The sequence below is a fragment of the Zingiber officinale genome, chromosome 5B (genome assembly GCF_018446385.1).
Source record: "Zingiber officinale cultivar Zhangliang chromosome 5B, Zo_v1.1, whole genome shotgun sequence".
NCBI lineage: Eukaryota > Viridiplantae > Streptophyta > Magnoliopsida > Zingiberales > Zingiberaceae > Zingiber > Zingiber officinale.
This window is the reverse complement of record NC_055995.1, coordinates 132,853,396-132,925,484: the sequence shown is the minus strand read 5'-3', so window position 1 is coordinate 132,925,484 and position 72,089 is coordinate 132,853,396.

Genomic DNA, 72,089 nt, shown 5'->3' with positions numbered 1-72,089 from the left:
ACTGTATCTCCTTTAAGTTGGTCGAAGAGGTCGTCTATCCTTGGAAGGGGGTACCTATTCTTATTGTGATTTTGTTCAATTCTCAGTAATCGATACACAGTCTCATACATCCATCTTTCTTCTTCACAAATAAGACTGGGGCTCCCCATGGAGATGCGCTCGGTCTGATTTGCTTTTTGTTTAACAACTCTTAAAGTTGTTCTTTTAGTGCTTTGAGTTCTGTTGGGGCCATTTGGTAGGGTGCCTTTGATATTGGCGCCGCACCTGGTGTCAAATTAATTTCAAAGTCTACTTCATGGTCTGGAACTGTGCCAGGTAGTTCCTTAGGAAATATATCTGAGAAGTCTTGAATGACTGGAATTTCTTCTAGCCTGGCCTCAGTCTTCTCTTCCAGCTCACTTATCATAGCTAGATAGACTCCATCACCGCTCCTCATGGCTTTCCAAGTCTGAGGTGCAGACAGGAGCAATCTCTTTTCCTTGGCCTTACCATGGTAGATGATTTCTTCTTGGCTTGAAGTCCGAAGTTTAACGATCTTCCTGTAGCAATCCACTAATGTGTGATTCTTGGCCAACCAATCTATTCCAAGGATGGCATCAAACTCAATCATGTTTAGTTGAATCAGATCAGCTTCAAATATATGATTACCAATACTGACCTGACATCTTCGATGCAACTTATGAGTTTCGATGACCTTATTAGTGGGTGTAGCTACTCTATATGGTTCACTAAGTATTTCAGCTTTAAGTCCTAACTTCATAGTGAATCTTTTAGATATAAAAGAATGAGTGACACCACAGTCAAACAATACATAGGCAGTCATTTTGTTGATTAGAATGGTACCTGCCACCACATCGCTTGTGTTATCCACCTCTTCTTGAGTCATAGCGAACACCCAAGCATTGAGCTTCTTCTCCTTTGGTTTATTCTAGATTGCAACAGAATTTGATACCGCCGCTTGTTTCTTGGGTTCAGGATAATCTGCAATTCGGTGCCCCATCTTCTCACAGTTGAAGCATGCACCAGAGATCCTACGACATTCTTCAAGATGTCTAAAGTTACAAGTAGGACATGACTTAATGCTTTGGGAGAGCAAAGTGAAAGAGGGTCCTTTGGACTGGCCACTTGATAGGTTGAGTCGTTTTAACATTTGTTCACTTAGGGAAGATTGACTCGTGAGAGCTTGTTCTTGCCTTCTTCTTCACGCCGTTTGATGTCTGTTTCGGCTCTAATGATTGCTCTCATCAGATCGGCGAAGTTAGTTGGCTTGTAGATTTCTAATGTTGATTGAATTCGGCTACTCAAACCTTTCTTGAAGTGATGTAGCTTCAGGGTGTCATTTGCCATGATGGTTAGGGCATAGGTCCAGAGCGAGTTAAACTTTGAGGTGTACTCCAATACGGACATACCCGGAGCTTGAGTAAAGTTTTCAAATTCACTCAGCTTCTGTAACCTGAACTCAGTGGGATAGTACTGCTTCAAGAACATCTCTTTAAATTGTTGTCATGTCACTGGTCCAGCTTCAGTCATTATTGGTGAAATGATTTCCCACCACTTGCATGCCTTATCTTCTAGGAAGAGTGTCACGACGTTCACTTTAAACACCTCCGGGATTTCCTGTAGTCGAAGCTGAGTCTTGATATTCTTGAGCCAGTTTTGACCAACTTCTGGGTCGGGGTTGCCATCAAACATTGGGGCTCTATTCTTCTGAAGAGACTCATAGTAGTACTTAATGCCACGCGGTTGGGCTTCTGGTGGCGGGTTGGGATTCTAGTTAGCACTTGGGGTTGTTAGTTAGAGTCCTAGAGCCAATCATTTGATGATTGTATTATGGACTTGTTGTATCATATTCTTATATAAATAAAGGGATTTGTTTTTGGTTATTATACTTACTTGTATTGGTGCCAAATAAACTAAGTATAATAGCGTCCTTGAGTAGAAGGTTCTCACCTATATCAATCGGTTAGTTGAACCGATAGTGAGATGATATAGGGAACACTACTCTTAATCATTCCTAGTCGAGTATTAACATTCAGAGACAATGTTAATGCAATAAGACTAGCATGTAGGTCAACTCGATGACTTAATCTCACAAGTCATGGATATAGAGATATCAAGTTGACACATGGGTATGCATTGGAGAATGTATACTGAATGACCCGCCATGAGAAAGTATCATGGATTGTTATATGAGTGTCATATACTTTCTCATGTGGCTATTAGTATGACTACTAGTCCTTAGACCTGAAGTCACCATGGTTCCCTACATAAGGAGTTATGTACTTTGGTTTCGCCAAACGTCACCCGTAATTGGGTGGACTATAAAGGCGATTACTGGATATGTAACGAATTATGCAGAGGGATGTGAGTGATGTAAATGGGATCTATCCCTCCTATATGACGGGAGAGACATCGATATTCTTGATAGAGTGAGACCACGAAGTGCATGGCCATGCCCAAATGAGTAAATATGAGATATTGAGCTCATTTGATTTAGTGAGTCTACTTGGAGTTCAAGATTTAGATTGATTAGAGGATGACATGGTTTATGCCTCACATTGATCAATCTAGATGTCTAGGATAGAAGGACACTTGTCATATATTGTGAGGAGTCACAATTAGGAGTCACAAGGTGATGTCGGATCTTAACATTCTTGTAACATTGGGTAGTAATGATCTGTTGCTAGATACCGCTCATTACTTATGCCCCTAAATGGGTTTAGGGGCATTGCCAACGTTACAAGAACCTATAGGGTCACACACTATGGACAATTAAATGGAGATTAGGTTCATATGATGAACCAAGAGGATTAGATTCATTTGATGAATCAAATTAGATTAAGAGTAATCCTAATTGGGCTAATTGAGTTGGACTTAAGTTGATTCATGTGTTCAATGAGTTTAATTTAGATTATGACTCATTAAATCAATTTAATTAAATGAATTAGATTCATTATATTAAATTGGCTTGAATTAAATGGTTGGATTAGATCAACCATGAGAGAGATTAAGTCAAGTTTGACTTGACTTGAGAGGAAGATGAAGAGTCAAGTTTGACTTGACTTTATGCCACCTCATTGGTGAGTTGATATTGAGTGAGCCAATGATGATGCTCCACATCATCATGGTTGCTTAAGTGGGATGCCACCTCATGGGAGTTACCAAGAGTTGTGACTCTTGGTATTCCATGGAGGTTGCACATCCTCTTAATGTGGTCGGCCACATAAATTGGAGGAATAAGTTTCATTTTTGTGAGTAATTCTCATTCATTCCTTCATCTTCTTCCTTGCTCCATTTTCTTCTCTCCCTCTCCTCATCTTGCCGAACCCAACTAAGGTGTTAGCACACTTTAGTTTGGTGTTCTCCTTCTTGTGTTCATGTGGATACTTCTAGAGGGTTGTCTACTTTGACAACCTTGAGATCCGGCACCATTGGACGAGCGGGATTCGCGTAGGGCGCGCATCAAGGGTATATTCTTTGTTTCCCTTTGTAGATCTACTGTAGATCGAGGTTTAGAAACTCGTACTCATAAGTTTTTCGAAAGTTTTTACTTCGCACAGATCCGTGGCTGGGGGTTTTGGGGTTTCCGCGACGCGAAAAGCGGTTTTCGCGGCCCGAAAAATCCAACAGTTGTATCAGAGCCACGTGCGAAGACTTGTACGAGTTTAGTTTGATTTTTTATGAAAAATATAGGTTCTGTGATATTCTGTAATTTTATGATTTTTAGAGTTTTTATGGGTATTTTTCTCGTATAAGTGAAGCACAAGTGTTTCGACACTTGTAGGCTTCGACTACCGAGAAGCTTTTTCCGAAACGGCAAGGTTTCATCCCAAAATTTTTGGGACAGCGGACTAAGGCGCTGTAGGATCACTTAGGGACACTCGCGATGGTTAGATCGCGGGTAGGGGCACTGCCCCTGGCCCCGCAAGGGGATTCATTCCGCGATTGCGCCCGAAAACCGCTAAACGGGACCGCCGGGAATTCTTACTCGTAAAAATTGGTATTAAAATTGCAGAAAATTATAGAAAATAGATAATTTAGAATTATGTATAATTTGTGATAGTCATGGCTCAAAAAGACCCAATTGGATTGGTATATTATGTGTTGTAATTCATAATACGGCCTGCGTGCCGTCATGTGATTGTATGCACTGTATTTTTGATACGCGACCTGCGCGTTGTGCCTTTCTCTATTTATTCTTGTTGTAAATTAGTTTAGACTCGAATGTAACTCGAGTTTCAAAATTTTAATGTACAAAATTGGAGCCGTGGAAGGTCCACTCGAGACGGAGTTACGAGGACGGCGCGAGCAACACAAGGTGGTCAAAGGGAGGAGCTTGAGAAGCTGTTGACCCTAGGTTGACCATCCGATCTTCTCATTGGCTTGAGAAGATCGTAGTAGGGTCATGACTAATCAAAAATTAATTTAATTAATTGCTTGTGTATATGTGATGCATGATTAAGTAATTAATTAGTGCCTAACGATTAGATTAGATCTAAGTCGTGCACATGATGCACCCTTTCGATTAGATTAGATCTATCGAGTATATGATACGCATCATCGTTTAGATTAGATCTAAATCACGTCAACTCTAATGCCTACCGTGCCGTGATACCTATCACTACCTCGATCACATGTGTTGTTGAATCTGCCAAAGCAGAGCAACACATATTATCTTGGTAGGGTATGGAGGGACAATCTTGGTCCCGCTTATCAACGCATGGGCGAATACAAACTTAATTAGATTGAGTATTCCTAGTTAACTCAAGGACGTAGCATCATTTAGTTAAAGGCCTAATTAAATGATTTAAAAGAATATGATATTTATTTTCTGTATTTTTCTGTTGTAGATAACCATGACGTCGAATACGAACTCCTTCTCCCTGCGTTCAGTCCTTGAGAAGGACAAGCTCAACGGAGCAAATTTCCTGGACTGGTACAGGAACTTGAGAATAGTTCTCACCTAGGAACGTAAACTGTACGTTCTGGAGCATCCCATTCCGGAGGCTCCTCCTGCCAATGCCCCGCGAGCTGACAACGATGCTTATAAGAAGCATCAAGATGACGCATTAGATGTGTCATGTCTAATGCTCGTGACCATGAACTCTGAGCTTCAGAAGCAACATGAGTTGATGGACGCTTACGATATGGTTGAACATCTTCGTCAACTGTATCAAGGACAAGTGAGGCATGAGAGATTTGAGATCTCAAGGGCACTGTTTCAGTGCAAGATGTCAGATGGGGCTCCCGTAGGCCCATATGTACTCAAAATGATTGGGTACATAGAAAACCTACAGAGGTTGGGACTCCCGCTTGGCCAAGAGCTGGCCACTGACCTGATCTTGCAATCCTTGTCGGATAGCTATAGTCAGTTCGTTCTAAACTACAATATGAACGAAATTGACAAGCCACTGCCCGAGCTGCTTAGCATGTTGAGAACTGCTGAGCTGAACCTTAAGAAGGCAAAGCCCAACTCTGTTCTGATGGTTCAGAAACACAAGGGCAAGGGCAAGCCCAAAGGCAAAGGAAAGTCCCAAACCAAGGGCAAAGGCAAGGCACTAAAGCCTAAAGGAGGGGTCGCCAAGGATGCTACCTGCTTCCACTGCGGTCAGACCGGGCACTGGAGCAAGGTGTACCTGGAAGATCTTAAGAAGAAGCGAAGTGAGACTTCCACTTCAGGTATATATGTTATAGAAGTCAATCTATCTATTTCTTCATCATGGGTATTAGATACCGGATGTGCATCTCACATTTGTACTAATATGCAGGCGCTGAGAAATAGCAGGGCATTGGCGAAGGGCAAGGTGGGCCAACGCGTAGGCAATGGAGCACGGGTTGCTGCTGTTGCTGTAGGGACTTATTTTCTATCTCTGCCCTCTGGGCTTGTATTAGAGTTGGATGATTGTTGTTATGTGCCTGCATTAACTAAGAACGTAATTTCAGTTTCTTGTTTGGACAAAAAAGGTTTCTCTTTTATAATAAAGGACAAATGTTGTTCAGTTTATTTAAAAGATATGTTTTATTGTAGTGCACCTCTGATGAATAGACTCTACATTCTAGACCTTGAAAGCCCTATCTATAACATAAATACCAAGAGGTTCAAGTCAAATGACCTGAACCAAACCTATCTCTGGCACTGTCGCTTAGGTCATATAAATGACAAGCGCTTATCCCAGCTCCATAAGGATGGTTTGCTGGACTCATTTGATTTTGAATCTTATGAGACGTGCGAGTCATGCCTACTAGGCAAGATGACCAAGACTCCCTTTAGTGGGCATAGCGAGAAAGCGACTGACTTGTTAGGTCTTATACATAGTGATGTATGTGGCCCTTTCAATGTCACTGCTAGAGGCGGTTATAGGTACTTCATCACATTTACTGATGACTTCAGTAGATATGGTTATGTGTACTTGATGACACATAAGTCAGAATCCTTTGAAAAGTTCAAAGAATTTAAGAATAAAGTACAGAACCAGCTTGGCAAGAGTATTAAGATACTTCGATCAGATCGAGGTGGAGAATACCTTAGCCATGAGTTTCGTGACTACCTAGCTGAGTGTGAGATTCTATCCCAACTCACTCCTCCTGGAACACCACAATGGAATGGTGTATCTGAAAGGAGGAATCGTACCCTATTAGATATTGTACGATCTATGATGGGTCACACAAATCTTCCGACATACCTTTGGGGCTATGCTCTAGACACGGCAGCTTTTATACTCAACCGAGTTCCATCCAAGGCCATGATAAAGACACCATATAGGATATGGACTGGGAGAGATGCCCAGGTGTCTTTCATGAGGATTTGGGGTTGTGAGGCTTACGTTCGACGTCAAATCTTAGACAAGTTAGGACCCAAATCCGACAAGTGCTACTTTATTGGATATCCCAAGGAAACTAAGGGATATTACTTCTACATTCTCAGTCAGCACAAGGTAGTTATAGCAAAGACTAGGGTCTTTCTAGAAAGGAACTTTGTTTCTAGAAAGACTAGTGGGAGTATGTTGGATCTTGAAGAAGTTCAAGATTCGGACCATAGCACTGAAGCCTCGATGGAAGTTGAACTGGAACCACAAAGTGTTGTGGATGATGTTGTTCCACAAAGAGTTGATGAACAACAACCAGTTCAAGTAGACATACCTCTTCGCAGGTCTAATAGAGTACGTCGTCAGCCTGAGAGATACTCATTTCTCTTGTCTGACCATGATGACGTTGTGCTCATAGATGATGAGCCTACCACCTATCAGGAAGCTGTGATGAGATCAGATTCCGAGAAATGGCTAGAGGCCATGAGATCCGAGATGGAATCCATGTACACCAACCAAGTATGGACTTTGGTTGGTGGGGTAAAACCCATTGGGTGTAAGTGGGTCTTTAAGAGAAAGACTGACATGGATGGACTTATCTATAAGGGTCGCTTGGTAGCTAAAGGTTTCAAGCAGATTCATGGTATTAACTATGATGAAACCTTTTCTCCAGTAGCGATGTTTAAGTCTATTCGGATCATGCTTGCTATTGCAGCATACCATGACTATGAGATATGGCAGATGGATGTCAAAACCGCGTTTCTGAATGAAAACCTACTCGAGGATGTGTACATGACACAACCTGATGGTTTTGTAGATCCACAGCATACTAGCAGAGTATGCAAGCTGCATAAGTCATTTATGGACTAAAGCAAGCTTCTCGGAGCTGGAATCTTTGATTCGATGATGCAATCAAATAGTTTGGTTTCATCAAGAACGAAGATGAGCCTTGTGTCTACAAGAAGGTTGTAGGGGATATAGTTGTCTTCCTCATATTGTATGTGGATGACATACTACTCATTGGGAAGGACATCCCTTTGCTTCAGTCTGTCAAGACCTGGCTAGGGAGTTGCTTCTCAATGAAGGACTTAGGTGAGGCATCCCGCATTCTAGGGATACAGATATATAGAGATAGATCTAAGAGATTGTTTGGCCTAAGTTAGAGTACATATATTGACAAGGTACTCCTTCGGTTTGCCATGCAGAACTCCAAGAAGGGATTTCTGCCGATGTCACATGGCGTGAGTCTTTCGAAGACTCAAGGTCCCTCTTCTAGAGAGGAGAGAGACCGCATGGATCAGATCCCTTATGCCTCAGCCATAGGATCTATCATGTATGTCATGCTATATACTCGACCTGATGTCTCGTATGCTTTGAGCATGATGAGAAGATACTAGTCAGATCTAGGTGAAAGTCACTGGATAGCGGTCAAGAATATTCTTAAGTACTTAAGAAGGACTAAAGAATATTTCTTGATATATGGAGGCAATGATGAGCTAGCTGTAAAGAGTTACAGTGATGCTAGCTTCCAGACCGACCAGGATGATTATCGATCGTAGTCAGGATTCGTATTTTGCATTAATGGTAGTGTTATGAGCTGGAAGAGTTCGAAGCAGGACACAGTAGCTAATTCTACGACAGAGGCCGAGTACATTGCTGCATCAGAGGCAGCAAAGGAGGCAGTTTGGATCCGCAAGTTCATCACTAAACTTGGGGTGGTTCCCAGTATCGCTGACCCTATTGAGCTCTATTGTGATAACAATAGAGCTAATGGAGCTATAGCACAGGCGAAGGAACCTCGCTCACACCAGCGGACCAAACACATACTACGGCGCTTCCATCTCATTCGAGAGATTATCGAGAGAGGAGATGTGAAGATATGCAGAGTACCTACAGAGGCTAACATTGCAGATCCCTTGACCAAGGCTTTGGCACAGAGGAAACATGATGGTCACACTAGGTCATTGGGGCTTAGAGCCTACACTGATTGACACTAGTGCTAGTGGGAGATTGTTAGTTAGAGCCCTAGAGCGAATCATTTGATGATTGTATTATGAACTTGTTGTATCATATTCTTATATAAATAAAGGCATTTATTTTTTGTTATTATACTTACTTGTATTGGTGCCAAATAAACTAAGTATAATAGAGTCCTTGAGTAGAAGGTTCTCACCTATATCAATCGGTTAGTTGAACCGATAGTGAGATGATATAGGGAATACTACTCTTAATCATTCATAGTCGAGTATTAACATTCAGGGACAATGTTAATGCAATAAGACTAGCATGTAGGTCAACTCGATGACTTGATCTCACAAGTCATGGATATAGAGATATCAAGTAGTCACCATGGTTCCCTACATAAGGAGTTATGTACTTTGGTTTTGTCAAACGTCACCCGTAACTGGGTGGACTATAAAGGCGATTACTGGGTATGTAACGAATTATGCAGAGGGATGTGAGTGATGTAGATGGGATCTATCCCTCCTATATGACGGGAGAGACATCAATATTCTTGATAGAATGAGACCACGAAGTGCATGACCATGCCCAAATGAGTCAATATGAGATATTGAGCTCATTTGATTTAGTGAGTCTACTTGGAGTTCAAAATTTAGATTGATTAGAGGATGACACGGTCTATGCCTCACATTGATCAATCTAGATGTCTAGGATAGAAGGACACTTGTCATATATTGTGAGGAGTCACAATTAGTAGTCACAAGGTGATATTGAATTTCAACATTCTTGTAACATTGGGTAGTAATGATGTGTTGCTAGATACCGCTCATTACTTATGCCCCTAAATGGGTTTAGGGGGATTGCCAACGTTACAAAAACCTATAGGGACACACACTAAGGACAATTAAATGGAGATTAGGTTCATATGATGAACCAAGAGGATTAGATTCATTTGATGAATCAAATTGGATTAAGAGTAATCCTAATTGGGCCAATTGAGTTTGACTTGACTTGAGAGAAAGATGAAGAGTCAAGTTTGACTTGACTTTATGCCACCTCATTGGTGAGTTGGCATTGAGTGGGCCAATGATGATGCTCCACATCATCATGGTTGCTTAAGTGGGATGCCACCTCATGGGAGTTACCAAGAGTTGTGACTCTTGGCATTCCATGGAGGTTACACATCCTCTTAATGTGGCCGGCCACATCAATTGGAGGAATAAGTTTCATTTTTGTGAGTAATTCTCATTCATTCCTTCATCTTCATCCTGGCTCCATTTCTTCTCTCCCTCTCCTCATCTTGCCGAACCTAACTATGGTGCTAGCATACTTTAGTTTGGTGATCTCCTTCTTGTGTTCGTGTGGATACTTCTAGAGGGTTGTCTACTTTGACAACCTTGAGATCCGACACCATTGGACGAGCGGGATTCGCGTAGGGTGCGCATCAAGGGTATATTCTTTGTTTCCCTTTGTAGATCTACTGTAGATCGAGGTTTAGAAACTCGTACTCATGAGTTTTTCGAAAGTTTTTACTTTGCACGGATCCGTGGCTGGGGGTTTCAGGGTTTCCGCGACGCGAAAAGCGATTTTCGTGGCCCAAAAAATCCAACAGGGGTCACTAACCCTTGCAGTGTGGTTGCTACGATGGTAGCTATGGCCATCAAATCTTCTCGCTTAGGCTAACTCTTGGGGGAGGGTTTGCATCTTCATTGTTGTTGCGGTTGGCACAGTTGGGGTTACGGTTGTTCCAGACAGGTCTGTCGGCCATTTCCTAAAATCGGATTAGTGAAATGGTTCATGATAGTTCAAAGATAACTACTTAAGTAATGAGGAGTATCGATTAATAAAATCGAATTTTGACTTTCCTATGAGAAGTTATAGGCAATCGGAAACTTTCTTGAAACAACAAAAACATGATTTCGGGGCCTAAACGATGGAATTCGGTAGAGAAATGGCATGCGATTTTTGCTAGTTAGGCCATTACAAAGAGCACTAGTCATTTGTCGAAAATCCAACTTTGTTAGATTTACTCACAAAACGTCCCAACCGGATTAAAACCTAGCTCTGATGCCACTTCAATGTCACGCCCCGTGACCTAGGCATGTGATCCTGTTTGAGAAGTTGGACACGACGGAGATCCGGAAGAAAGAAACCCACCGTGCTGATGAAGAATAATGTCGTGCTGATGAAGAATAATGTCTGCAAAATACTAATCCGAGAAACCCAAAGTGGATCGGGAGAAATAGAGTCACCGCAAGCCCTCCTCGCACGAAGACCCGATGACGAAGAAGAAAGCCAAATCTGAAGAGAAGAAACACAGATCCGAAGCTTCCAAGACTTCCTACGCACAAGAGACCAACCAACACTATCGTCAGTGACCTAAGACCGGGGTTGGAATCCCTGGCTAGGCCCTCCGACGCTCAAGTCAGTGATCTCTCTCGGTGTGGAAGAAGGAAGAAGGAAGATGAACAGTAGTTGAAAATTAGGGTTATGAATGTGCACAGTGATGTGTACTTGTGAACTTGCCTTGCCAACGGAGAGGATTCCCCTTTTTATACCACTTCATATAACCTCCGTAGTCATGAAGTGGACCCCGGTTTGTTAGAGTTTGTTATGAGATGACGTCAGCCGTGTACTTGCAGTAAGTGACTTCTAAGGAATCTTTCTTGTACCCTAGATGTACCTCCTTTGTCGTTTAGCACCTGCAAAATAATCTAAGAGCACTTTTCCCGCTGAGATATATAACACCTGTCATATGATCACATATTGCAGATATTATCATTAATTAGCCTATTTGAAATATTTATCTCTATTATTCCACATGAGATCTCTGTCCGCGCCATTTTATGTTATCTATCCTACCTAGCAATATGTCGTATTTTATCAGGTATTTTTCCAAGGTGTTGGTCGACCTGGCTGATACTAACCTTAGGATGTGTCGCGATTGATACTATTCTACATGCTTCAGAAGTATCTCCCGGCCGATATTAGCCTACTTCCTTTGAGGTATATAGATCTTCCTCTGGGGAAGCATATTTCGGTCGATATAGACTTACTTATTATGTCCCGGCCGATATTAGCCTACTTCCTTTGAGGTATATAGATCTTCCTCCGAGGAAGTATATTTCGGTCGATATAGACTTACTTATTATGTACCGGCCAATATTAGCCTATCTCCTTTAGGGCATATAGATCTTCCACCTTGGAAGCATATTTTGGTCGATATAGACTTACCTCTTATTGAGGTATGTCCCGGCCGATATTAGCCTACTTCCTTTGAGGTATATAGATCTTCCTCCGGGGAAGTATATTTCGGTCGATATAGACTTACTTATTATGTACCGGCCGATATTAGCCTATCTCCTTTAGGGCATATGGATCTTCCACCTTGGAAGCATATTTTGGTCGATATAGACTTACCTCTTATTGAGGTATGTCCCGGCCGATATTAGCCTACTTCCTTTGAGGTATATAGATCTTCCTCCGGGAAAGTATATTTCGGTCGATATAGACTTACTTATTATGTACCGGCCGATATTAGCCTATCTCCTTTAGGGCATATAGATCTTCCACCTTGGAAGCATATTTTGGTCGATATAGACTTACCTCTTATTGAGGTATATCCCGGCCGATATTAGCCTACTTCCTTTGAGGTATATAGATCTTCCTCCGGGGAATATATTTCGGTCGATATAGACTTACTTATTATGTCCCGGCCGATATTAGCCTATCTCCTTTAGGGCATATAGATCTTCCACCTTGGAAGCATATTTTGGTCGATATAGACTTACCTCTTATTGAGGTATGTCCCGGCCGATATTAGCCTACTTCCTTTGAGGTATATAGATCTTCCTCCGGGGAAGTATATTTCGGTCGATATAGACTTACTTATTATGTCCCGGCCGATATTAGCCTATCTCCTTTAGGGCATATAGATCTTCCACCTTGGAAGCATATTTTGGTCGATATAGACTTACCTCTTATTGAGGTATGTCCCGGCCGATATTAGCCTACTTCCTTTGAGGTATATAGATCTTCCTCCTGGGAAGCATGTTTCGGCCGATATAAACCTAACTCCCCCTTTGAGGTATGTCCCAGCCGATATTAGCCTAACTCCCCCTGGGAGGTATGTCCCGGCCGAGACAAACCTAACTCCCCCTGGGAGGTATATCCCGGTCGATATTGACCTATCTTCTTAGTTTCCTTACCCCCTTTTCTTTCCTTTTCAGGGACCCACAAAACTTTACCCATATCAGCGTGTGATACCGGCATTGCTCACGAATATAAATACTCGAAAACAACAAGCCTCATAAAGTGCATACCAAACCAGTAATAATATAATGAACATATTGTCTTTACAATCCAAAAGTGAAAGCGTACAAATAAAGATAACATGAATTAAAAGGATGAATCACTTGGACACGGTTTTATTACCAGCCCCAAAACATCTCTTACTCCTCCTTCTCGACTTGTTTCTCGTCTTTATCTGGGGATGGGAGTAAGGGGGTGAGTGCTTAGGAAAACACTCAGTAAGTGGGATCAATCGAACATAGCACGACATAATACAAAACATAGCAAGATATTTGGAATTCATGACGAAAACATATTTCTTGAAATATGACAAAAACATAATTTAATCGAAAACATATACTTTTAGCAAGACATTCAAAATTCATGATAGAAACATAACTAAATTTAAAATATAGCACTTTTAGTAAGACATTCAGAATTCATGACAGAAACATAACTTAGTCAAAGACATAGCACTTTTAGCAAGACATTTAGAATTCATGACAGAAACATAATTTAATCTAAAACATAGCACTGTTAATCATCTTGTTTTCCATGATTTTACTGATCAGTCCCCTATATATAATTCTTCTAAGGGGTGAGACTATATATTGGTTATTATTACCCACCACATCAGGGCCATAACTTGTCATATCTTATCATGTTTTCGAAAATTCCCTTTTACTGATCAGTCCCCTATATGTAATTCCTCTAAGGGGTGAGACCATATATCGATTATTATTACCCACCGCATCAGGGTCATAACTTGTTATATCTTATCATATTTTTGAAAATTCTCTTTACCATATCTAACTTGAGTCATAACAGTGCATCTTGAATAAAAAGAAATGAAGTTACAATATAAAATGATGAAATGTAAACATATTCCACAGCTATACTCGAAACGAAAAGCTCACTTACCTAGTTAGCAACTTCTTTGGCTTTGGACAGAAACTTTACAGGACTTGAACTTGCACTTGTTAATCCGAACTTGGGCTCGGAACTTGGGTAGAAACTTGCACAAAGGTTTAAGTGTTCATTTGGAAGACAATGCATTGACTATTTATAGGTATGAAGGGGTGGCCAAGGCATATGAAGAGATGGATAGATAGAGAGTCATTCATTAAAAAGGTTAGGTGAAAGGTTATGACTAGATGGAAGTTACAAGTAGATGGAGGGTCATTCATTAAAAAGGCTAGGTGAAAGGTCATGGTTAGATGGAAGTTACAAGTAGATGGAGGGGCATTCATTAAAAAGACTAGGTGAAAGGTCATGGCTAGATGAAAGTTATAAGTAGATGGAGGGTCATTCATTAAAAAGACTAAGTGGAAGGTCATGACTAGATGAAAGTTACAAATAGATGGAGGATCATTCATTAAAAAAAGCTGGAACATTTCCAAATTATATAAACGGATTAACACATGACTCATTATGTTATCATGATAAAACCAAAAGAAATATAGGCATAAAAGTCCAAATTACATAAAAGGATTAACACATGACTCATTATGTTATCATGATAAATCCAAAAGAAACATAGGCATCAAATTTTAATAGATGACTCACTAAGTCATCTTGTTAGAAAGCAAAAAAAAAAAAAAAAAAAAAGATATAACTAGAATAAAAATTTAAAACCCATAAAATTAATATGTGACTCATTAAATTATCATGATGAAGAGCATAGAAGAAACATATGAGTAACCAGACCCAACATCCGAAATTCCTAAGATCCAAACCTACACATGACACAAAGTAATCATAAACTTGGGTTCAATTTTATGGTATTAAAATTTTTAGAAGTCAAAATTAACTTAACCTTCAAAGGTATACCCACTAGTATCTAAAATCAGATCTTCACAAAAAGACCTTACCACCGGGGCCTCTTCATCTTCTCTGGCATCTTGTCCTTCTCAACTTATTGTCCTTCTCAACTTATCGGTACTTAATCTGTCAATTATCCAGTTCTTGGTCTATTTACTCTTCCTTTAAAAAGTATCTGGTCCTTAACTATTTAGGGGGTGTTTGGTTGATGGGTTTGGAAATGAGGAAATGGAATGATAGTTGATCCGGTTGTAAGAATGGGGGACCCCCATCTGGTGAAGTCGACGCCACGTGGAAGTCAAAGTGGCAGGTGTCCGGCCGGAGAAGGGTGAGTCCGACCGGCCTGCCGGTGTCGTATCGGTGGTCAAAGGCGCCCTGACGGGAGTCAGGGTTTCGACGCTCAGTAGACAGATTGCGAGGCCGAGCGGACGTCACGCTCGGCCAAAGACATTAGGAAACATACTGCTACCGGTCTCCACAGAACACGCTACCAAGAGTCTCCAAGTAAATCATCGTATGCGGCCGGCTGGACGTTGATGAGGCTGGCCGACCGGACGACAGATCAGGAGCAGGGGAAAAGGACAAGAGACGTCTCTCTGACAATGGTCATGTTCAGGCCATACTCCAAATCTTATGACCAGGGGTTCCGATGTCCCATCGAGGACATACTGGTGCTGTAGCAGTATGGGTCAGGTAAGCTCGCTGACAAGCCCATACCGGGATATGGGCTGAGGACACGTGTGTGTGCCTCGATCAGTGTACTCACGCTCCTTCCTAGCTCTATATAAGAGCCCTCATACCTTCGCCGGAAGGGGGGCTTTTTGGGGAGGTATTCTACGATTCTCGGATCCACTTTCTTGCTGTGAGCTTTGCCTGACTTGAGCGTCGGAGGGTCGCCGCCGGGAACCTCCCCGGCCCGACTTTTGTGCAGGATCGCCGGAGCATCGTGCAGTTAGTCGGAGACCCACATCAGCAGCAGGGGAGCGCCACGTGCCCAGAGTCCGTTGGATCATCATTCGGACAGGATCAATAGTAAAAGATAGTGTTTGGATTGTGGGTTTGGGAATGAAATTTTGGGAATGATTACTAGATTTATGGGAATCAACCAAACCCATATAACTTGATGGGTTTCATTTCCATTCCTATTCCCATTCCACCCTACTATCAAACTCATACCCATAGTGATTCTCATCATTTAACCAAACGCCCCCTTAGTCTTTCACTTGTTAATTATCTGGTACTTTATCTATTTAGACTTTAATTATCCCGTACTTTATATATTTAGACTTTAATTATTGCACCCGTAAGTGCATTTCAAGCTAGTTTAGACTGAACCCTTAATAGAGCCCGACAGCCCTGCTCCCTGTAAAAACCTAATTCGCCCGACAACGTCCTTATAAAAACCATCCTCTCACTCCTCTCGTCTCACTCCTCCCGATGGATATCGAGACGCAGCAGAAGCAGATTGCGATGGATATCGAGATGCAGCAGAAGGAGCAGAGGGATGACGCGACGCTGCCGACACTGGATGAAATTTCTACGAAGATACGATCAAGTGGAATGTCGCATCTCCGGCTGGTAAATGAAAGCATGGAAACGATGATTAGGGTTATTACTGATGATATTAAAGCAGTGTTTGGTGAAATGGAAGCCAGAAGAATCACATTTGAGGTAACAGTTCTAGTCAAAGAACAAACTCTTCTAGAAGCTTATGAAAAACTGGAATTAGTTCTACAGAATGCTCAGCAAGTTATAGACAAGGTTGTTATGGATCTCAAGGAAACCTTTGATATGATGGACGAGCTGCGTAATAAAATTACTCCTATTTGAGGAGTAAGACGGGTAGTCCGTCTTCCACTCCCCCATTCGACAATTTCCCCTTCACTTCCTTCTTGATCTGGGCAGCGACTCATCAAATCTAGACAACACCTCAACTTCCGAAGACTCCATCATAGCTACCCCAAGCTTGGGTTTTATTTTTGATGCATTGATTTGTCACTTTTATGTCATTGTTTGTTTGAGTGTTGGATTGCTTGCAATTGAATTCATCTTCCCATGTTTAGAATTCATGTCGTAGGACTTTGATTGAAGATGCACTCCATGTGTCTGATGGAATGCCCCATACACTTTTGGAAACTCTTGTTAATGCATTTTAGTTTCTTAATCTCTTTCAATGATTTGGTTGGTTAAATGTTAGTGATAGTTGTCCTTTGATTGAATACAATTAGGATAGGTTAGCTTAGGTTTCGTTACATGCTCTATGTTGCGTTCTATGGTTAGTTTCGTTAATGCTTTACTTCTTATTGTCTTTTATTCTATGTAATTGTAGTTAGGATAGACTTAGTTCTCATTTCTTGCATTATCTTTTGTTCATCAGGTTTAGTTTCATACTTTGTTATTTCATATCGTAGTTTAGAACTCAAACACAAACCCTCTATTTTCATATCAAAAATCCAAAAGTAATAATCAATCCTTAAGTTATTTTCCTATTGTTACATTCCTTGTGAGATGATCTGAGTCATCTTTATACTACCTTAGTAGATAAGGGATTCGGTATATTGATTGTAATTTGATACACTTGTAGTACGACATACGGGATGCTCGTATCAATCCGTCATAGCTAGGGATCGAACTATTGATACTTGGGTGACAACCTGGATGTCTTACTGCGGCACCACATAATATCTTTTCACATGAACCATTAGGTGGTGATGATGGAATTGTCTTGGTTGAAAATTAGTATCGAGAGCCATTTGTGCCATTATAACTCATTGGAATCATAGCTTAGGTTTAAAGTTTTCAGTTGTTCTCTATTGACGAGTTGTTATTGTCTTAGGCTTCTCAAATTTTTTTATTTTTTGGATATTGATTCCAAACAGCAATATGTCTTAGTATAAGTGGGGGTTTAACTATTTTACAATTAGCATAATTGTTGCTTCCTTTCTGGTGTCATTATCTTATTCCCTTCCGCCTAAACAATTCCATGTAATTTCCAATCTAAAGGTTAGCCCTGTCAATGGAGCTTGTGGGAGTGGTCGTGAAGCAGCAGGTGGCTCTGTTAATGGAGCCTGTGGGAGTGGTCGTGAAGCAGGAGGAGCTATTGCTCCTCTTGGTTGGAGGATTCAATCACTTAGCAACCCATGACTAGCTTGATAACATAGAGATATGATATGGGCTATAATGAGTGGACCTAGAAAATGATGATGTCGGAGTCAAAGTCAAGGTGACGTGAGGGCCAAAATCAGGTCAACTCACATGGCTTCCTCATTGGCCCGACACTGAGACTCTCAGATCTAGCCCAACCGGGTTACAAACCGGACGAGAGAGGGCTGATACGCTCTTAAATGGGTCAAGGTTGAACATAATGGAATGCCCGGTAGAGTAACAAGTCGGTTGGACTTACGACACTTAGCTTCATACATGCGTCAATGAGCCCGGTCGGGTAACAGGTTGGCTGGGTTTAAGGCATTTAGCCTCATACATATGTCAATGAATGTCCAGTCGAGTAATAGGTCGGCTGAGCTTAAGACACTTATGTTGGTGCGGGAAGCATCCAACGATCGAACCTGAGTTTTGATAATGGCAAAGGATTCAAAGTTAAGGTGTGTGGTGATCTAACGTGCTTGACTAAGTGTTTCAGGAAAGTCCTAACTGTGGTTAGGCAGGTGAAAACCCTAGGGGGTGGTAACCCTAAGTCATAGGGGGTGGTAACCCTATGCGGAAAGTCTTGGTGGGTCGAGTGCTTCAGGCAAAAGTCCTAGGGGTAACCTGTTAGGATGTATACTAAAAGTCTAGCTTTTAGTATAAACATTTATCTAGAAATAAGAATCACATTGGTCAAATGTCTACATTTATGATAAATGTAGTTGTTCAATTAATTTATATTGTGGATAACATGGTGTGTGGTGTCACACACAGAGGATCATGTTATCAGTACCTTATAAATTATAAACAGTAGCTCACGACTACGATAGAAAGGAAAAAACCATTGGAAGGTCGTAGTGTAATTAGGTATTAGTTTATCTTAACTATATAACTACACTAGTACACTTAGAGTGTATTGAGTAGGACCATTAGAGGTCGTTTCTTTTATACTGACTTTATAAAGGAACAAAGACCTCAGTTATTATGGAAGTGTGTGCTCTTAATCATAATATAATAACAAGCACATATATTTGATATTTATTTCTTTAATTTATCAATGGGTGAGATTTAGTTCGATAAATCAATAAACCCGATAAGTTGGGAAATGATATCACTTATAGTGTGTGTTGTTGATTATAGAAGGAAACTATGTCCTAGTAATCTAGGTTGAGAATGTCCCCAAGAGGAGCTCATAAGGATTGTCATGTTAAACCCTGCAGGTGGACTTAGTCCGACATGACGATGAGGTTGAGTGGTACTACTCTTGGATTAAGATATTAATTAAATGAGTTGTCAGTAACTCACTTAATTAGTGGACATTCGGCATCTTAAACACAGGGAGACTAATACACTCATAATAAGAAGGAGCCCAAAAATATAATTTGGGATTGGTGCGGTAGTTCAATAATAGTTCTCTAGTGGAATGAATTATTATTGATAAAATTAAGTTGTGTGTTCGGGGCGAACACGGGATGCTTAATTTTATCGGGAGACCAAAACCAATTCCTCCTCTCGGTCCATATCGTAGCCTCTTAATTATATAGTACTATACCCACCTTCTTACCCATCCTATAGGGGCCGGCCAAGCTAGCTTGGAGACCAAGCTAGGGCCGGCCATGGGTAGGTTCATGGGTGAATTCATGTGGCCGACCGTAGCTTGAACTCAAGCTTAGGTGGCCGGCCCTATTAAAATAAAAAGGAATTTTAATTTTAAAATTTTTTCTTATGTGGATAACATGATTTAAAAGAGAGTTTAAAAATTTAAAAATTTCCTTTTATAAGATTCTACAAAAGATTAAGAGAAGAGCTAAATCTCTTTCCTTATTTGTAGATTAAAAGGTTGATTTTAATTTTGGTAAAAACTTTTCTTTTAATCATGTTCATGATTTAAAAGAAAGTTTAAAAATTAAAAATTCTCTTTTATTAGTTTCTACAAAAGATTAAGAAAAGATTTAATATCTTTCCTTATTTGTAGATTGAAAGGAGATTTTAATTTTTAGAGATAACTTTCCTTTTTGGAAATTATCCACATGTTTAAAAAAAAGATTTTAATTTATAAAATTTCCTTTTTATTAACCAATTATGAAGGGATAAAAATTATTGGAGAAATTTTTATAAATTTTCGGAAACAAATTAGGAAGTTTTAATTCTTGTTTTAATTAAAACTTTCCTTGTTTTGGGGAGAAAAGTGGCCGGCCAAGAAAATTGGAAAAAGAAATTTGATTTTAATTAATTAATTTTTCTTTTTCATGGCAAAATAATTAAGGAAGTTTTTATTAAAATTTCCTTATTTGCCAAGACCAAGAATTATAAAAGAGGAGGTAGAGGTGTCTTAATGGGTAACGACTCTATTTTTTTTCTTCCTCTCTTTTCTTCCTAGGTGTGGCCGGCCCCTAGAGGTTCCCCTTCTCTCTTCTCCTTCTTGTGATCGAGACTTCATCACCTCTTGGAGACATAGAAGTGGTCGGATCTAGCTTGGAGAAAAGGAGAGAAAGGAGGCTTGTTTCTTGCATCCCTTGGAGCTTGGTTGGTGGAAAAAGCTCTTCATCCTTTGGAAGTTTTTGCTTGGCCGAAACTTGAAGGAAGGAAGAAGAAGGTGCCTTGGTGGTTCTCATCTCGGAAGATCATTGCCCACACAATGCCCGAGGTTAGAAGAGGAATACGGTAGAAGATCAAGAGGTCATTAAAAGTTCACAAAGAAAGGTATAACTAGTAATTATTTTCCGCATCATACTAGTTTTATTTCTTTGTAAAAATACCAAATACAAGAGGCATGTGATTCTAGGTTTCGAATTAGTTTTCGATGTTGTGTTCTTTTGTTTTCTTTTCGAACTTGTGCTTCGATTGTTCTTTTTGGTTAACCTAGAGTTATTTAAGGAAATTAAATATTAACTTTCCTTAAGAGGCTTTGTCTAGGCGGTGGTGGTTGCTCCCATATCCAAGAAGGTCATGTGCCTCGCCATACAGTCCTGGAAGCCAAATTTGGAAATTAATATTTAATCAACTTTGTGACCTAGGTGATTTGGATCGAACATGTTAAGTTCCGCAGGAGATCCAAGTCTAAACCTAAAAGAACAAATAAATTAAACTTAGGATCAAACGTGTTAAGTTCCGCAGGCGATCCAAGTTTAATTTAAAAGAACACATGGTAGCTAGGAAAATGTTCAGACCTTTGTACAAAATTTTTGTACAGTGGAACCGATAGGTTTTCCGAGTAGCAACCAACAATTGGTATTAGAGCTAGGGTTTTGCCTCTGTGTATTTGGTATTAGTTTAATTATGCACATGTCATACATAATTTAGGCAGGATAATAGTAGGATGTGCTAACTTTGTGGATGCAGGAGCCAACTATTATGGCTTATAGATATTGTGTGTGTGATTGGACCCTTGGACATGTCAAGGGCATTTTGTTGTGTGTGCATGATTGTATTATAAAATACAGCAGGAGCTGTATTTAGTTTTATTAGGATTTTATTTTTTGATCTAGTTACATGTACATTCCTTTTATGGAATATAGGATAGATGGATGTAAATTTTATTTTATGTTCGATCTAGTTACATGTACATTCCTTCGAGGAATATAGGATCGAAAAATATAAAATTCTTTTTATGTCGCGGATCGAATCTTGCAAGGCGTGGAACCTTTTGAGGACCAGAGGCGCAGCGAAACAAGGAGCAAGATGGATGCGACAACTAGACCCGGTGGCGGTGGCCAAAGATGGCAGCAGCTAGGGTTGGCAACACAAGGAGGACAGCTATAGATAAAAGCCATAATAGTTGAAAATTAGTTTTTCTATTTATTGCTTTTTATGCTGTGTTGTGTGTGCTTGTTAGTATGCATGTTAAGTAGGCTCGCATAGTCAAAATTTCTCACTTTAAATAACTAAGTGGGAGAGAGATTTTTTTTTTTAAATAAATTTCACGGTCTCCATTACTGGTTTATAAGTGATGCTACAAGCTTGCGCGTTGGCTCTGAGTGCCTTCCTCCATATCGGATGATCTTGTTTACGGATCACTAGCTTAAACTTCCATTTTGGATGACTATAGGAAGTTAATTAAGAGTGTGTTATCTTCCCCATCGGAAGGGACACAATCTTATTAATGGACTTAGTGTCAAGTAATGATATACACTTAGGCACGTCTAATAGTATCCTCCCCATCGGAGTCACTGTTATTATTTGTGTGACCGAAGAAAACCAACTATTAATTTGTCAAATAAATAGGTTGACAAGATAATAAAATTAAAAACTTCTCTTACAAATGTTTGATTTTGTATACGTCCACACTATCGTGGCATACAAAATTCATGGTGTTTGAGGTAATTTTATTTTGTCATAAAGATTTATGAACAAGATAATTAATGGGTAAAACCCTCCTCTTACAAATGTTTAAATTTTGTATACGTCCACACTATCCTGGCATGCAAAATTCACGGTGTTTGAGGTGTTGGTGAATTTAAATAATATTGTTTGAGGAATCAATGTTATTTTAAATTCAAAAAGTTTTGAGCAAATATTTGATCAAAGACAGATCAACTATTAATTTTATTCGTCATAAAGTAAAGTTGACGAGATAATAAAATTAATGGATAAAATCTCCTCTTTGATTTTGTATACGTCCACACTATCGTGGCATACAAAATTCATGGGGATTTTAAAGAATTGATCTTGACCAAATATTTTTGTGATTCTTAGGATTTAAAATGTTTGTCAATTCCCTAGTTGTTATACTATATAAAAGACTTAGTAGTCCCAATTATAATGATTGGAAATAGGACTTGGACATTAAGGTAGACTGTCTTCTTAGAACTAAGAACAATATAGGTGTATTTAATTCATTAGTTGAAACATGTTTAGTGGTGTTATCTACCAGAACCTGGAGTATAGATACAGATGTCATTAATCATGTCCGCAATTCATTGCAGAGTTCCAGGAAACCCGACAACTAAATGAAAATAAAAACACCGTCCACATGGGCACTGCTGTAAAAGTGGCAGCTGTTGCAGTGAGAGATATTTATCCTTTGATAAGAATAAAACATGGATTTTGAGTAATTGTCTTTACGTACCAAGTTTAGAAAGAACTAGTTTTCAGTTTCTAAACTATTCAAAAAACTTGATATTCTGCCTCTTTTAAAAAGAGGGAAGTTATATGTTCTGGTACGTTGGTTGACAATTTATAAATCCAATAACTCTCACGATGCAACAAATGAAAATTAGTAACACATCTTCTAACTTAAGAGAAAGCAACCTTCGGAAATGAACCAATTATATCTTTGGCATCTAAGGCTAGGTTATATTAACTTGAGTAGGATTCATTGGTAGCTGATGAACTTTTGGGTTCATTGGTAGTGGAAATCTTTCCAACCTGCGAGTCTTACTTGGAAGGAAAAATAACCAAGAAGCTTTTAAGTTCATTCTGATTTGTGCAATCCTATGATTATCCAGACAAGAGGTAGTTTCGAATATTTCGTCTATTTTATAGACAACTATTCAAGATACAAATACATTTACTTAATGTGCCGCAAGACTAAGTGATTTGATTAGTTCAAAGAGTACAAAGCTGATGCGGAGAAACGTTAAAGTAAAAGTATCAAGTCACTATGGTAAGATCGTAGTGGCAAGTACCTCTTGGGACAATTTAGGAGTCACTTATCAAAAGTAGGGATTCAATCCCAACTAACTGCACCTGGTACACCCCAACAGAATGATGTAGTAGAAAGAAGGTATAGGACTCTTATGGAAATAATTAGATTGATGATGAGTTATTCAGAAAATTACCAAGTTCGTTTTAAGGATATACTCTGAAAAAGAAAGTGAACATAGTATCTTCCAAAGTCAGAACTCTCTACTCATATAGAATTGCTGAATAGGCGTAAGCCTATTTTGAAGCATATTCAGATTCGGGTAGTCCAGTACATATGTTGAAGAGAGACAATGATAAGTTGGATAAGAATTCACTTGTTTATGGGTTATCCTAGAGAAACGAAAGTAGGTTTATAGTCTTAAAAATCAGAAGATCATTGTTAGCATCAATGACTGATTTTTAGAAGAGGACTATATAATGAACCACAAGCCCATAAGTAAATTTGTTCTTAATAAAAGACAAGTCTAATCTAGTACCAACTGTACAAGATGAAATATCACAAGAAACTGCTGTTAGGACCTTCGGATAGCGGCTAGAGAGGGGGGGTGTGAATAGCCGACCTCAAATTATCATTTCTTCCTACAATTTAGGTTAGCGCAGCGGAAATACAATGTAGAAACGAAAGTGGAGAAGATCAAACCTCAAACACGATGATATAACGAGGTTCGGAGATGATACTCCTACTCCTCGGCGTGTCCGTAAGGTGGACGAAGCCTATCAATCCGTCGGTGGATGAGACCCCGGAAAACTGGCTAACAACAACTCCTTCTGGGTGGAGAAACCTCGCCACAAACTCTTTTGCAACAGCAATAAAGGAGTACAAGATAAAGCAAGAAAACAAGAAGAATATGAATGTAACAACACTTTGCTTGCCTTCTTGTCGACTGGAGTTCGATGAAGCAACAACTTCACGATGCCAGCAGCAACTGATCAGCAAACCAGCCGAGGGAAGCTCACACAAAGCTTCAGAAACACAGAGCTCAGCAAAGCTCAAATCACAGTCTCGTGAGAAAGAGGAACACTTTCCTTCGTCTACTGTAGAGGTCTTATATTCTGCACCTGCGAAGAAGACAAAGAAGACACATAATCTAGCCGTTGTGTCTCAACGGCTAGGCTTGGACCGATCAGGCTCCAACCTGATCAGTCTAGGAGACTCCTGATCGGTCTATGGACCGATCAGGCCCTAGGCTGATCGGTCCCCAGACCGATCCCCAACTCTTTGTGAGAGTCGGTTCCGAAGCCTGATCGGTCTGTGGACCGATCAGGCTATAGGTGGATCGATCCACAGACCGATCCCCCTACCTTCTCTGCCTCCTGATCATTTCCTGATCGGTCTGGTGACCGATCAGATAACTTATAGTGAGCCACTGTTTGGTTACTAATCGGTCACCAGACCGATTAGAAAACCCATAGTATCACTGGATCGGTCTGCTGACCGATCCAATGCCCATGTGGATTTAGAGCTTCCCATCCCTAAATCCTAAGGCCTTCCTAGTCTTGAGAACGAGCTACCGAGCCCTCTCTGACCTAGTCCGGAGAACGAGCTACCGAGCCCTCTCCGACTTCCTCATCCGGTCCAGAGAACGAGCTACCGAGCCCTCTCTGACCTAGTCCGGAGAACGAGCTACCGGGCCCTCTCCAACTCTGTCTGGTCCAGAGAACGAGCTCCCGAGCCCTCTCTGACCTAGTCCGGAGAACGAGCTACCGAGCCCTCTCCGACTTCGTCCGGTCCAGAGAACGAGCTCCCGAGCCCTCTCTGACCTAGTCCGGAGAACGAGCTACCGAGCCCTCTCCGACTTCGTTCGGTCTAGAGAACGAGCTCACGAGCCCTCTCTGACTCCATCCAGTCCAGAGAACGAGCTACCGAGCCCTCTCTGACTTCATCCAGTCCAGAGAACGAGCTACCGAGCCCTCTTTGACTTCCACGTCCGGTCCAGAGAACGAGCTCCCGTGCCCTCTCTGACCTAGTCCGGAGAACGAGCTGCCGAGCCCTCTCCGACTTCGCATGCCAAGCTTCCATACTTGGACTTCTCCCGTGCCAAGCTCCCTGCTTGGACTTCTCCCGTGCCAAGTCTCCATACTTGGACTTTTCCGTGCCAAGTCTCCATACTTGGACTTTTCCGTGTGCCAAGCTCCCTACTTGGACTTTACCGAATCAAGTCAACTCAAGTCAGGTCAACCAGGTCAACCTTGACCGAAGGTTGCACCCACAATCTCCCAAGTTTGTATTCTTGTCAAACATCAAGATACAACTTTTCTATTCTCGTCAAACATCAAAATACAACTCGAGTCAGGTCAACTCGAGTCGGGTCAACCAGGTCAACCTTGACCTAAGGTTGCACCAACAATCTCCCCCTTTTTGATGTTTGAAAAAAACCATAATCAAGTTAGGTTAACCCGATAACCTAACTTAGGTTTTCCAATAGTTCTCCAATCAATGTTCTTCCTTGAACATTCTCCCCAAACTCCAATGTTCTTCCTTGAACATTCTCTAGACATTTCTCCCCCTTTTTGACACACATCAAAAAGAGTGAATCAAGGTCAAGAGTTTCTTCCTAATGAAAGTCTCATACCTTTCATTGAAACCCTTAATTTCCCCCTTGATACTAAATACAACAATCAACATAGTGATCATCCCATATCACTCATCTTGACGAGTAAAAACTCCCCCTAAAAGTCAACTCCTGCGTAACCAATAGGTAAAACTCCCCCTAAAGGCCAACTCCCCCTTGACCATTGCACCAACAATGTCTTGGAGAGTTTCAATCCTTTAGAAATCTAAAACACAACTTCCACAGCTGAAATTTCAGACAATCAGTTGAAAATCAGCATTTTGGCACGCTCTGATCGGTCACCAGACCGATCAGAACTCCTCTGGATCAGTCACCAGACCGATCAGACTTCCCTGGATCAGTCCAGTGACCGATCCACACTACTCTGGACCGATCAGGCTCTTCTCTGATCGGTCCACAACTCTCTGATAAGAGTTCTGAATTTTTTTTTTCTTCCCGAAATTCAGAAACCCCTAAAAAATTACAGAAAATTCCAAAAATTATAAAATTTTGAGGATACATTCCTCATAACATATATTATCATGAAAAAATAGTTTTCTATGAAAATAACTTCCATTTTTAAATCTTGATACAAAGTTTGAAAAACTTTGAAATAGCTCAAGGTTAATCCATCTTTGTATCAACTTGCTCAATGATGAATGCTATCACTAGAAAAGCTTCATCAAGGTTTTTCAAATCAATTTTGAAATGATTTTAAACCATTCAATTTAGGACCACAATCTTAGGGCTAAATGTACATGACTTGTACACAAGCTTTCCCTATGATCCTCAATTTAGAATTAGGCTCATCTAGGTACAAGAACTATGCACCTTGATCCTAACTCATAATCCTAATATCTCACACACATCTAAGGTGTATCAAACACATCCAAGTCAATTTTGATGTGAGATATGGGTTTAGGTTATCTTAAGCTAAGTTCTCATGCATTTTCTAAACAACAATTTGATCTCCATATCAAATTGTGTTTTTATCCTTAAATCAATTTAATTGATCATAAATGCAAGAGATGATGACGTGGCATAAAATAATATCATAAGTGAAAACATGTGCCAATGTCATGATGTCATGTCATAAAGTATGAAACTTTAAATAAGGCATGACATATAACTAACCTAAGCATTATCATGACATTTCAAATGATAATAAAATAAATATGATGTCATGACATGACATATGGCAAACAATATATGGCAAATAACATATAAAGGTATAGAAAATACCTAATTCTAGCCTTAGTTGCCATTTTTGATAATTTTGATCATTTTGCCACAAATTCTATATTCCTAAGTGTAATAGACCTAAAATCATATACTAAAGATTTTTAGATCACTATGTGCCAATTAGATTGATCTTAGTAAACTCCTCAAATGTGGTTGGCACATCCTAATCACCTTAGGAATAGTTCTTAATTTCATTTTCAAGGCTTGATTACACCTTGAATATTCCTAAAATGCCACCTTTTGCCATGAGTAGGTTAACTACCTATCCAATTAAGGTTGGCACACCCTAAACCATCTAGCGTGAAGGAATCACGCTCCTAGGAACCCAATACCTATTTGAGCTCATTGGGTTCACTAAATATTCACTAGGGATGACTTCCCTAGCAACCCTCCTAATGACCCTCCTAGGCTTTAAAGCCTTGATCATTTGGGACTCATCAAGATCAACTCTAGGGGTGACTCCCCTTGTGACCTTGGTGATGGTCTTCCTAGCCCTAGATCTTGTTCCATAATCGAATGGAACATTATGATAAGTGGGCTTGACCACTTGAGACTTAGGTTTGTGACCCAAACCTCTCATGTCCTTGGGCTTTGATTTTTAATCCTTAGACACTAGAGTTGGCTTTTCCAAATTTTTAAGAGCCTTTTCTAAAGTGTCAAGTCTTGACCTCAAGACTTGATTTTCCTTCTCTAATACCTCAAGCTTTAATTTTCTATTTTTCTTTGAGGTATTCCTAGGCATATGTCTAGTTGTTTTGGGATTCCTACCTAGGTTTTCCTTAACCTTAGATGAGTTAATTCTAGGATTGGTATTTCTAGTATCGTCCTTATCTAGACTAACATGTTTGGCACCTAAGCACATGTATCGGTTTCTATAGTTATCATGCTTATCATTATTGACAAATGCAATAAAGCTACTAGCATGTTTCTTATTAGAATTGCAATAATGTGCCTTAAAAGATACCTTAGGGTTTGCCTTAGCTCCCCCCATAGATGTGCTTAGTCTCTTGTCCTTGTGAGGTTGCCTCCCCCTCGGACATTGACTCCTATAATGTCCCCTTTGCTTGCATTGGAAGCACACCACGTGCTCCTTGCCCTTGCGTATCGGGACTCCGGCTTCCTTGACTTTTGGTGCCGGTGGAGTCTTCCTAATCCTCTTTGGACATTTACTCTTGTAATGCCCATATTCCCTACACTTAAAGCACATTATATGTAATTTACTTGAAATTAAGTTGCTTGAGTTACCTAGGGTTGAGGATGAACATAAACTCTCTTCTTCATCCCTTCCGGAGGTAGAGGCTTCTTCTTGCACCAATCTTGATGAAGAACTCTCCTCCTCTTCTTCCTTAGATGTTGAGTAGCCCTCAACTTCTAATTCCATACCTCCATGATGTGAGCTACTTGGCTCACTTGACTCCTCTTCATGACTTGAATTGGAGCTCTCCTCATGGAACTTAGCCAAGTTGTTCCACAACTCCTTGGCATCGTTGTATCCACCAATCTTACACAATATATCATTAGGTAATGAAAATTCAAAGATTTTCGTTACCTCATCGTTGATTATGGATTGGTGGATTTGTTCCTTCGTCCACTTCTTCTTCTCGAGAGGTTCTCCTCCTTTATCCATCGGAGGAATAAAACCTACTTGTACACAATTCCAATTTTCTAGATTAGTCATAAGAAAATACTTCATTCTTACCTTCCAATACACGAAGTCGTAACGATCGTAGAAGGGTGGAATCGTGATGTCTTCTCCAAGTTGATCCATTCTCTAGCTCGTGCTCCCCCGGGTGTTAATCCGACGAAGAGCGACCTCGCTCTGATACCACTTGTTAGGACCTTCGGATAGCAGCTAGAGAGGGGGGGTGTGAATAGCCGACCTCAAATTATCGTTTCTTCCTACAATTTAGGTTAGTGCAGCGGAAATACAATGTAGAAACGAAAGTAGAGAAGATCAAACCTCAAACACGATAATATAACGAGGTTCGAAGATGATACTCCTACTCCTCGGCGTGTCCGTAAGGTGGACGAAGCCTATTAATCCGTCGGTGGATGAGACCCCGGAAAACCGGCTAACAACAACTCCTTCTGGGTGGAGAAACCTCGCCACAAACTCTTTTGCAACAGCAATAAAGGAGTACAAGATAGAGCAAGAAAACAAGAAGAATATGAATGTAACAACACTTTGCTTGCCTTCTTGTCGACTGAAGTTCGATGAAGCAACAACTTCACGATGCCAGCAGCAACTGATCAGCAAACTAGCCGAGGGAAGCTCACACAAAGCTTCAGAAACACAGAGCTCAGCAAAGCTCAAATCACAGTCTCGTGAGAAAGAGGAACACTTTCCTTCGTCTACTGTAGAGGTCTTATATTCTGCACATGCGAAGAAGACAAAGAAGATACAGAATCTAGCCGTTGTGTCTCAACGGCTAGGCCTGGACCGATCAGGCTCCAACCTGATCGGTCTGGGAGACTCTTGATCGGTCTGTGGACCGATCAGGCCCTAGGCTAATCGGTCCCCAGACAGATCCCCAACTCTCTGTGAGAGTCGGTTCCGAATCCTGATCGTTCTGTGGACCGATCAGGCTATAGGTGGATCGGTCCACAGACCAATCCCCCTACCTTCTCTGCCTCCTGATCGTTTCCTGATCGGTCTGGTGACCGATCAGATAACTTACAGTGAGCCACTGTTTGGTTACTGATCGGTCACCAGACCGATCAGAAAACCCATAGTATCACTGGATCGGTCTGCTGACCAATCCAATGCCCATGTGGATTTAGAGCTTCCCATCCCTAAATTCTAAGGCCTTCCTGGTCTTGAGAACGTGCTACCGAGCCCTCTCTGACCTAGTCCGGAGAACGAGCTACCGAGCCCTCTCCGACTTCCTCATCCGGTCCAGAGAACGAGCTACCGAGCCCTCTCTGACCTAGTCCGGAGAACGAGCTACCGAGCCCTCTCCAACTCTGTCTGGTCCAGAGAACGAGCTCCCGAGCCCTCTCTGACCTAGTCCGGAGAACGAGCTACCGAGCCCTCTCCGACTTCGTCCGGTCCAGAGAACGAGCTCCCGAGCCCTCTCTGACCTAGTCCAACGGCCACATAGGCCCTCCCTGACCTAGTCCAGAGAACGAGCTCCCGAGCCCTCTCTGACCTAGTCCGGAGAACGAGCTACCGAGCCCTCTCCGACTTCGTCCGGTCTAGAGAACGAGCTCACGAGCCCTCTCTGACTCCATCCAGTCCAGAGAACGAGCTACCGAGCCCTCTCTGACTTCATCCAGTCCAGAGAACGAGCTACCGAGCCCTCTCTGATTTCCACGTCCGGTCCAGAGAACGAGCTCCCGAGCCCTCTCTGGAGAACGAGCTGCCGAGCCCTCTCCGACTTCGCATGCCAAGCTTCCATACTTGGACTTCTCCCGTGCCAAGCTCCCTGCTTGGACTTCTCCCGTGCCAAGTCTCCATACTTGGACTTTTCCGTGCCAAGTCTCCATACTTGGACTTTTCCGTGTGCCAAGCTCCCTACTTGGACTTTACCGAATTAAGTCAACTCAAGTCAGGTCAACCAGGTCAACCTTGACCGAAGGTTGCACCCACAATCTCCCAAGTTTATATTCTTGTCAAACATCAAGATACAACTTTTTTATTCTCGTCAAACATCAAAATACAACTCGAGTCAGGTCAACTCGAGTCGGGTCAACCAGGTCAACCTTGACCTAAGGTTGCACCAACAACTGCAACACGTATCACAATTGATACATAATTATAGACAGTGCATCATCGTAGTGGGAGGGTTGTCAAACAACCTAAAAGATTCATATTTTGGAAAAATCTTTGGACTTGATCCCAAATGAACATGAGCCTGATCCCGGACATATGATGAAGCACTCCAAGACAAAGATGCAGCATCTTGTCAAAGAGCAATGAATACAGAATTAGAATATATGTATTCTAATCAAATCTGGAAGCTTGTAGAACCACCAGATGGTGTAAAAGCCATTGGGTGAAAATAGGTCTACAATAGGAAAAGATGGATAGACAGGAAGGTGGAAACTTTCAAAGCAAGGTTTGATGAAAAAGGAAACTTTTTCACTGGTAGTCATGCTTAAGTCTATCCAAATTCTTTTATCCATTTGGCAAGTGGATATCAAGACAACATTCCTTAATGGAAGTCTTGAAGAAAGCATCCATATAAAGCAACCAGAAGGGTTCATTGCAAAGGGCAAAGAACATCTTGTGTGCAAGCTCAATCAGTCTATGGACTGAGGCAAAGCTTCAAGGTCTTGGAACATCCGGTTTATCAAAGTAATCTAGACCTATGGATTTATTTAGTAACCGGATAAGTCTTGTGTATACAAAAGGTGTGATGGAAACGTGGTGGTATTTCTTATACTATACGTAGATAACATTTTTGGTAGTTGGAAACAATATCAAAGTGTTGTCAGAAGTAAGGGTATGGTTGTCCAAACAATTTGATATGAAGGACTTGGGAGAATGTATATATTCTTGGGATCAAAGTAATAAGGGATCACAAGAAAAGAATATTTTACTTATCCCAAGCTTCATATATCGAAAAAATCCTTGCTCGTTTTAAGCATGCAGAACTCCAAGAAAGGTTTCTTACCTTTTGGGCTTAGAGTAGCTTTATCTAAAGAGATGTCTCCGAAGACATCAAAGGAGATAGAGGAAATGAAGGCAGTTCTTTATGCTTCGGCTGTCGGAAGCCTAATGTATGCTATGCACGAGATCAGAAATCTGTTTTGCCAAGGTCATAGTTAGCAGATATCAAAGTAACCCTGGACAAGGACATTGGACTGCAGTAAAGCATATATTGAAGTACCTTAGAGGCACTAGAAATTATATGCTAGCTTACAAGGCAGTTAATTTGGTCCCTGTGGGTTGCACGGATTTTGACTTCCAATCGGATAGGGACAATAGTAAGTCAACCTCGGGGTTTTGTGTTTACTTTAGAAGGTAAAGTCATAACTATGGAAGAGTGATAAGAATATGTGTTTTTCTGGACTCCACCATAGAAGCTGAGTATATGGCAAGCCTTTGAGGTAGTCATAAAAGCTGAATGACTCAATAACCTCAAGATAGACTTAGATATGATTTCTGGTTTGTCCAAAGATTATTACAATTTATTGTAATAATAGTGGTGCAGTAACAAACTCGAAGAAACCATGAGTCTATAAGGCAAGTAAACACAATAGAGCGCAAGTACCACCCAATACGAGAAATCGTATAAACGAGGAGAAGTTGTTGCTGCCTAGATTGCATCAGATGATGACCTATAGATCTTTTCACTAAGGCCCTTAAGGCAAGAGCTTTTGATGGGCATGTTGAAGGGTTGCGATTCAGATGTATGACAGCAGATATGGCAGCTTAGTCTTTTAGTATAAGTGGGAGATTGTTAGAATGTATACTAAAAGCCTAGCTTTTGGTATAAATATTTATCTAGAAATAAGAATCACATTGGTCAAATGTCTACATTTATGATAAATGTAGTTGTTCAATTAATTTATATTGTAGATAACATGGTGTATGGTGTCACACACAGAGGATCATGTTATTGGTACCTTATAAATTATAAACAGTAGCTCACGACTAAGATAGAAAGGAACAAACCATTGGAAGGTTGTAGTGTAATTAGGTATTAGTTTATCTTAACTATATAATTATACTAGTACACTTAGAGTGTATTGAGTAGGACCATTAGAGGTCGTTTCTTTTATACTGACTTTATAAAGGAACAAAGACCTCAGTTATTATGGAAGTGTGTGCTTTTAATCCTAATATAATAACAAGAACATATATTTGATATTTATTTCTTTAATTTATCAATGGGTGAGATTTAGTTCGATAAATCAATAAACCCGATAAGTTGGGAAATGATATCACTTATAGTGTGTGTTGTTGATTATAGAAGGAAACTGTGTCCTAGTAATCAAGGTTGAGAATGTCCCCAAGAGGAGCTCATAAGGATTGTCATGTTAAACCCTGCAGGTGGATTTAGTCCGACATGACGATGAGGTTGAGTGATACTACTCTTGAACTAAGATATTAATTAAATGAGTTGTCAGTAACTTACTTAATTAGTGGGCATTCGACATCTTAAACACAGGGAGACTAATACACTCATAATAAGGAGCCCAAAAATGTAATTTGGGATTGGTGCGGTAGTTCAATAATAGTTCTCTAGTGGAATGAATTATTATTGATAAAATTAAGTTGTGTGTTCGGGGCGAACACGGGATGCTTAATTTTATCATGAGACCAAAACCAATTTCTCATCTCGGTCCCTATCGTAGCCTCTTAATTATAGAGTACTATACCCACCTATACCCACCTTCTTACCCATCCTATAGGGGTCGGCCAAGCTAGCTTGGAGACCAAGCTAGGGCCGACCATGGGTAGGTTCATGGGTGAATTCATGTGGCCGGCCCTAGCTTGAACTTAAGCTTAGGTGGCCGGCCCTATTAAAATAAAAAGGAATTTTAATTTTAAAATTTTTTCTTATGTAGATAACATGATTTAAAAGAGAGTTTAAAAATTTAAATATTTCCTTTTATAAGATTCTACAAAAAATTAAGAGAAGAGCTACATCTCTTTCCTTATTTGTAGATTAAAAGGTTGATTTTAATTTTGGTAAAAACTTTTCTTTTAATCATGTTCATGATTTAAAAGAAAGTTTAAAAATTAAAAATTCTCTTTTATTAGTTTCTACAAAAGATTAAGAAAAGATTTAATATCTTTCCTTATTTGTAGATTGAAAGGATATTAATTTTTAGAGATAACTTTCCTTTTTGGAAATTATCCACATGTTTAAAAGAAAGATTTTAATTTATAAAATTTCCTTTTTACTAACCAATCATGAAGGGATAAAAATTATTGGAGAAATTTTATAAATTTTTGGAAATAAATTAGGAAGTTTTAATTCTTGTTTTAATTAAAACTTTCCTTGTTTTGGGAAGAAAAGTGGTCGGCCAAGAAAATTGAAAAAAGAAAATTGATTTTAATTAATTAATTTTTCTTTTTCATGGCAAAAGAATTAAGGAAGTTTTTATTAAAATTTCCTTATTTGCCAAGACCAAGGATTATAAAAGAGGGGGTAGAGGTGCCTTAATGGGTAACGACTCTATTTTTTTTTCTTCCTCTCTTTTCTTCCTAGGTGTGGTCGGCCCCTAGAGGTTCCCCTTCCCCTTCTCTCTTCTCCTTCTTGTGACCGAGACTTCATCACCTCTTGGAGACATAGAAGTGGCCGGATCTAGCTTGGAGAAAAGGAAAGAAAGGAGGCTTGTTTCTTGCATCCCTTGGAGCTTGGTTGGTGGAAAAAGCTCTTCATCCTTTGGAAGTTTTTGCTTGGCCGAAACTTGAAGGAAGGAAGAAGAAGGTGCCTTGGTGGTTCTCATCTCGGAAGATCATTGCCCACACAATGCCCGAGGTTAGAAGAGGAATATGGTAGAAGATCAAGAGGTCATTAAAAGTTCACAAAGAAAGGTATAATTAGTAATTGTTTTCCGCATCATACTAGTTTTATTTCTTTGTAAAAATACCAAATACAAGAGGCATGTGATTCTATGTTTCAAATTAGTTTTCGATGTTGTGTTCTTTTGTTTTCTTTTCGAACTTGTATTTCGATTATTCTTTTTGGTTAACCTAGAGTTATTTAAGGAAATTAAATATTAACTTTCCTTAAGAGACTTTGTCTAGGCGGTGGTGGTTGCTCCCATATCCAAGAAGGTCATGTGCCTCGCCATGCAGTCCTGGAAGCCATATTTAGAAATTAATATTTAATCAACTTTGTGACTTAGGTGATTTGGATCGAACGTGTTAAGTTCCGCTGGAGATCCAAGTCTAAACCTAAAAGAACAAATAAATTAAACTTAGGATCAAACGTGTTAAGTTCCGCAGGCGATTCAAGTTTAATTTAAAAGAACACATGGTAGCTAGGAAAAGGTTCAGATCTTTGTACAAAATTTTTGTACAGTAGAACCGATAGGTTTTCCGAATAGCAACCAACATAACCCTAGGTGGAAAGTCCTGGTGTCGCTAACCAGGTGAAAGACTGGACCAGCCGGGAAGCGGAAGTCCAGCAGAAAGTCCGGAAGCATCGAGCACCGAGCAAAAGTCCAGTCGATCTGGAGGATCGCACTGGCATCAGGTAAATCTCCTGAGTGGAGTAGATGATGACACGTTCCCCATAGAGGGAACAGTAAGCGTCGGGTCGACCTAGGGTTTCCCGTTGGAAATCCGAAGTCAGACCCGAACAGTCCGGAGACTGTCATTATATTCTGTTATCATATTTACTGTTGTTTTGTGCTAACTTTGGTTTGCAGGGTATGTGTTTGGGACTAACACTTTTGCAGGACCAAAGGAGCACAAGTTAACCTCGGATGAACAGTGTCCGAGGCGCCTCCATGGAGCTTGGAGGCGCCTCGGGTGCGAGCCAAGAAAAGCCAGCGCAGCAAACTGGAGGCGCCTTGAATGAAGCTCAAGGCGCCTTGGACCGAAGGTGGAAGGCGCCTTGAACCAGATAGAGTTCGACCAGGTCTGTGCTGATCCACGCGTGCGACTCGGTGGGCTGGAGGCGCCTTGAGAGGGTTTGAAGGCGCCTTGAACACAGTATAAATGAGGGTTTCGACCAGCAACTCAGCACAACTCACTCCAAGCAATCCTTCTGCGACTAGCTGCTAATTACACGATCCCGAAGTGCTGCGACGACCCCCCGACGATCCGGAGCTTCGAATCTTCAGTTATTCATACTGTCGTCAGTATAATTTAATTATTTCCTATTGATTATTGTACTTCACTTGTAATTCTTTTCGAGCTATTAGTTGTTGCCCACGGAAAATCGCGGGCCTTCGAGTAGGAGTCGATCTAGGCTCCGAACGAAGTAAATTCCCCTGTGTCTCTGTGTTTGTGTTTCTTTATTCTGCTGCGTGTTTTAACTCCGATAGTTTTACAAATCGAACGAAATAGCCACGAGCGCTATTCACCTCCCCTCTAGCGCTTCTCGATCCAACAACTTAGCCTCATATATGCGTTAATGAACGCCCAGTCAAGTAAAAGGTTGGTCGGGCTTAAGGTACTTAGCCTCATAAGGCACTCCATATATGTCCGGCTGGATGAGGCCGGTCGGGATTAAGGCACTTGGCCTCATAAGGCTCTCTATATATGCCCGGTTGGATAAGGTCGACCGAGATTAAAGGCAAGTACTCTCAAAAAGCCTCCGGAATGAACTATTACCACTCAGGATATCATATTTCTCTCCGAATGAAAACTTCTGGCACACCCAAAACATTATAGTACTTTTTGAACGGACTACTAACAACATTCAGTACATAACAAAGAATCCCAACCAACAGAACAACATTTAGGGTGCGTTTGGTTGGGGGTTATCCTTGATAACCTTGGTTAAGACTCTCAGCCTTCCCAACAAATGCACCACAATGGCACACGAAAATCTCAAAGCAACGCCACAAGAAAGCCACGCAAAGCAACACCAACAGATTACGGGAAAACTCCCAACCTTTATTGCCTCAACAAAGGAAATACAATGGAACAATTACAGAATCACTTACAAGCCGCTAAGGATCCGCGCATACAAATCCTTCACGAGTTGCTCACAACTCTTCACAAACCGCCTTCACAAATTCCCACGAATTTGCTCACAATGCACACTCTCCGCACCTTTGGCACTCCCTCTTGGATGCCTCTCCAATGAACCCACCAAGCCTATTTATCATGCATAGGCGGCGGTTACAATGGAGGTTACGAGGTGGTTACACCAACCACTTGTGCCACATGGACATAACTTCCTCAACTTACAAAACCGCCATGTCCAAGTGTCTTTGGCTCCCATTGGCTCCATGCCAAGTGGCAGCCTGCACCCATGTGCTTGCTCCATCATAATGCTGCATTTGATCCACGCCAAGTGTCAGCATGTTCCGCTTGTGCTTCGCCCCATGGCTCCACCGCATTGGTCCACGCCAAGTGTCAATCCGCACCCCTTGTGCTTGACCACGTCCTGGCTTTGTTGGCACCCACGAACAGTCCATCTGTCTTCCCAGTGTTCGCACAACGGCTCCAAGTCTTCGGCACCACGGACAATCCATCTGTCCACCTTTGGCACCACGGGCAGTCCATCTGTCCGCACCACGAACAGTCCACCTGTCCGTATTTCTCCATGGCTCCGCTTCTTTGGCCCCGTGCCAAAGCATGTTCGCACGCCAAGTGCTCGGTCCACGGCTCCGTCTGTTTGGCACCACGAACAAGTCCCGTCTGTCCGCTTCCTTGGCGCCACGGGCAAGTCCCGTCTGCCCGCATGTTCGTTGCCTCGGACAAGTCTCGTCTGTCCGCTCCATCGGCAACACGAGCAAGTCCATCTGCTCGCACAACGGACAAGTCCCGTCTGTCCGCCTTTGCTGCTTCGGCATGCCCAGCACACATGCCTTGCTCGCCTCAATGCCAAGTCTGCATGACTTGGGCTTGGGCAGCACCCCGCGTGCTACCATATCCGCAACATCGACATGGCTTGTGCACAGCCACGCCCGGATCATTGCCAAGCCTTGCTCAACTAAGGCTTGGGCTTTGGACAGCACCATGCTGCTGCTCCACTGGCCGCTTGGCTTGTCTAGCACACATGCCACGCCCGCTTCGCTGCTAAGTCCGTCTCCTGCAGACTTAGGCTTGGACAGTGCCCAGCGCACTGCCAATCTGCTCCTTGGCATGGCTTTCGCCCATGCCACACATGCTAGTTTGCCAAATCCGCCTCCTACAGACTTGGGCTTGGACAGTGCCCCACGCACTGTCAGTCCGCTGCTTGGCATGGCCTGTGCCCATGCCATGCTCTCTGGTTTGCCAAGCCTTCCTCCTGTAAGGCTTGGGCTTGGACAGTGCCCCGCGCACTGCCAATCTGCTGCTTGGCATGGCCTGTGCCCATGCCATGCTTGCTGTTTTGCCAAGCCTTCCTCCTGTAAGGCTTGGGCTTGGGCAGCCCCGCGCCACCGCTTCGCTTGGCATGCCTTGCGCGCATGCCACGCCTTGCCAAATCTGCCTCCTGCCAAACATGGGCTTGGACAGCCCCGCGCCGTCCGAATGCTCTGCTGCTTGGCATGTGCCCCGCGCACATGCCCAATAGGCTGGATCAAGGAGCAACGAGCCAATCCTTTATGTCCAGCCGAGCCGCCAAACTTAAGGGGGTAACAGTAGGCAACTATCCTACCATCGAAAGTTGATAGGGCAGAAATTTGAATGATGCATCGCCAGCACGAGGGCCGGTGCGATCCGTCGAGTTACCATGAATCATCGGAACAACGGGCAAAGCCCGCATCAACCTTTTATCTAATAAATGCATCCCTCCCAAAGGTCGGGGTTTGTTGCACGTATTAGCTCTAGAATTACTACGGTTATCCGAGTAGGGGCATACCATCAAACAAACTATAACTGATTTAATGAGCCATTCGCAGTTTCACAATCTGAATCAATTCATACTTACACATGCATGGCTTAATCTTTGAGATAATAAAGGTTAAGCAACTCGTGAAGGATTTGTATGGGCGGATCCTTAGCGGCTTATAAGTGATTCTGTAATTGTTCCATTGTATTTCCTTTGTTGAGGCAATAAAGGTTGGGAGTTTTCCCGTAATCTGTTGGTGTTGCTTTGCGTGGCTTTCTTGTGGCGTTGCTTTGAGATTTTCGTGTGCCATTGTGGTGCATTTGTTGGGAAGGCTGAGAGTCAAGTGCGGAACTTGGCTGCCGCGCAGGAGATTTTCAGAGGCGAAAATTTACCCCTGTGACAACTGGTATCAGAGCCCTTGTTGCGGTGACAAGGTGACAAACTTTCGTTGTGGAGACAAAGTTTGGGCGAAATCTTAAGCAAGATGGTTGGAGGCAACCATGAAATCAGAGAACGAGTTTCTCATCTTGAGGCTTGGATCGGAACTGTCCCTGAAGGAGAAGTTGCTTATTACAATCTTATGGAGAAGATTGCTTACTTGGAGTCTTCTATTGATGAAATTCGTGGGTCTTTGATGGAGGAACTGATGCAGATCCGTAAAGACAATGAGACACTGCACTCCGAATTGGTTGTTCTGCGAAGAGCGGTTTCTTCAAGTGCTGAACATCCAAAGGATCGTCCTGCAGTAAAAGTTCCAAAACCCAAGGCTTATGGGGGTGCACGGAGCGCCAAGGAACTTGAGAATTACTTGTGGAACATAGAGCAGTATTTTCTTGCTGCTCGCATGCCTGAAACAGAGAAGGTGACAATTTCCAGCATGTACCTGGGTGGTGATGCGAAGCTATGGTGGCGAACTCACATGGTGGATGATGCCGATGCTGGGCGGGAGAAAATTGACAACTGGTATCAGAGTCAAATTTTTAATTCCATGTTTAATAAGTTGTCACAGGGGTAAATTTTCGCCTCTGAAAATCTCCTGCGCGGCAGCCAAGTTCCGCAGGAGATTAACAATTATCCATCCAAGATTAACAATGAAAACCTTGTTTGGTTTATGTAATCAATGATTCCGGAGTAATGTTCTATGTCCGACATATCAATAAAAGGGACATGCAGTCAGGAATCGAAAACCCTTGGAAAACTGAGGTTTTTCTTAATTCCGGGGTTAACGAATTGTTTTACCCAAAATACCCTCAGATAAGAGAAAATGCAACAAAAAAGAAAAACATAAAGAAAAAAATACAAAATATAAAAAATAAAATAAAATAATATAAAAAAAAGAAAAAGATGTAAAAAACAAAAATATAAAAAATGTAAAAAATAATAAATAATAATAAAATATTAAAAATAAAAATAAAAAAAAAAGAAATAAACGTAAAAGAATTTAAAAAACTAAAAAATAATAAAAAAAATGTTTAAAATTTGAAAAAAAAAACATAAAATAATAAAATAATAAAAATAGAAAAAAAATGTAAAAAATAAAAAAAGTAAAAAAATATTAAAAAAATAGAAAAAACATAAAAAAATAGGAAAAAACGTAAAAAATAAAAAACTAAAAAAACTAAAAATTGAAAAAAATAAAAAATAGAACAAAACGTAAAAAAATAAAAACATAAAAAATATAAAAAATGTAAAAAAATAAAAAATAGAAAAAAACGTAAAAAAATAAGAAAAACGTAAAAGAATAAAAAAAAAATAAAAAACATAAAAATTAAAAAAAGTAAAAAAAAAATAAAAAATTAAAAATCATAAAAATTAAAAATATAAAAATATAAAAATGTAAAAAAATTAAAAATTAAAAATTAAAAAATTAAAAATAAAAAAACATAGAAAATGTAAAATAAATAAATAAAAATAAAAATGAAAAAAATAAAATAATAAAAAAACATATATAAATAAAGAAAAACGTGTAAAAACTAAATAATAATAATAATAATAATAATAATAATAACACGTATGGTGCATTTTGTAACTGAGGGTAATATAATAAAATATTAAACTAGCTTATTCATTAAAACTTTTAAACTAATAAATTTTTGTTACATTATCTAGGTTGAACCAAATAACATTTTGTTATATTTTATTCTCCATAACCTTGGTTATATGATTACCTGGTAATCATATAACAAAAGTTATACATGATAACTTGAACCAAACGTACCCTTAGTACATAACAAAGAATCCCAGCCAAGGTCGTCTCAAGATTCCTCAAGACCCTAGGCAAAACATAATAATAATAATAATAATAATAATAATAATAATAATAATAATAACCCTTTAATATATTTTTAAAATTTTTGTTTAAGTTTTTTTCATTTGAATTTGGAATTTTTTTCCCCGAGGTCTCATGGGCGGATAGGGTAAATAACTAGTCGTCACTGTCTACGGGAGAACGCTCTACTATGGAGGTCCCGTGGACAGACATGGTATATACCAATGGTCACTAATGACCCTCTCACCTACGCATGGGAAACAGGATATACTAACGGTCGTCGACGACTCTCTCAACTACGAATGGGAGACAATGGTCGACATGATATGTCAATGATTGCTAACGACCCTCTCAACGACGAATGGGAGATAATGGTCGACAAGATATAACAACCAAGGGGTCTAGTAGGATTCTCGGATTCCTACACTATGGTATAATTCTACTAATGTATAGGCATGAGTCTATATAGCAATAAGGGTCTACTAGGGTACTTGGTATCCCATATTACGATATCATCCTACTAATATATAGGCAAACAATAAACAATCAGATCCCCAAGTTACTAGTCATTTAGTACTAATATCTCGACTAATTCCATTGAATCATCGTAGATATAATAAACAATGGGATCAATATCAAGTAATCTTAGTGCTGATCCAAAAGAGAAAGTTTAGTGGAATACACTACCTTTCTCCTAGGGAGTGATTGTCATCACATATAGGTCAGTATAATCTCACTAACATATACACCCTCATACTAGTATACAACTATGCCACCAATAGTGTTGGTGACCTATAGGCACGAGCCTAAATATCTAACCATACTATAACCTAAATTCACGAACATAAGTTATAGGCTTGATCAACAACGAGGGTCTATTAGGATACTCAATATCCTACACCCTGGTATGAATAAAATAAATAAAGGTTTAGCAAGATGCTCAATTTTTATACTACTATATGATCATCCTAACAATAAACACCGAGTCAAATCATCTGCTAAAAGGTCTAGCAAAATATTCAATGTCCTACACTATAATATGGTAGTATCATGCATACCTAGAAACACAACCATAATATCAAACCTAACTGGATAACTATCAACAATAGGTCATATATAAGGACAGATAATACGATATCAAACTTAGGAACGATATAGTATAGATCTAAGGTAAGCAACTAACTGTAACCTCAGCAAACATGACAGTAAATAAACATACAATATAATCTAAGCTATCAAAAGATAAGCAAGATCTACCCACCTCAAATGTAGAATGTCCATTGATGTCCTCAAATCAAAGAGCACGTCTTTCGCTCGAACCTACATATAAGGTGTATCACGAACTAATCCATTAATCAATCCATTTATTAATCAGATAATTAATCAATTTGTTAATTAATTAATCAACCTATTAATTAATTAATTTATCAATTTATTAACTTATTAAATTTTATCACAATCAATTATCTTTCTACTTAAATTAAATAATTAATTAACGTATTATTAATTAATCATCTACTAACTAATCAATCAGCACATGCCACTTTAATCTCCCATTAATTAAACCATAACCCTAATTTAGTTAACTTACTTACCGTGGATCTGAGGGTCGGCGATGGCATCGGTGGTCAAGTTGTCTCCAGTGGCGGCGGCGCAAAAAGGGATGATGGAGGGCCGTTGTCCGGTGAATCAACGGCAACAGAAAGGCGAAGCTTCCGCCAAAGATGGGGCTGCCCGTGGTGGCTTCTTGGAGTAGGCAACGGACGGCGATGGTCGGTGGAACCCCAACAAAGGCCCCAGTGACGGCAATGGATCTGCTCGCGCAGCGGCGACGCAGAAGCGAGCATGACCATCCTTGTGTGCCTATGGCGAGCGCGATAGGCAGAGAGGGCAGTGGTTGCACGCGCCAACTGCATGCGCTAACTGTTGATGCGGCAACATCGATGTTGGGTAATGCCGTCATCGTGTGGAAGGGAGAGGGAGGCGCCTGGCCTTCGGGATGGCTACAGGCCTCCGAGATGGTCAGCCGTGGGGAGGCGGCGATGGTGTGCTGACGGGTGGCTTGCCTTCAGTCGGCCACCAAGGATGGTGGTGTGGGCAGCGGCGCTGACAGCCAATGGTAAGGCGCGTATCGTGCGTGGGGAAGGCAGCGATGATGGTGGTCTCGGATTGGCGGAGAGCAGCGCTAGGGATGCAACATTGGCTCGAACCGCACGGTGAAACCATGGTTGCAAGATGCCATCGAAGAGGAGTGAAGAGAGCTGGCTAAGAACAAGGCGCCGGAGGTGCGGTCTTGACCAGCCTGCGGGCGACGGCCGCAACGCATCGCTCGTGCATGTGAGGAACAACGCCGAAGATGAACAGTGGCGAAAGGGAGGAATTAAACTTAGGGTTTGATCAACAAACCTTAGCTTATATACATAATCAACTTCTACTTTAATTGGGTATTTGTAAACATGCTTTTCTTTTACGCAATAAAAACTAAAATCATTTCTATAAAATCCAAAAAAATTCTAATAAATTCTATAAATTCATATCAACTTATTTCCAGATAATTTATCCACTAAAGCATATTTATTTTCCTTAATAAAATTTAATTATGTCACCTTTTAATTATTTGCACCATTATCTATATATATATATATTTTTGTATATTACAGATCTGCCTCTTGGAAGGCGTCTTCCATGACTTGGAAGGCGCATTCGATGAATAGTGTGAATGCGTCTTCCCGGCTATAGAAGATGCCTTCCCTAGCCGTTAGCCGAAGATAAAACTTTATCTTCATCAATAAGATTTTCTACACTGAAGGCGCTTTCTAGCCTATTGAAGGCGCTTTCTAGTCTCGGATAAAATTTTCCAAGGGTTATAAAAGACCCCTTGAAGATTGGAAATATTCAACAACCTTAACAACAAGTCTTGTACTACTTCCTAGTCTTTCTTTTGAGCTGTTAACTTTTGTAAATGGCTTCTCCGCCTGCAACGAAGGAGAATGCTAGGGAGCACTTTTAGAGCCTTGGATTTACAAACACCTAGGTTGTAATCAAGTTAATTTTTGATCTTCTTATTTCTTTCTTTTATTTCATTATTATTTTTATTTGAATTGTGCTACTAATCAAGTCCAAAGTATGAGAAAGATTTAGTCTTATTTTTGTAGGTAATTTACCCCTCTCTTATCGGTCGATCGATTATGACAGGGCGAAGGGCCTTCACCAAGGACCCCCTTCCTATTTTTTGGGGACTAACATTTTGTATGCTCATCTGAGTATGCGCAGGATCACAAGAAAGCTTCTTCGCCAAGGAAAAAGTCTAGTTCCAATCAACAACCAAGCCACCGTTGTCAATGCGTCATCTCTCAGCTTTTAGATAAGATCAAATTTGGCGTTGTCTGTGGGAATCTTCGCCTGAATTTGAAACTCCGAGATGGAAGAGAATGGAAAACTCGCCATCGTCACCTTGACCCAAGAAGATTTGGAACTGCTGATCAGTGCACGAGCCCAAAAATTAGTGTAACAACAAGTAGCTACTAGTGGTATTCAACCACTACCCAATCTAGTTGCTTCAATAATGGCACACCAACGAGAGAGAGAGGAGCTCGGGAGGAAGGTCCCGTGGTCGGCTTAGATCCTCCTTATGTGCCACTAAACTACTTGCCTCTGACGCCCCACTCTCCAATCCCTCGTCATTGAGCTCTTTTCCGCACGCCGCCCGAATATATGGGCCAAGAAGAACCCCTTCAAGAATCCTATGGGGAAGCACCCATTCGAGAGGGGCACAAGGGAAAAGTTCCAGTGACATGCAGCTCTCCTGAGCAGATTAACATCCCTTTCTCTTGGGGTTCTAGAAGATAAATTGTCAAAGCATTACCAGCCCCTCATGATAGGGGAATATGTAGGGTCAACTGACCCTAAGGACCATCTCCTCAAATTAAAAAATGCCGCCTTTCTTCATCAATGCACGGGCAATGTAAATGTCGAGTGTTCCTTACCACACTCAGTGGCTTAGCGCAGAGATGGTTTAAGCAGTTGCAGGCCGGATCCTTTCGTTGCTTCAAGGACTTCTGCAAAGTTTTTCTTCATCATTTTACCAGCAACCGGTGTTACCACAAGACCCCATTGAGTCTTTTCTCGCTCAAGCAAGGACCCAAGGAGACACTCAGGGCCTATATTAAAAAATTCAATCAAGTGGCTATAGATGTCCCTGCGACCACCACTAAAATTCTAGTCAGTGCCTTCTCCCAGGGGCTCACTGACAATGACTTCTTCTCCTTAATAAGAAGACCTAAGACCTTCAAATTTTTGGTACCCCAAGGTAGTTTTGATGTGATTAACCAAGTTAGGTTAGGTCTTGTTGTGTTTAACCCTGTGTCTAAGTGTACAAGAACTTAGGAGTACATGACGTCGAGCAAAAGATGCAACTAGAAATAACCCTGTGTCTTCTCCGGTTGATGCTTGAATCTAAATCTAACAAAAGTAAAGCACAGCGAATAAGAAATAAATATAATGCAAAAGTGAAATCTAACTATGTGCCAATGAACAAATCATTACGCATTGTCACACTACGTTGTGATAAATCCATCAACACACATCAAACTAAGAATGAAAGAACAAGACTCAAATTAAACCTAATCTAAAGCATTTAATTAAATCAAGTATGAAATAACAAGAAGCAATTAAAGCTGATCTAAACAGAAATAAAACCCTAGCTTAAAACTTAAACACTAAACAATTAACCAAATATCAAATAAACACAAATTAAGCTTCAACTATGAAATGAAATGCTAGATTACTTACTAAACCATAACAAACATAAAGGAATATGTTCTAAGCTGTAAAAACAATAACAAAGTGAAATAAACCCTAACCGATCCAACTCACAACCAATCTACCAAGCTACACACTCTTGCCGTCACACAAGAGTGTCAAAGTCGAGACCACCCAACTCTGGACCTCAGTGGAGAATCTCAGTGGCGTATCAGCTCCAAGTATGCTCAGCAACGCCGACGGACCACCCGGAGCTCTCTGGATCTGGGATGATGTTGCGGACTACGGATGGGCATCGGATGAAGCTCAATAACGCCAGCGGACCACCTCCAAGCGCCACTGATGGGAATCGGAGTCGCCGATTGGAAGACCACCTCCAAATATGGCGAAAATAGAGGAACACCGAAAGCATATTTCCGCCGGAGAGAACACCCAACGACGGTTCTAGATGATCGGGATGATGCTGCCAAGAAGCTCTCCACCGAGGTTGAAGCTTTAGAGGTTGATTGGAGAAGGAATAAGGGCCGAAATACGGAAGAAGACGCGCGTCGGGACGAAGAACAGCACTGTGGAGGATCGACGAAGCCTGGAAGCTACTGTAGCTTCTGTTTTGATTCTGTTCCAGATCTGAACGGACGGCTGTGATTGATTTGGCTCTTGATCAACGGTGAAAAGTCATCCAAAATCTGATACGGAGGTACTGATCTTCATCTAGGGTCTGGATCTACTCTCCCTTAGGTTGGATCGACCAGATCTTCAGTGGATGGTTTAGATCTGCCCAATATTCGATGAACGGTCCAGATTAATTCGGCTTGATCAATGGTTGTATGAACTCCGATCTGATTCAAAACCTCTGGATCTTCATCTATGGATGAGATCTCCTCCTCATTAGGTTGGATGGGCCAGATCTTCAATGGATGGTTCAGATCTCTCCTGTTCTTGATGAACGACCCATAATGCTCCAAAGCTTGATCGTGTCATTTAAACTCCGATTCGAGCCCAATTTCGGTTCAAATAGATCCACATCCACGATCTTTTGATGCCCACAAAATAAGAATCAAATGTTAACACCAAATAACACAAAAATAAGATAATTTACAATTAAGTCCAAAAATACACACAATGCACAAAATGTGATGTAACAATGATTTAAACCTATGAAATCAACATCAAATCATGCATATATGAATCAAAATAAAACAGTAAAATCATGGTTATCAAATCCCCCACACTTAGTCTTGAATGTCCCATGAAAGTAAAGAAAACTAAATATCATCTCCACAAAAAATTCCCTAGCAATACCTATAAGATAGTAAAAAGAATTTAACTAAGACCATCTAAAGATCACAAACAATCATGAATACAATCCAAACAATAATCAGTAGGTATGGTAGTTTTAATCCAATTGAAAAATCAAACAAGTTGCAATCTCACAAGGAATTGACCTATTCTAGCTCTCACACTCAAAATTGCATCTAAGCGAAGGTCACTCAATGTAACTCACAACATTTCACTACCATAAGATTGCTTATTTTCTAATTCTCCACCACTATAAACATAGCATACATGAATCAAAAGGATTTTTATCAACAAAAATTGAAATGGAATAAAAAAAACAATAAAAGTGAATGAAATAGGCAAAAGAAAAGTATTTAATGAAGAAAATGAGGAGATGAGAGTATTGGAGGAATATACTTGACGAGTTGATCATTTTGATGTGAAAAGAGATGAATACCATTTGTTTTTATCAATTCAAAATACCAAGCTAACCTCCCCTTCAATTTGATGGCAATCCAAAATTCTTGATACTCTTCCTCCACACGTGATACACTATTACTTGCCATATTTCTTTTTCTTTCACTGTTTTTCCACTTCAACTCCAGCACTTTGAAACTCAAAAATAATCTCAAATCATGAATAATACTTCCCTCCCCCACACTTAAAATATTATCCGTCTCGGACAATATAAAACATCTTTCTTTCCAATAAACCTGATACTCTTCAAGACACCTTTCTGGTATTCATTCTGCAGATATATTTCCAACTTTTCTCTGTTCCTGTGGTGCTTTGCAGTCAAGTTTCACACCATTACAGTAGAAAAATTCAAAATTACAGACGTTAAGCAGCATAGAATGACTAAAACTCAGATTCAACAAAACTAGATATTAAAATCTGTAGCTCAGTTTTAGAACCAGGAAAATACAAACTTCTTCCAACAGCATTCAAATCAAGAATCAGAAACTATAAATGTTGACTCGAGCTTAAGCTTGAGAAATTCCAAGTAGAAGAAGTTCAGCTAGTCGCTAATCAAATACTGCACAACTTTTAGCATATAACAAGATACTTAGTTCCAGATTTTAGTTCTGCAGATTGTACACAATTCCAACAATTTCACAATTTGTTAACCTTCAATAACTCTTCACATCTTTTATCAGCTATTTGTCTCCTGCAGCAACCTAGCACTGAAACTGTATGGGTTTCCTAAGCTTTCCATTCCTGCACAGTAGAAAACTTCATTTCAGCAGAATTTTACACAAGCTTCTAAACTGAACTAATCATTTATAAAGTTGTCAACATGTGTATCATAGTTGAATCTGTAGATCTCTGAATATCTGAATCCATAATGCAATTATTTCCAGCAACAAAATCTGCCACCAGCTGCAACGTATACATTTTTAAACTATAATCCATTGGATCTCTCTTTCTTCATTCTGCATTGCTCCTCTTCCTCTGTTCCTGTTTTACTGAGGTTTTCTTCAATTACAATTTCTCACAATTGGGTGCTATCATCACATTCACTCAAACCCTTGTTTTCAGTTTTCTAGACTAGTTCCAGAAATCAGCTTTTGGAAATTTTTCAAGTCTTCACTACAAGGAATTCCAAAAGAAAAGAATACCAAATGACACTGAAATGTCCAATGCTCTAGCCACTAAAAATTCCAGCATCTAACTTATGAATCTTAAAAATAGTTGTAGCTTCCATATTTTAAGCAATTACAGATTTTGCAATGATTTCACTATCTATAGCATTTGTAACTATTCAGCTTCTCTATTACTTCTTCTCTAAAATTTCAGAGCCCATTGCTGAATTCAATGCAAGCTTCCAATTTCAGAGCTTCAGTTTCCTAGCATTGGAAAGTTTTCCTCTCCAGCAACTAACATGTCAATCTTGCTCATTTCCTGCACTACAGTGCAGCTTGAAAAATTCCAGGTTCTGCATCCTTCTCTAATCTCCTAGCAATTTCTGAATTCAAAGACAATTTAGGTGTTGAGCTTTGGATTAATATAGAAGTCAATGAACTCCTCAATCCAGCTTTTAACATCAACAATTTCAAAATCTCTGAATTCCAAATTTCTGAACATTTAGCAATTTCAGAAATCAGAAAGGTTAATGATCATTGTCACTGCTGCCCTTTTCATTCTGTAGGTTTTATTTCTTTTCTTCCTCTCTTCAGTTACTACAGATTTAAACTTTTATTTCCTGTTCAAAACAACCATCTTCCTTGATCGAACTCAAATTCTTAGACATTTTAGGTTTAACTTCAGAAATTCAATCCTAATACTTCCATTATTTAGAGAGCCTTCTCTGATAGTACTTCTGTTTGTGTTTCAACAGCTCAACAATAAGGTTCCAGCTCTGAGTAGCTTCTAAACTTACTGCACATCTCATGTCCAAAATCAGCAACTTCAAAAAAAATTACTGCACAGATGTTAGTTACTGCAGATTTCAACAATTCAGTTCTTCATTAGTATTACATCAGTAGCATTCCAAATACTGCACTAAGCTTGATTTACCAGAATCTTCCAAAAAGAAGCAAAACAATCAGCAGTAAATAGATAGAAGCATCATCTACAGGACTTGCTGGTTAGAACCAGCATCAAGTTTTGGCACTATAATTTTACTAGCTGAATTCGGAATTATTGCTAGTTAGCATCTTGGCTTGCTTGTGATTCCTGCCCACGTGCCAAATCTGAATATGATCTCTGAGTTGCAGAAATAAACAAATTTTACACTTAATTTTCAGAATTGATCTCTGCTGTAAATAAATTACAGTTATGCAGAAATCCTTACTCATTTCAAACTACTGCATTAAGCAATTTCAATATTTGATAATGCCCATCACCTATCCTATCCAATCAACACTCAAAATACTCGACATTCATACTTCAAATTGATCAAAAATCAGCAAGTATATAATTAGACAGATTTCTCAAACTGAAAACTTCTCCTTTCATTGACTTCCTTATGAAATTACTGAATTCTGGTTTTCCAGATTCAGAAATTTAGCCGATTCAAGTTTATCAATGAATAGATAAAAAATTAACTGGTGTTAACTGGTGTTTCTTCATGTGCAGAAAATTGCACAAAGAATTGGGCACTCCATAGATTAGAATTGGCACAATGCTGATTTCTGATTCCATTTCCAGCACCTGCATTTAACTTCTGCAATGAAGATTTTTGAATTTCTTAACTGCAGATTCTCTTCGAACTTCCCACTTGAATCATTGATTCCTTGATTTGGTTCATCAAGTGTTCTGAAAGTCTTTCATTCCTTAACAACACATTAAAACCCTGATAACTTGTAACTTCTGCACAGTGGTAGTCTGAATCTGTTCACAGTTTGCTGATTCTGATTCTGTTCCATACATTTCAACCAAATTTCCCTAGCTAGTAAACCTTGGAAGTTAGCACATTAAACAATGAATAAGAATAGCTTAAATTCCATTCATTTCAGATCTGAATAGCAAGAAACTTGGCACAAATCAGCAAATTACCTATGACACTAAGCTGATCTGCATTGGATTCAGAATTCAGTTTCTTTTGCAGATGTTCACTTCTTTTCTCTTAACCTCTTCTTCTACAATTGACCTACTTCAATACTTAACCTCTTCTCTTGCAATTACACAAAATTTTAGCTCCAATTTTAACTTTCTCATGCTGCAATACAGTCCAAAAATCATAGCTGCAGATTTGGTTCGTTTCCAATTTTGTTTTCCTGTTAAGTATCAAACTTGTAAACCCTGGAGAAGAAAGTTATCCATTTATCACCACTCAAATAATAGCTGCTTTTCAAAATTTTCCAGGAACCAATAGCCCTTGAACTCCATTTTGCCAAGCCAACTACTGGTTTCATATTTCCTTCAATGCTGGACTTTGTATTAATTTGCCCCTGTTTAGCCTCAAGAATTTTCAATACTTCTTCCTCTTGTCTCTTAAGACCTTTTACAATGTATAACTGAGAGCTCTCCAGTTTCTAACAACTCTAGCTCATTGCAATTATCTTCCAAAATTGGCACAAATGGGCCCAATTCATTCTGCAAAATCTGCATTCTTGAATTTCTACACTCTGCACAGATATGTATCCATTTTTTTGCTTCTGTTTGTGCTCCAAAATAGCTCACTGATATCTACTATACTTCCATGACCTTACATAAGAATGGAGAGTCAAATTTCAGCTAACTCATGGCTATGATCTCCTTGTCAGCAATAGCAACTCAATCTTCATCAATTTCTGCCTTAAATGGTTCAAGCCATAAAAGAATTTTAGAACTATCAGTAAAAATAAGTAATCACTAGTTCTACTCCAACCCTTCAATTATCAGAGAACTGCACCAAGAATTCCATAGATGAAGTATCAAACTGAATTCTGCAATAGCCAGAAAATCCTACTCCAAGCTATTCAGCAATTTCTGAAAACTCAGATTCAGCATTTTTTTTCTCTGTGGACAACTTGAATGAAGAGGAATGCTACTCGTCAGTGAGATAATAAAGGCTTTTCTCAAGTCTTTACCAATATAGGAGCCCCCTATAGCTTGCAAACATCATCTCTATTTGACACACAAGAAATCAGAATATGCATTTTTGAAACTACATTCTAATTTCTGATCTTAAGTTTCAGAATTCACAATTTAAGGAAATGCATGCTCCAGCAGTAACATCATTCAGATTCTCAGCTTAAACAATTCTAGAAGTTAAGTTCAAAGAAAAACTGTTAGTTTTGACCACTAGAGACTCTAATTGATACATTCATTCATAGCTTGAAACTTACATACCATTTGTCAGTGAGGAGTAAAGGTCTTTATTTGCATCATCTACGGACCAGAGAGTTCCAAGAAGAGCTTGGCACATAATTGATACTCTCAATTCAGAATCTTTTCTAAAGTTTCCAACTTGTAGCAACTACACTCACTTTCAATTCACATTTTGTGTTTCAATTTTGTTATTTACTTCTTGTTCAAACCTCATAAACTTAAGTATCATCTGCAGGTATCTGATTTAATAGATTAGTTCCTGATCAACTTCAGCTTTACAACTCAACCGAACTCACAGTTTCCAACATTGAAATGCAGCTACTAAATCCCGAATTCAGCTTCAATCAGCACAGCTCCAAAAACTTCAGGACTTGCAACAGGTTATTCAGATAAAGAAATCACCATTTCTTGCTTTTCTTTACACACAACTCCTGATTTAATTTGAAAGCTGGACATAAAAAGTTGATACAACTTGATACATCTTTAAGGTTGAATCCTGTTTTTCAGCTGCTGCCCTTACTGCATTATTACAGATAACTCCCAACCTTAGCTTCTAAAATTTATTTCTTTGTTTGTATTTAACTCCTGCTTCTTTGTAATTTGAAACTCCACAAATCTGCAGTTTTCTTGCTTCAATTTCATCAATTCACAGCTCTGCAAACAAGATTTCAGCATTCAAAAACTTCCTAAGATGTTGAGTGTATCACCATAGTATCCATTCTGGAATTCCAAACTGTTTTGACAGAATTCCCCAGCAGCTGTCTCTAAAACTCTCTACAAGTCATGATGAAATTGTCTACTTCCATCATTAATTCAGTATCATTTTGTTGCTTCTTTTGTCCATCTTATGATCTTCTTACAGGAAAAGTTTTCTGATTGTAATTCAGCATCTTTAAGTCCCAGCAACACAAATTAAGTAGCACTCAGCAGCAGATGACTTTCAGAATTCAGATTCTGATAAATGACACTCCTCTCCGATTTGCTTGAGAAGAAGCAAACAAAATTCAAGCACAACACAGCTCTAAACCCAACTCCTGCTCATTTCTGCAACTATTAACTCGACTTAAGCACACCATAATAGAATGTTGGTAACTTTAAGATCTTCAATTCTACATTTCCAAGTTCTATTTTTTTAAAAAAAAATTTCATATCTCATGCCATTCAGATTTAAAGAACTGAAATCAGAACAAAATCAGAACTGATTTTGGCACAAACAATCCACAAAATGGCACACTCGCAACCTTGATTCAACCCTTGTATCTGATCTTCAAGTGCAGAATTTTCAGTTTCATTCTCATCTCTGCAGGATTTAGCATATCAACATCTTCTTCCCACAAATGTCTCCAAAAGTTTTAAACGTATCAACATAGTATCAAGTCTCTAAATCTAAAACAATTGTAGCTTGCTCTTGACATGATAAGACTCAAGAAATGGACACATTTAGCATAGAACATTAGAGTCATTCATTCACAACCGAATTTTCAGAATTTTGCACCATAAACACCTCCTAAAATCAGCCCTTGCTCAAACATTTTCCAAACCTTGATCATTTCTAGATTGTACAGAATTCATGCACCTCCCCCATGTTTAATACTTTGTCCATCTAGTCAATTCAACTCATCAAGAATTCAACCAAAACTCCCAATGAAATGAATGACAAGCAAGGATTATCAAAAATTAAAATGCTAGATGAGAATGTATAAAGAAAATTGTGAGGAAAGGAATTGGAAAGTATGAAGGGGAACAAAATTGACAAAATCCTCAATTTTTATGCACACAAATGCTATTGTGACTTTGAAAAGAAACTAAGCAAGTTCTAGAGTTTCAATTGCTATGAGTGCATGCCACACAAAAGAAAATAATGATTAGGCTTAAAGTGGTCCTCTCTAGGTAATTTCTTTATGCAATCAAGCTCAATTAATCAAAAAGGAATCCACCATCATTTCAACCAATATCATGTAAGTAAAGCATCCACTCATGTCACATGACCTAAAATTGATGGTCCAATTTAAGAAACTTTTACTATCTTAGAAATATTACTTAGAAAATTCCCACGAAAATTTTTATTCCAAAAAGACATGCTATGTACTAAACAAAATGCAAAGTATGAAAGCAAATGTGAAAATACAATGCAAAATGTAAAAACAAAGTGCAAATGCAAAGTATGAAACCAAAGAAACGTATAACGAATTTATTAACAAAGCATGAATTAAAATGTAAAAGAAAGCTAAATTAGAACCAACTCCCCTTTCATTCCCGATGGTTGAAGAAGATCTAACAAAAGAAGTCACTCCGGAAGTGGAGTAATCATGGTTCTACTCAAATTCTTCTTATTAATCCTTTTTCCCTTGAAAATTCTTTCTGGAGGTCTAAGTCGGTTCAATGTAAGCACCCACTTTGGAAGCTTATGTTCTCCTACAACATCGATAAAAGAAAACACCTCTCACACACATGTGGAATAAGAAAATAGGAGAATATTAGTGTGGGTAGAAAATATATCAAGAAATGATTCACACCTAATAAAATCAATAAATGGTACCTCTATGAAATTTTCTGATGTATCACAAACAATACTTACCTTATCGTGTTGAAAGGTACCTGGAGTGGTGATTGTTACCTCTTCCTCATCAAATAAATGTCCAAGCTCTAGCTCTGTTTCTGGTGTATGTACATCTTCATGTAGTGATCCTTGGGTGCTTGGCTCCATAGCACAAGTCCCTACACTTTCATCTTCAAATTCAGGTAATCCTTGGGATATTGCTTCCAGTAAGCAATCCCCTACACTTATATCTTCATCTTCTGCAACAATACCTGCATCATTCTCAACATCTAAAGAAACAACATTAATAGAATCAGAAATCTGAACAACTACATCATCACAAATAATACTAAAAAATTCTTGTGAATAAATGGGAGTAGGGTCAGGCCTAACAGAATCACTACTTTCCATCTCTCCACTGGAGTTTTGTGCTTGCAACTGATTGATGGATAATGTAATCTGATCTAACTGACTCTGAATATTCTGTATCATTGAAAATTTTTGCTCTTGATGCTCTCTTATTTGTTGCATGACTTCATTGCATTTCCAAACTGACTCTGTAAATTTTTCTTGTACTTCCTCATACCTATTCCGCTGCTTCATAGGTAGGTAGTACTGTCTCTCCCTCCAATCTCCAAAATACTGATATGGATCCATGGTAGAAAGAATTTCCTGTTCTTGCATTGACAATTAGCAAATAAAATTAGAAGACTCAAGAACAAATAAAATCAACACATGGATATATAAACATGCAAACAATCAAAACAACGAAATTTCTAGGTTTTCCAAAATAAAAACAATCCTAAAATTGCCAAACATTGCATATTTCATCCCCGGCAACGGCGCCAAAATTTGATTTAGGGCCCAATTTTGTCGCGAATTGAGCATCAAACAATGAAGTACCAAACCCCTCCTACGCTAATGTAGCATAGGAATAACTCGGGTCGTCCGCCAACAAAAACAACGATAGGATGGTAAACTTAGGATCGTATGTTATTTCAATTTTTGGGGTTTTTAATATGGAATTGGGGTTTTGGGGTTTTGATTCTAAATTTAACAAATTAAAAGCAGAACAAGTATAGAAAACTAATCTAGTGCTGGAATGAAATCTAACTAGGTGTGAATAATTAATCCACACGCATTGTCACTCATGGATTAACTATCAACACAACTAAACTAAGGATCGAAATAGCGAAACATCAAATGAAATCTAATCTAAATAATGGAAGACAATGCAAGTAATAAAGCTATGTCTATCCTAACTAACCATTGAAGATTTTACTACATCACATTATCACGCTAGGATACAAGAATATCTATCAATGGGAATAACATGAAATATACCAAAGAACTCAAACATGCATAAAGAAAGCAACAATCAAACAAAGACAATTAACTAAACAAACTTAACAACAATAAACAAAACTTAATTATGCATAAAAGCTAAACTTGTACCACATTATCACCCTATGATACAAGATTAACAATCATACATAAATGCAACTAAACATAATATGAAACTAAATAAAGTGCAATCTATCAATCTAAGAAGCAATAAAAAACATTACAACCTAATGAAGCAAGAAAGTAAACTATATTAACTTTAAATAATTAACATGAAGATAAACTAACAACTAAGCAACATTAATTAAAACATTAACTACAATATCCAAAATGCATAAAAACAAAAACTAAACAAGTCAAATACGGAAACAAACTAAGTTAATCAACCACACTCATTCCTCCGTGATCATACACCAATTGACTACCTCCGTCGTCACACGGAGGCCCAGATCTGGAACGCCATCACTGGTGAACAGCAAACTCAACGACTGATCTATGATTGGATGTAAATTGATACGCAACTGAGATGCTAGAGTTTGCTTCTCCCGGAATTGGACACACTGAGATGCTAGAGTTCTGCCCACCTTCGGAACACCGTCCGCAGGAAGTCCACAGCAGCATCAGCCTTGGGATTCAGATGGGAAGCTCATTGGAGAAGAAGTAGAACACGGACAACTCAGACTACCGGAATTTGATACACATTGAATTGCCTCGGAAAGCCGTCCACAGGAAGCCACAACACTAATCAGTGATGGAAGAAGAAATTCGCCGGAGAAGAAGAAGGATCGGCCGGCTGTCCCTATTGGAATCTTCTGCTTTCGGAACGCCGTCCACAGGAAGATCCGCTGAGACAGGGATGAAGAAGGACTACCTTGCCGGAGGAGAACACTCCACCATCAAGAGAACCCTAGACCCAAAGCCGCTGTCCGCTCAAAGAAGTCGCCGAGGTTGCTGCCGTCGCCGCTTGGAGCAGATTGGAGAAGAGGAGGTTGGGTGTGGAGGACCGGCCGGCCGGCCGGCCGGCGGCAAAGGAAGAGAAGAGTAGCCGCCGGCCGGTGGTGAGGAGAAGAAAGGAGAAGGAGGCGCGGTGCCCTAGCTCCGCGCGAGAAAAGATCGCGAGAGAAGAGGAGAGTTCGGCACTGTGCTGTGCGGGTGAGAAAGAGGGTTTCTTAACGGGTTTGGCTTGGATTTCGGGTTGAAATGTTTGAGTGAGATCCGGATCCGGATCCAATAAAAATTGAAATTGGGCTTTGACATTGGGCTTCAAGTTTGGACTTTAAAAGTGGATTTTGAATTGGATTTGAATTGGAAGCTTTACTTCTTTGGATCTCCTTGATGCTTTGATCATGGATCTTGATCAACGGTCCAGATTACTTCCCTATAAAACAAGATGTATATTTTAGATAAAATATCAGAAAAATATATGAAAAATTAGATCAACGCTCCAAATAAATCTCAACTCATAAAACATGATATAAATACAGAATTAAGCATATGAGAGGATAAAAATATCAAGTCCAAGAGCCAAAATAACATATAAAAATGTTAGTTATCAACTCCCCCACACTTATTCTTACTCGCCTCGAGCAAGTAAAATAGAAAAAGAAAATAACTAAGATGTCTTCCCCTAGCAATTCTCAACCATACATAGAAAATAGTGAAAAGAGAGTTATCAAGGTTTGTCAAATTCAAATGACCAAAGCAATCATGGATTCAATTCATACATTAATTAACAATCATGATAACTTCTATCCATAATAGATAAATTGAGAATGATACTAAAATAACCTCACAAGGTAAGTAATGGTGGCTCTCCTTTCATATATATGCAATGGTAGAGCTCACTCAAGCTACTCATGGCTTATGCACTACCATAAGCTTGTTTTACTTCTACTCTCCACCACTATATATATAAGAGTGCATAATAAAATAATGAATGCATTATTTGAAATATAAGGAAAACATGAATCAAAGCAAATGATATGATAAGAAAAGAAGTGAAGAAGATAAAGCAAAGTAACGTGAAAAACATGGACATAATGAAATATTACATAGATGAGTACAATAGAACAATGCCCAAAAAGATATTCCATCCAACTCCCAAGCTAGTTTTTCACAACTCAATAAAATGTGAACAATCTCTAATATAGCTTTTACAATAAACATCCGCTCATGATATACAATAAAATCTAAATTTTGCTACAATAAATATTGTCACCAACAAAAAGTTCTACCACCTTTCACCAATACAATAAAAATGTGAACAACTCCTACTCTAGCATTTCACACTAAAAATCTACACATGATATGCAATAATATCTCAATATCGTTAAAGTAAAAATTGTCACTCATAAAAATTATACCACAAATGAATAAAAATGGCGCATGTCAACGTTTCTCACAAATCCAATAAACATGTAGACATCCTCTACTATAGCTTTCCAATAAAAATCACTACTCATGATATACAATAAAATCTAAATATTACTACAATAAAGATTATCTCTCTAAAAAATTTTACCACACACAAATACAAAAGGGCACAACATGTTAAAGCTCTTTTTTTTTCAATTTTTTTTTCCTTTTTTTTCTTTCTTTTTGCTGTTCTCTTTTTTTTTCTTTTTCATTTGTTTTTTTTTTCTTTTTTTTTTCTGATTTGTTTTTCTTTCATTTTTTTCCCCAACATGTGTGCAACATTATACAACATCGTCAGTAGCTCAAATAAATAGATACAAAGTATGATTTACCTATGGTGATCAAGCATGGTTTACCTATGCTTTCCTTAAATTCCACTAAGCTATTTCTCTCCCCCATACTTAAATTTTTGTCCGTCTCGAGCAAAACACTCATCATGTAACATCCAAGATATCCACATTCCAAGAGAGTAAGAGTGAAATAAATGGAAATAAATGGAGGAGAGAAAAGAGTGATACGATGGATGATATGGATTTTATTCAAGAAACATATGATAACAAAAGAAATGAATAGAAACAAGTGAGATAGATAACCTTCATAAAAATCATGCAAACCTATGATAATGTGGTCTTGAAAGAATTAAGCAAGTTCTAGAGTAGCATTAACCATAAGTGCATCACACATCAATAGGAATAATAGGCTTAAAAATATCCTCACTAGGTATATCAAAAATTATCACCTCAATCTACCAACATGGAATCCATCATCAAGTTGTAATTACATGCAATCCAAGAATCCAATCATGACAATAAATCATCAAATTAGACAATCAAATTTAACTAGCTTTCACAATTTCTAAGATGATAAAAAGAATGCATAGGAAATTTATTATGAAAACTAACAAAGCAAACTAAAAATGAACTACCCAACAAAAGTAAACCAACGCAAAGAAATATATACAAGCATAAAGCAAAAGAAAAATTGAGATAGAACAAACTCCCCTGAAATTCTAGAGGTCGGAGTCGATTCAGTTTCAACAGCCAATCTGCAAGTGGTAAGAGATGGTTCATTTGAAATATCCACTCCAGAAGCTTGCTTATTGCATAGAGAGTTAGAGCTTTCTTCAAGTGGTAGAATGCATCCTTGCATGATTGACTGCAAATAAAATATCTGAAAAATTCCTGTACACTAAAAAGAGGACGCAATTCCTGCACGCATACTGTGTGAGAAGTACTATAAATAATATCAAAATAAACAGAGCATGAATCAAAAGATATGTCACATCCACTACAATCAAAATGAATTACATCCATGGAATTTGCTAAAGATTCAGAAGAAATATCATCCTTACCATCCTGAAAGGTACCTGGAGAGTCTAAAACAGTGAATGCGATATTATCTTGGTCAGGTGAAAGAACTGGCTCTGGATCAGGTATAATCAATAGAAGTGATTCTTGAGTTGCCCCTACACTTCCATCATCTATAATAACAAAAGCAGGCTCCACTAGCTCAACTAGTTCAGCTGACACGGGTGATAGAATAGTCAAAGGAAGTGATTCTTGGGTCTCCCCTACACTTCCATCATCATCAATATCACCTGCAACATCAAGAACATCTGAAACAACAATATCATCTACAACAATATAATCAGAATCAACTACAACATCACGATACAAAAAATTAGAAGAGTCACGTAGAGAAGCAGAATAAAAGTCAGGAATATCACAAACTCTACAATCCATCTCCTCAGGAATTGATGCGGTAGATTGATCTAAATGCAATTGTAACTGTGTCGATGAATGTGTTCTTGGCTTGAATTGTGTTTCTTGTTGTTGCAAAAATTGTTGTACCTGCTCCCTACAATGCTGCTCAGGCTGATGCTGCTGAAAGTAAGGCTGATAATGCTGGGACCACTCAGAATTCCCTTGTTGTGTGTTCCCATACCTGAATCCTACCAATGAATTATAGTTGTCCTGTTGATGAGTCTGATAATACTGAGGATCAGGCTTGTGATACTGGATCCTGGTCGGGAATACACTAGCAAAGGAATGAACATCTTTAGCATTCACTGGTGTAGTCTCATACTGTTGATAATTTGAAGTCATAATCTCGATAAGTTCTCTGGCCTGAGTAGATGTCTTGTTCACTAGAGCACCTCCACTAGCTGCATCAACCATACTCCTTTCCATGGGACACAATCCCTCATAGAAGTATACAATTAGTAGTTGATCGCTTATCTGGTGCTGAGGGTAACTAGCAACAAGTCTTTTAAATCTTTCCCAATAAACTAGAAACGGTTCTCCTGTGCATTGTTGGATTCCACAAATACTCCTCTGAATAGCTGCGATCCTAGAAGCAGGAAAGAACCTTGCCAGAAATAATTTCTTCATCTCGATTCAGCTGGTGATAGAGTTGGGTGGGAGACAATACAACCAATCTTTTGCTGAATCTGCTACTGAAAATGGAAATGCTCTAAGAGGGTGTTTGGCTGAGCTTATAAGCTCTCTAAAACAGCTTATAAGTTGTTTTGAACCTTATAAGCTCTTCAAATTTGTTTGGTAAATTTTTTTTCAAACAACTTATAAGCTGTCAAAATAAGTTGTTTTGGAGCTTATAAGCTGTTTTTAAAAAAGTATGGAAGACCCTACTTTTTAAAAAAAGATCTTATTTTAATATTTATTTCTCTAAAATATCCTTATATAATTTCATAAATCCCCATCTTATCCTCCATAAATTTTTATAAGCCTAATATCTTTTTATCTCCGCCGACTTTTCTTCCAACATTGTGTCATCTTCTCCGCCAACGCTTCTTTCTAATTTTCTCTCCCCCGGTGCAGAAATTCGCCCAAAACCCTCTATTAATAAAAATCTCAAAAACCTCTATTAATAGTATTATACCCTTTTTGGTAATTTTATTAATAAAAAGATCTTATAATACCAAACACATCAATATCTTTAAGTTGATTGTAATAAGTTCACTCAAACACTTTAACAACTTATTTTTAAAATAAGACCTAACAACTTATAAGCTTCTAAAACAACTTATAAGTTGTACGAGCTTATAAGCTGTTTTTAATAAGTTTAGCCAAACACCCTCTAAGTCTAACATCTTCTTCTGATATGCCAAGTGGGTTCCATGAAGAACAAATCATCTCCAAATCATGCAGATGTCTGTTGGGATCTTCACCAGAAAGTCCATGAAACTTCGGTAATAGATATACAATACGGCAAAGCTTAAAGGTTGTCTCTAAATCAGAATACCAAATGCAAAATGAATCAACTGACAAATCTGGTGACCAAAGCTCTCTGAGAGTCTTTTCAGTGTCGTTCTTCATTTTACTTGACAAATCTGAGGTCTTGATCACACTGAAACTCTGGAACTACCGATGACACACATAAAAGATATCTTGGTATTACTTGAAACACTCATGCAAATATCATCAAAAGACACAAAAAAATAGACAAGATAGAATGTGTGCATACAAGAAATGAAATAATTAAGCCCCTAACAATATTTTTGAATTTTTTGCAACCACAAAAAATTGAAACAAGAAAAGAGAGAAAATAGAGAAACAATCCTAAGATTACCAAACACCGCTACTTTTTCCCCGGCAACGGCGCCAATTTTTGATAACGAAGCATGTTACACTCGTAAATCAAATTAACAAATGTATGTCCACTGAACCCCTTAATTTCACAATAACGTTGTAGTAACGAGCCCAGGATCGATCTCTCGAGGAACAAATGGTAGGATGTAATCTTAGGATCGTATTTTATTTCTATTTTTGGGGTTTTAAATATGAAAATGGGGGGTTGATGCTTGAATCTAAATCTAACAAAAGTAAAGCACAGCGAATAAGAAATAAATATAATGCAAGAGTGAAATCTAACTATGTGCCAATGAACAAATCATTACGCATTGTCACACTACGTTGTGATAAATCCATCAACACACATCAAACTAAGAATGAAAGAACAAGACTCAAATTAAACCTAATCTAAAGCATTTAATTAAATCAAGTATGAAATAACAAGAAGCAATTAAATCTGATCTAAACAGAAATAAAACCCTAGCTTAAAACTTAAACATTAAACAATTAACCAAATATCAAATAAACACAAATTAAGCTTCAACTATGAAATGAAATGCTAGATTACTTGCTAAACCATAACAAACATAAAGGAATATGTTCTAAGCTGTAAAAACAATAACAAAATGAAATAAACCCTAACCGATCCAACTCACAACCAATCTACCAAGCTACACACTCTTGCCGTCACACAAGAGTGTCAAAGTCGAGACCACCCAACTCTGGACCTCAGTGGAGAATCTCTGTGGCGTATCAGCTCCAAGTATGCTCAACAACGCCGACGGACCACCCCCGACGAGCTAGAACAACCCAGAACCCCATGAATGGCCGGAAATCTAGATTTCTGCTACCCGGAGCTCTCTGGATCTGGGATGATGTTGTGGACTATGGATGTGCATCGGATGAAGCTCAATAATGCCGGCGGACCACCTCCAAGCGCCACTGATGGGAATTGGAGTTGCCGATTGGAAGACCACCTCCAAATCTGGCGAAAAAAGAGGAACACGGGGAGCAGATTTTCGCCGGAGAGAACACCCAACGACGGATCTAGATGATCGGGATGATGCTGCCAAGAAGCTCTCCACCGAGGTTGAAGCTTTAGAGGTTGATTGGAGAAGGAATCGGGGCCGAAATCCGGAAGAAGACGCGCGTCGGGACGAAGAACAACACTGTGGAGGATCGACGAAGCCTGGAAGCTACTGTAGCTTCTGTTTTGATTCTGTTCCAGATCTGGACGGACGGCTGTGATTGATTTGGCTCTTGATCAACGGTGAAAAGTCATCCAAAATCTGATCCGGAGGTACTGATCTTCATCTAGGGTCTGGATCTACTCTCCCTTAGGTCGGATCGACCATATCTTCACTGGATGGTTCAGATATGCCAATCTTCGATGAACGGTCCAGATTAATTCGGCTTGATCAATGGCTGTATGAACTCCGATCTGAATCAAAACCTCTGGATCTTCATCTATGGATCAGGTGATTGATTGAGACATGTGCCAATAGATCAGCTGGTTGATTGAATGCATCTCTTCACAAAGTGCATGGTGAATCGATCATATGATCGATTCACCCTGAATCCAATCGATCAAGTGATCGATTGGAAGCTATTTTTTCATGAAGCACAATTCGTTGCACTGTGCTGAATCGATTGGGAAGAATCCAATTGATTGAGCATATCGCGAGAGGCTTAATTGATTGCTAATTCATTAAGTTTGGTCGTGAGCAAACAAAGAGCTTCTGAATCGATTAGGTAATCAATTGAAGCTGCTTGATCGATTGGGAGATGGTTTTTCACAGAGCATAGTAGTTGTGTCGCGAAAATGGTGAATCAATTAAGAAGGTGCTCAATCGATTACGAGGGTACTCACGAGAGCATAGAGGCGATATGGATCGATTGGGTGATTGATCCAGAAGCGCTTAATCGATTGAATAATCAATTGGGAGAAGACCGTTGCGAGGTTTGACGACTAGATTTGTTCGGATCTGACATGATAATTGATTGGGGATAAGACCAATTGATTAGGAGACCTAGATCGTGAGATATAAAAGCTTTGGCGAGATTCAAATAGTAACTCTCTTCTCCACTCTTCACAGCCGATCCTTGAGCTTTGGAAGCAAATGTTGCTGCACTTTTCAACAGATAATATTGTGTATTTTCTTCTTATTTGCATTGTATTTCTTATATGTGAGCGTGTACAACATTTCTCCACTTTTGGAGTATTTCCTAGGAATATTTTTATAGTAAAGAGTGTACTCTGTGTAGATCTTTGGATTATTCACCTCGTTGAAATGGATACTAAGTAAATTCAGATCTTAATATTACTTCAAGTGTTTTCCATTGTAATTCATCATTGAAACTAGCTCATCGGATTGGAAATCAAGTATTTTAAATTTGAAGACACATTTATATTAATTTTATTGAAAGTTTGGTATATGAATTGTAATTATTATGATTTCCTAAAATAAATATTAATGTATCCATACCGTGTCAAAATTAATGCTATATCATGTAACCTTGTAGCAAGAAACGCATGAATGTGCAAAATTGTTCATGAAGATCTTAGCCCTGGAAAGCAATTGGATGCGTTGAGCAATGGGATGCATGCAGGACGGCAAGTTTATCCATTAATTTTGGAACCTTCCAAAAAAGTAAGTTAACGATTAGCAGATAAAACTAATTGGACAAGGAAAGACAGAATAACTATGAAATGCGAATTTCTCTAAATGAGTCCAATCGCATCGGTTTAATACATATTTATATGAAAACAAATGGAAATGATTTTGAACACTCTTACGGTGAGAGCTTGACACTTATGGATAATTTTAAAAGATAGTTTAATACATGAGCTCCTCGCTAATGCAGGATAGGAAAGCGGATTTGAGAAAGGATTGGACCATATTATATATATATATATATATATATATATATAGTCTCATGCTGCGAGATTATTATATAATTCTAAGAAATTATTAAATTCAAAGGTTATGTGCCTTAGTCCAAAAAAATATATTTTAAATCATACTAAAGTTTTTGCATTTTATGTCAAAATTAAAGAATTTATATTTATATTTGATATTAAAAACTTATGTACGTTTTTATTTATTGGTAAATTACAATTTAACAAATTCTCCCAGCACAATGTAAGAATTAGTAAACTTTTTGAGGCAAAGTAAAAAATTTCCCTTTAAACAAATCAAATAAATTTTAAGTCACAATGATCAATTTTATTATAGAAAAATATCATGAAGTTGTTTTTAAAAATAACTCTTAAAATTTGGTAGTTTTTAAAAAAGGGTTCTTTAAATTTTTCTAAATTTCAAAGAATTCTAATATTTTCATTTTGCTAAAAAAAATCTCTAAAGATGATATATTTTGATAATAAAACGTAGGGTTTAGAGGCATTTTAATATTGTTAAAATTATGAAGGAAATTTTAAAAAAATGTTAAAATTAAAAACTAAAAAACAGTAATAAACTATATTCTCCATAAAAATTCTTGTTTTTTGAGTTACGTTTCTCTCCTATAATGTTTAAGTTTGTGGAAATTATATGCTTCACTATCATTCTAACTTATCAAACTTTTCAAAGTTATAGTCTTTGCATTTAGATTTCAAAATGATGAAACCTTAATATAAAAAAAATTGCAGTTTGAAAAATTATTTTACTGTTGATATGGAAATTTGTTGCATAGTTTATATTGGTAAATTGTATTTTAGAATTACAAATAAAAAAATAAAGTTAATGATGGATATCATTAATTTTTTTAAAAAATCATAATAATCACTTTTATATATAGGAGTGAGAAAAGATTTATTAAAACCCAATTAATGGATCAATTTTAATTTTTGTTTTTAAATATTGGTTATTTCAATTAAATCAGTTCAGTTTTAAAAATTTAAATTCAGTTAAATTAATTAAATCAAATTCAGCTATATTCAAATTGGAACCGAAAGTTTGAAATTTTTAATTCTCCCATCTACTCTTGAGTCTTGATTTAACCAAAAGTTTGGTTATTTTAATTTCGACCATTTTATTGATTTTATTTCGATCGATTTAATTATGAAAACAAATAATTTATTCCATTTCAATTTAAATTGACAATGGATCCAGTTACCAGGTGAATTGGGTTGCAAGGTGTGGGGTGACGTGATGCTACTAGGCAAACAAGAGAAGGAGGGTGTGGGGTGACGTGATGCTAGTAGGCAAATAAGAGAAAGAGTAAAAAAAGAAAAATTTGCTTATCTATTGATAAATTTTTTTATTTTTACTCCTTCATTAAATATAATGGACATTAATTATCTAATTACCCCTATTATTTTTAAATATAAAAAATCCAAAAATAAGTATAATTCTTCTTAAATTCAGCACATTAAACTAGAATCTAGTATATTTTCTATCAAATTGAGTACGACTCTTTTTCACCTCAATTGGATGAAAAATATATTAGATTTTCTTTAAATGATACTGAATTTAGGAGAAATTTTATTAAGTAGGGAATAAATAGTGCTCAATTTGATAGAAAATATACTCAATTCTAATTTAAAAGTGCTGAATTTAATAAGAATTATACCCATTTTTAGATTTTTTGTACTTAAAAAATATGAGAGGCACCAATTTGGATAGAAAATATACTCGATTCTAGTTTAAAGTGCTGAATTTAAGAGTAATTATACTAATTTTTAGATTTTTTATACCTAAAAAAATCTGAGAGACAATTAGAAAGTCATGTTCAATTTGATAGAAAATATACTTTATTCTAGTTTAAAGTGCTAAATTAACAGGAATTATACTATTTTTGAACTTTTTGTACCTAAAAAATATGAGGGACAATTTTGATAGAAAATATACTCGATTCTAGTTTGAAGTGTTGAATTTAAGAGGAATTATACTCATTTTTAGACTTTTTGTACCTAAGAAATCTGAGAGGTAATTAAGTAATGATATTTGCACGAAGAAGTAGAAGCAAATAAAAGTTTGTATGCAGGAAGTGGAAATAAAATTTTTTTGGACATGAGAATTGCATGCAAAGTTAACACTGTGATTAGAGATTTTTCTCTAATTTACCAACTAATTAAATATTTAAATAATTCCAACCTTAACAAAAATACAACCACTTTTAATTTTAAATACATCACAATAAATTAAAATGACATTCAATTTAAATCTGTTTGATTTTAATAATCTCAATTGATAAACGTTATTTAATCGTAATTAACTTTCACTTAATTATAAAATTCAAAATATTAATTCTATTTAACTTAATTAGTTATCTAAATAAATTTAAAATGCAAAAATTTAATTAATTAAGTGTTGAAACTATTTATATGATATCATTCCAATAAAAAAAATGAAAACTCCTACATATTTCAAAATTCTTGATCGGTAGTTGGTATTCATTTCTTTTCTTGTTTTGTTCACCTTTATACACTATAGTGTGCTCACAACATTTTTCTTTTCTTGTTTTGTTCATCTTTATACAATAGTGTGCTCACACGACTAATGTCTGCATGGAAGTGTTTAATCTAATTTCCTTTATTTTCAATATAAACCAATTAGCTACGTAGACATAATTTTCTTTATGGATTCTGAAAAATTCAAGATGAAACAGAAGATAGGAGAAAGTAGAAAACAATCAGAAAGAGAAGCAGCACACGTAGATATATCTTGAATGTCAATAGTTGTTACTGATATTTTCTTATTTACCTTAAAGTTTAAATGACTAGACTTATAATTTCTCAATACTTAAGTCCAACAGCCCAAACAACAACACAACCCAAACACGCTTAAAATCCTAGCAGCTTAGACGTTAGCCTAAATAGCAGCCCAAACAGCCTCCTTATAAAAACCTCCTTTGCTTCTTCCACCTCCCATTAGGGGTGGCAAAAATTTAAAAAAATTAATATATCATATATATCATATCAATATTAATGATATATAAAAATTTTGATATAATATAATACCGTACTGAACTTTTTAATATTGATATGAAATTTAATATTTTGGTAAGATATATACCATACTGATTTTAAAATTTTAATATAAATGATATAAAATTTATATCATACTGAAAATATGGTATATTAAAATTTTGATATATTGAATTTTCGGTATGGTATTAATTTATATTTTCTTTATACCAACTATTAATTAGCCACCTCCTTCGCTTCCTCTTCCGCTAAACAAAACTAACGGAGAATTATATAGTCAGCTCTTAGTAGAACTCACGAAGAAGATGGAAGATAAACGAGATGCAATAGGTGCTAACATTTACGGGCACCACTGTGCTAACACTTATCAAAATTTTATTGAAGATACATTTCAATAGAGAGTTACATATCAGATAACACATGGTGGCAAAAGGCGAATACGCTCACCCCCAGCGCTCCCGCCAACTCATCCCAGGGCCAACACGGAGGAAGTAAATCACGGACGGCTACTAGCGGGGCTACTAGCCTTTGAAATAGTGACTAGCACATAAGGGAGGCATTTTATCTCGGCTTTGCCGAGATTTAAACCCCAGACCTCATGGTGACAACACCTCATGCGCTAGTCACTAGATTGTCCCGAGGTGACGATCTTAGCTAAACACTTGGACATGGAGAATCTGACTAAATTGATTATGAATCAAGCTGATGATATCAATATAGAAATTAGAAGCCTAAAAGAATTGAATTTAAGTTAACTGCTCTATTGAAATTGTTGGAAATGGGGATAGTGGGGAACGTGGCTCATGTTCCCCACTACTCATAATGGAAAAGGACCATTATACCCCTAGTGGATTTCCCTATATAAAGGGGGTACGTCCAAGGCTCAGGGTGTGGAAATCGCAAGCGTGCGACGAGAGTCAAAGGAAAACATCCAAGGCGGCGGGATTTGGTTTGTGGAATTGCGGAGGGCTTTCCGACATTGTGATCGCTCTTCCGACAGCGAGTCTTCGCCACTGCCGATTGCGGATCTGCGGGAGATCGCTGTAAGTTTTTACTGCATTTAATTAATTCGTCTATCATGCATTTAGAAAATATTTTCTACATTGGTATCAGAGCGCGTAGTTATTTCTAAATGTTTATAGACGAATTATGAAATTGTCGTATTAATGTTTCCTTGTTTTGCCAAATCCCGTCGCCGTTTTGCACGACTAATGTGTCGTAGCATACACGTTGTGCCCAATTTGTAAAATCGCTACCGCTGGATTTACCGGCGATGGCAGTCCGTGGCCGTTGTTGGCGTCCTGGCTGGCCGGCTATTTGTTGGTGGCTAGGATAGGCAGAACCACTGTCGACGATCTCATCGGGCCTAAAGATGACTGGTTTATGGTACCGGAAAGGATCCGCTGTCACCGGCAGAAGGCTGGCATGGCCGGCGACTGTGTTTGTCGCAGTTGCGGTGTGGGCAGCGTGATCAAAGTGGGCAGCTTGGTGGCGTGCATGAGCGACGTGGGTGCGGCGGAGAAAACGGCAGAAGACGTGTTCGGATTTTTTTTTCTTTAATCTTTTTGAATAGGATAAGTTCTATCTAAAAGAAAAAAAAGGAAACTGTTTTTTTTTTTTTGAACAGAACAGTGCAAACTCACGTGCTTTAAAAACTATTTATATATTAATATATATAAATAATGCATGTTAGAATTAATTAAAATTGTGATTATTATTCTAATTTTAATTAATTAGGTGGGTTTAAATTGGTTGGTTCAATTAGATCCGGTTTAGATTAAACCATTGAGTTTAATCAAATCAATTTGATCCAACCCCAAATCAATTTGGGTTAATTAATTGGACTTGGACCAAATATGATCAAATGACCAGATTTGTTCTAATGGGTCAGATTTGATCAAAACAATTAGATTTGTTCTAATGAGTCAGATTTGATCAAAACAATTAGATTTGTTCTAATTGGTTGAACTTAAACCAATAGACATTGGTTTGATCAAACGGATCTGAGTTTGATCAATAAGTCTGAAATTGGTAGAAATAGACTTAGAGAAAAAGTAACAGAACATAGGCACAAAATCCTTGTCCAATTAGATTAGTTCTAATTAAGGACATTGGACCAAGCTTAGGATCTGGATCCCTAATCCGATGGGTCTGACCAATTAGATTAGTTCTAATTGTTGACTTAAACTCCTGAAAATCGAGAAGATTTGTTTTTCTTGATTTATTATGTTGGTACTATGCCTGTATAAATTGAAATAAGTCGGTTTTGTACTGGTTAGTCGGTTTTGTACTGACTTATTTATTTTCAAATTTTCAGATGGCACGGACGATTACCACATTGACTCGTCGCGAAGTGCGACGAAATCAGCTCAGGGAGGAGATTCAGGAGATAGAGTATAACTCTGCTTATGGAGTCGATGGACACATTGGACGGCTTGATGATCTGTTTTGGAAACTTGAGCGAGAAGAGTTTCCAGTCCTCGACAGTTATAGGATTTGGGCTTTGATGCAATCATTGCCAGAAAATCCTAGGATGATAGCAGACTATATTTGGGGGCGTCATCAAGGACGCGTCACATATTCTGTATTATGTGAGGAGCTGCTTCATCATATGACTGAAGAGGATCCGGAAGAATTCGAAGAGGACCCGGAAATGATCGAGGAACCAGAAGAGGATCCAATTGTGGATCAAATTGAAAATCTTGAAGCTGTCATGCCTGGGATTACCCCAAATGAGTCCAGGCTGAGGGGATTATATTAGCCACTGCACTAGTGTCTGTCCTAGTGGGAGTGGTAGTTGCCTATCTAGTTTATTAGAGTTCTATTATTTTTATTGTCGTTTTGTATGAACAATAGTTAGTCCATTTCATTCATGTCAGTTGGTTATTTGTTAACAATTTGCAGCATAATTTTATATTAATGATATGTTCATTTATTTATGCTGTTTGCTTGACATGATGCATGATTAGTTCATGATGCATTAAATGATTAGTTCATTTAATTAAAAAAAAACATGATATATTAAATGATTAGTTCATTTAATTAATGAATTCATGATATTATAAATGATTAGTTCATTTGTTGGGATGTATGTAATAGAATTGATTAATATTAATTTGATTGGTCATACGGATGATGAGTGAAAACATAGTTGTCACTTGATTTTGTAAACCAACTCAAAGTAATATTAAGTCAATCATAAATTACATACATATGATATACACTGAATACTAAATAATTTGTTTATTTATGATAGAATAAACATAATAGCTGACCTTAACTCACAGTGAGAGTATCAAGACTATGATAGTTCCATAAGCTTTTGTGGCTGTAGGTTCTGCAGGATCATATGGATCCAAGAAGAAATGGTTCAAGAAAGGGAAGGGAAAGAAGAGGGAAGCTGCTAGTGTGGGACAAGGCCCAATCAAGAAGATAGTCAAGAAGACTGGAAAGAAACCTAAAAACAAGTTGACTTGTTTTAACTGTGGCAAAAAGGGCCACTTTGCTCGGGAGTGCACTGAGCCGAAAAAGGTAAATCCAAGTGTGTCTTCTTTTCAAGAGCATTTTGTTGCTAGTTCAGTGTTGTTAGCTGATTCTTATCCTTTGTGGATTATAGATTCGGGAGCAACCAACCATGTAACTCGGGAACGAGTTACATTTGTTGAGTACCGTCAGCTGGCAACAAGTGGATCTATGTGGGAAATAATGCAAGAGTTGAAGTCAAAGGAGTCGGCACTTGCAAACTCAACCTACGTGGTGGTAGAGTTTTATTTCTACATAATGTCCTGTATGCTCCTGAAATTCGACGGAATCTTGTTTCCGTTACGTGTCTTCTTGATTTAGGGTATTGTATTAATTTTTACAGTCGGTCTGTTGAACTTAAGATTGACTCAGTGTCAATCGGATATGGTTTTTTAACAAATGATTTTATGGTTCTTGATGTAGAACCAGATGTCAATTATGCTATTGATGGTTGTTTTTCAAACATTGCTTTAACTAGTGATGCAGATATAACTGATGAGGTTTGACATGCTAGATTAGGACACATAGGACAAGAACGTATGAATCGATTAGCTAAAGAGGGTCTATTGGGCACTCGAGCTAAGATTCAATTGTCTATATGTGAGCATTGTCTCGCTGGAAAAGCAACTAGGAAACCATTTAGTAAGGCTATTAGATCTGAATCGACATTGCAGTTAATTCATTCAGACATTTGTGGTCTAATGAATGTGAAGGCTAGACATGGAGCTTCCTATTTCATTACATTTATTGATGATTTCTCTAGGTTCGGTCATGTGTATTTGATTTCTCACAAATCTGAAGCATTAGATTGCTTCATTCGTTATATGAACG